We start from the raw sequence: 72,089 nt of genomic DNA on the forward strand, positions 1-72,089 counted from the left end.
AACTAACCGTACACTATTTGCCTAAGAAGTCTGTACACTTTAACAACATAGTAAATAAATATCTGTGCCTTGTTATGTAATGAAGCAGAACTGTGAGACCGTTGTCATAAAAGAGAGGCTTGAAAAATGATAACTAAACGTAATGAAACTGAGACTTATTAAGTGACCAGTTCTCTGTTGCATTCAGGTAATAGGCTCGATGTTCTAACGATGTGATCAGAGAATACACCAATGTATCTGTTGAACTCAGGCTTCAGAATTGTCACATAGTTTAAGACTGAGCACAGTACGCAATAAGAAGCAATAATTGAATAGTTATTGCGACTTTTAAGCACAGAAAAACATTTTCTTTTATGTCAGTAATGATTTGGGACGAAGTTTTCCTGTAGTCACCAGTCTCCCGGTGACTACGTCTCTTATGTGTCAACAGACACGTATACCCCCATGTTCAGCGGTAAAGTTGATTTAAACAAGTACTGTGTTCTCTAACAAATATGCAAGTACCCGATACAACATAAAACATCCTTGTGACGTGTTCCCATGCTGCTCGCTGAACCTCTGTTGCCGTAATACGAGGACTGTCCGCAATGTAACTAACGTTTTCGTGCACCAAAGGAAGTGTGTTGATAGAAGGGTCGACAGAACAGTCATTACACTGACTAACAATAGGTCGGTGAATTTGGAGTCATACTCAGTAGCCTTTCGAAATGAACATCGCAATTCAAAATACCACGAAATGCGAAATCCGTTCCGAAATAAGGTTTTTGTAACAAAAATTTCAACTACTGTTGATAATCAAATGTATCACTCGCACAAGGAACTGTTACAGACAGATTAAAATACACAACTATTAAACCTCTTTTTAAGAAAGATGACGAGAAAGATTTAAAAAATTATTCTCCAGTTTCCTTATTGATAGCTTTCTTTGCAAAATATTCGAAAAATTAAAGCAATCTAGAGCAGTCTCACACTGAGGGAGAAAAAATTTACTTAACATACATACATATTTAACAAACAGAATGAAAAACGTTGTGCTGAATAATACAAACAATGTAGGAGGGGTAGAAAGTTTCACTCATTGGGGAGAAACCGCAAAGGTAGTCTTATAGGTTTCAATTTCGGGTCTCTTGCTATTGCTTATTAACGTGAATGACTTTCGATTCAACAAGCATAACTGGTACTTTTGTAGACGATTCTGGTGTTATCGCAAGTCCTAATAATGAGAAATCATCGGAAGGAATTGTTAACGATTTTTTAAAATAATTGTAAAGTGGTTCTCTGAAAATGGACTCTAGATAAATTCTGGAAAAACACACTACATTCAGTTGCGTACAGCAAATAGTCATGCCATACCGCTGCAACACTTGTACAGGAATTGAGAAATAGGGTTTAAATCTCCAAATTTTTCGGTGTACATTTGATGGAAATTTTACCTGCCACTATCACATTACTGAGCTCCTAATTCAGTTAAGTTGAGCAACTGACTAGGTCCATGAGACCCGCCACGAATTCCTTTCCTGTGCCGCCCTTTACATGTCAGCTGTTTGCTGGATGTATTCCAGTCTCCCGTATAGTTTTAGCCCTCTACAGCTCCCTCTAGTATGGTAGAAGTTATCAATAGGTGTCCTATCATCCTGTCCCTTTCCTCTCGTCGGTGTTTCCTCGCCAAATCTAAGGAGAGCCTCCTCATTCCTTATCTTATCAGTCCACCAAGTTTTCAACTTTCTTCTCCTGTACCATATCTCAAATGCTTCGATTCTCTAATGCCCGGTTTTCCCACAGCCCATGTTTCAGTACCGTAAAGTACTGTGCTCAAAACGTACGTTACCACAAATTTCATCCTCAAACCAAGGCCTATTTTTGATAAGAGTACACTTCTACTGCTCAGGAACGCCTTCTTTGCCTGTGCTAGTCTTCTTCTAATGCCCTCTTTGCTTCGTCCATCATTGGTTATTTTGGTGGCGAGGTAGTAGAATTCCTATACTTCGGCTACTTCGTGATCAACAGTTTTGATGTTAAGTATCTCGCTGTTCTCATGTCTGCTACTTCTTATTATTACTGTCTTTCCCTGATTTACTCTCAGTTGACATTCTTGACTAATAATAGTTTCAGTTAACCCAAATTATGAAATAGCTTTTAATTTAATCAACGGGGAAGAGGCAGCTCATCAATAACAGCAGCTTCATTTAAGCAAAATTACCAAATGCAAAACTGGTAGGCCATCAATAATAACATCTTCAGTTAAAATTACCAAATAGAGAGCAGGCATGCTTTCTTTAATAACAGCTTCAGTTAAGTAAGATTACCAAACAGAAAACAGGAAGGCCTTCGTGAATATCTGGTGCAGTTAAGTAACCAAGAGTTGATTTTCATCCTCACAAGCGGTGCACCAGAAGGCTTATACCCAAAGAGAAGAATACACCAAATAGGAAGGCCAAGAAAGCTTACAACGAGAGGACCAGCCTTCCAAGGCCCTTATCGTTGGGCACAGACCGGCAAAAGAAATGTTAACACAACAAGGTTAATTACGTGAAAGGCACAATTACTAACGGTATATACTCGAGTCAGTGCAAGATGCAGCCTCCACAACGAAGGCGAAACGCCCGAAAGAAAACTAGCCTGCCAAACCCAATTACAGAGTCTCAGCAATTACAAATTTTGAGACCCAGGCACATCCTAAGCCAATATAATTAACAAAGCCATGACCTCTGCAATGTCCAAAGGTATCTCCTGGGCCTATTACAAGAGAAAGGTACTTATCTGATGTTCGAAGATATCCGGCGGGGAGGTCGGTTGAAATCCAGCCATCTAGGTAGTGCGTGACGACAAGGGGGCCTGGTCACAGCATAGAAGAAACACGTTACTGATCTGGCTTCTGAAACACCAGCTACCCTGTACGTAAACAACGAAGGCCAGTATGGACCCAGGAAAAGTAAACTGCATTAATTGAAGGAACTAACTAGTGGTGAAACAGATCAGCTAACAAACCGCAACAGAGCTAACAATAAGAAAATAACAGTTAACACCTGAAGTTCACCAATGGAAGCTGAATCTTGCCGGTTCCAATAGGTCACCACAGTTCAGCGCAGCGAAACAGGCCTCAACTCTCTCACCGTTGTGCAAAGCCCCACACCTAGCTGGCAAAGCTAGGCACGGAGACGGCACTCGAAATCAGCCACGGATTCAAATCGGCCCACAAATATTCCAAGCAACCACTCGCCGGAATGGCATGCCCAAGATGATTGCGCAAGTGCTCGCGTTACTCGCAGGCTGACCTCTCACAGCTTTCTTCTCGCTCATCGGTCCCTATGCCTACACACTACTTAATCTAACTTAAATTAACTTACGCTAAGGACAACACACAGCCATGCCCGAGGGAGGACTCGAACCTCCGATGGGGAGGGCCGCGCGAATACTGACAAGACCCCCTTAGACCACGTGGCTACCACGATTCGTAGGCTACCTTCGTTTCGTGAACTTATGTTTTGGATTTTGATGTCCCAGGTGTTATTTTCTTATAGATAGAAATAGGTCTATTGCGATCATTGCGATTTCTTAGCTGATCCATTGCACCACCAGTTGCTTCCTTGAATTGTGGCTGTTTGCTTTTCCTGAGTAAATACTACCCTTGATTGTTTGTTAACAGGATACCTTATAATGTGTGAGCGGATGGTGTTCCCTGAGCCGGATCGGTAATTTTTTTGTTGTGGTCTGTGGCCTCTGCCGCCCCCCCCCCCCATCATCCTCCCACCCTCCCCTCCACACCCCTATCACCGGACGTCGCGCAGTACCTAGACGGTTGGGTTTTAGCTGACCTTCCTGCCAAACGTCTTCGAACATCACATAAGATTTAGAGATATCTGCGGACATGGCAGACATCATCCCTCTGTTAATAACAGTGGCATAGGAGGTGCCTGGGCCACAAAATTGGCAACTGACGACGCTATGTAGATGAGACTATGTGGTTGCGTTTCGCCGTCGTTGTAGCCCGTATCTTCCAGAGTACCGTTTGGCTACGTATTGTTGCTGTCACGTAATTAACGTCGCTGTGTTAATATTTCTTTATCCGGCCTGTACCCAACAATGAGGGCCTTAGAAAGCCGATCCTCTCGTTGTAACCTTTCTAGGCCTTCCTATTTGGTGTAGTCTTGTACTCCTTGGGTATAAGCCTTCTGGTGCACCCCGTGTGAGGATGCACCTCAGACCTTCGGTTACTTCACTGAAGCAGCTATTCATGAATGCGTACCTGTATTCTTTTCGGTTGTCCTACTTAACTGAAGCACTTATTAAAGAGGGCCTCCCTACTTTCTATTTGGTAATGTTACTTAACTGAAGGTGTTATTATTAATGGCCTGCATGTTTGGCATTCCATAATTTTGCTTAACTGAAGCTGTTACAATTGGAAGCCTGCCTGTTTTTTATTTGGTAATTTTACTTGACTGAAGCTGTTATTCTTGGATGCCTGCCTCATTAATTAAAATAGGAGCTAATTCATAATTTGGATTAGCTGAAACTCTTATTAAACTAGGTCTACCTGTTTTTATTGCCCTATTATTGAGACCTAATATCTTACTGGATCTGTGTTGTAATTAAGTGAAATTGTGATTGCCAAAGCTGTACCTGTTCCAGAGGTATTTATGTCAGTAAGGTGGTAACAGGAAATGACACATCGTGGTACATGGTCCCTTTCATCCCTTTATCCATAATTGTATGTGTCAAGTAATATTCACAGAGTGTAGCTGCTATCTGTTGGTAGGGGGGCGAGGGGTTACAGTTGTATACCCTTTCTCTGGTCATAAATCATTTCATGTGATCATTTGCTTACTGGGTAAGGACCCCTTATTATCTGTCGGGCACTGCATTGATTAGTTCCGTTGCTCGCAGGGAGCTAGGGTGCTATGGATCCAAGGGGCTGCCCCAGAATCGGGCGTCTAAAGATGGAGCACTTAAAATATGAACTTAGAATTTGGAAACTTAGCTCCGAGGGTAACGTTACAGAGCAGGCGCGTTGTGCACTCCACTTTTGGTTTCGGTGAGCACCATTCAGGAGGTAGGTGCTTCTGTTGATAATATTTCCGCAGCTTTGGATGAAGTGCAATGTAACCTGCCCTTTCTGCAGGACAATCAACCAATAGTTAGGCAAATTGGTAGTATTCAGGTCTACCTAGAAAATTTTGGTAATATTTTCAAGGACATAACTTCCTTGAAATTTTGCGAACCTTGAGTTGCCAGGGTGGGGCAGTTGAGTGAGCGAGCGAGGGATCAGCCGGTCCTAGCAGCGTCCTTATACTTGGAGAGACAGGAAGCAGGAGCAAATCCAACAGCTATCCCCACGTATCAGTTCTATGATCAGTTGTCCAGAGCCCAACGTTTAGATAGCTCTCTGGCTGGTCATTTCGCTAGACTATCCAACCCAATTATATGCCTACTCAATGGTATTTCAGAGCTCCCACTGGATAACTTGGGCCGTGTCAAGCAGTTTTTGTGGCTATTGGTGTGATTTGAATTTTATGCGGATGCCTTGGGGATGCCTGACCATGTGATATTAGCACTATTTTACCTCTTGGCGGAAGGTACTCTGATTTTATATCTGAATTCCGGAAGTGAGTGGGCTCAATAGGACAACTATGGGGACTAATTATCGATAGGAATATTACTGGCGGGTGCAGGCATCATTTGAACCACTGAACCAATATGTTGAGCGAGTGCGTCTAGCCACCTTGGCTCTCGGTATGTCTGTTTCGGAACTCAATACTGTGTCAAACATTTTGGAGGGCATGCGTCACGAGGATAGGTCGCGCTTGGCCTTTCCTTCCCGCCCCAGTACCTTTCGGGAATTGTAAACATTGGTTGATTCCATTAAATCCTTTTAATTTGCCCACCTCGAGAATTAATAGTGCTGTTCAAGCGTCCAGCACATTCCTGAGAAAGGCTGTTTCTGGTGCCGTCCCGCGATCACTTGGTACGCGAGTGTCCCTCAGCACGAGCTCCAGACCCGGCAAAGGACCTCACCTGAAGAAGAGAGACGGGTGGGGGGTGGGGGGGGGGGGGGGGAGGGAATTATTTCCGTCGGAGGCGTGGACGACGGTTCGGCGTAGTATTCAAGCTCCCTCAGGATCTGCCCTCCCTTTTATCTGTGCCCGTTTAGGACAATAACCAGTGTGTTCGCTTTTGGGTTCTGGAAGCTCTGTATCCTTGTTGAATTAAATTGGTATTTGGAGTTTGGGCAGTTCTCTAAATTATCTTCCACGTGCCCCTGTCCTCAGAGATGTCGTGTGGCCAATGGGCCAGAGTTGCCTCTAGCCGCCGAGGTGTGCGGTAGTTTGTCCGTTTTTCATTCTCACTGCCCATTACGCCCTTGCTTGTTAGAGATCTAGCGCTCAATTTGTTACTCGGTAGCGATGTTATTCGGAAAGGTGGATTAGTTCTTAACTTTGAGGGCCGCACCTCCTCTTTTAGGTTTTCCTTTAGTGATAAGATAGCCTTTTCTTCTTGGCGCTGCGCAAGTGTGGGGGATTCGGTAAATTGAAACTCCGATGAATTTGATGTGGCCCATATTGAGCCGAGACAGGCAGGCCAGTTGTTGAATTTATTAGGAGACTTTCCCGAAGTTTTCTCTAAGTTGGCGGTCACTACCGTCATATCCCTGTGCGACCGTCTCCTTATAGTCTCTCGCCACCTGAAATGAAAATCTTGAGGCAGAAATTGACGAATATGTAGACGGAAGAAGCCATTAGGCCGTCTACATCTCCCTTTGCGTCACCGATTATTGTCGTTCCTAAAGCTCAGTGCCAGGACTACAGGTCAGCTGTCGATTATAGACTCCTCAATAAAATGGTCATCTTAGAATCTGTTCCCTTGTCGGATCTTTACAACTGCTTTATCTTGCCGGGTTTTCACAACAGCTTTATCTTGTTTTCGGAGCCAAAGTAGTTCACGGTGGTTGATGTCACCCAAGCTTATTATCAGATTCCTCTTACCGTGGAGTCTAAACATCTCATCGCATTCTGCAACGATTGGAACCTTTACGAGTTCAAACAGGTGCCATTCAGCTTATCCACTGGGCGGCGGTTTTGTCTCGTTTGTTAGATCATATTCTGGCACCTTGAAGTTTTCTTGTGTCTTTAATTACCTAGATGATGTTTTCATTTATAGTCAGTGGCTTGAGGATCAAATTTCCCAAGAAGTGTGGTCCCGCAGGAACTTACCACAAAATTAAATGAAGGTTGCTGGTTCCAAAGGGGCTCCAGAATTCAGTGCAACGAAAGAGGCTGCACGTCTGTCATCGTTGTGCCACGTCCCAAAGCTGGCTAGGCTGGCTGGTGAAGCAACGCACGAAGACGGCCCACGAAGTCCGCCACGGATTCATATCGGCCCACAAATATGCCCAGCAACCACCCGTCGTACTACGTGCCCAAGACGCCTGTGCAAGTGCACTCGATCCATTACCAGTCCGCAACTCACTACGCCACAGCACCACCGCCCCATCAACAACCTGAAGCAAAAATCTTAGTGGCCTCAGATCAGAGGGACATCACACCGCTAATCGAGTTAATGGCGCCAGGAGTTCGATAGGCGCCACGGCTTACACAGATCCTATGAACACGTCTTGATTTTTCTTTAGTCTTGCTTCCATTATGAATAACAAACTCGCAACTGCCTCTCTGATTGCGTTGCTTTGCATATACGCGGCAGCAACATTTTTGTCACCCATTTTCTAACTGCCACCACAATTTATAATGAAATCAGTGTTGGCATTGAAACGTAACAGCCCATTGAGGCCTATTTAAAATAAACATTTCCCAGTGTAATTCAGGACCGCACATGTAAAATAAATATGTAACTCGTCTAGAAAAACTTATAACTTAGAAAATAACTGTTTAATCCATTTCATAGAAGCTCTGTAAATGAAGGGAATTATTCCCGTGAAAGGAGTCTCCAGTAATTAATAGAAAACATAAATGTGTTATTGTAATTTCTTATTTGAGAGTTTATTCTCGAAAGAAATAACAGACTTGTACTAATATCGTAGTGTATTTAATGTACTGAGGAGACATGCATTTATATATGTATTTTCAGTTTTTTGTATAAATTTTAACTGTCAATTAATTAAATGTTCATCATAAACAATGCCGAGGATTGTTCGGGATTGTTAAGAAAATATAAATAGTGACTGCCATGTTGGCAGGGTAAGTCAGTCTGGTTTTAGTTTTTGGGCAGTGAGCATGTAGCTGCTCTTTTTGTATTGTAAGTATTGTTTGCTTTGAAATAATACTTTAACTGTATTTTGAAAGCATAATAAATTTATTTGAAATAATATAATTCAAGATGATTTTTAATTTTAACTTTTCCGAAAACTTAGGACTTCAGCTGCGACAGATCTACAGTAAGGATGAGTACACAAAAGCCCCAATATATAAATGCTTAACCGAAGAATATTTACGTTTCAATAGTTACGTTATAGGATGTAACGTGACATGCGCAATTACCACGCAAGTGGCTCGTTTACGTTCCGGTATTTGAAAGAAAGGTTTTGCTTGTATTACCGAAAACTTTCAGTCGCTTCAGCTTTTGCTACAAGACGGGACCTACAGGTGGGGGAGATAGATCTCGGCCCAGAGTTCGAGGACTCGCAAAAACTGATAAAAGAGAGAACTGTATATTAAGAACCGGGAGAGGTACGTGAAGTTGTTTCCTCTATACGTTCCTTTTTTTCCGCTCTCGATTGTTCCGTGGCGTTGCGCTGAGTCACACTCGGAGCACCTGAACCCATGCACTCTTGGCGTTGTGCGGCACGCGAGAACAATACCTGCGATGTACTGCTCCAAGGATTGATTCGGAAACGATTTTGGCGGACCAGCATTAATTACGTACAGTGCCACTCTATCCAATCGGTCTAATAAATGGTCAGATGACTCGCTCTGATCCAAAAGTCATGGTTATGCATCTCCGAATAACGCAGTCAGTGAATAAAAGCCCTACAATATTTACAGGTAAGATTCCTACACTAGATCGCTGGACTGGGACGAATCACCGCCATCTGTAAAATAAATCACCTGAAAGCGGTTTTAGCAATTGCCATTGATAATTAGTCCAAAGGCTATGCTAAACACTTGCCACTCTCTATCTTCCACCAATAGAACCCGAGGTAAGAGCCTTGGAAAAATCCCATTTTTATGGGCGGCGTTTTGGAAATATTACGTAGCACATGCCTTCGCATTCGTTCTGATTACTAACCCAACTTGCCAACTGTGTAGAGAAAACGTAGAGAAAAAGTTGCAAAGGGGTGGTAGCCTGGGACGGGGGGGGGGGGGGGGGGAAGGATTTAGCAGTTCTGGCACAAGGATTTAGCAGTTCTGGCAGGAGTGCAAGATCAGGCCGGTGTGGATCTGTTACGATAAAGCCTGGTACGTGTAAGAGAATTATCGACGTTTTAAGATATTTGTTAAATACTGACATAGGAACGGTGAATATTTAGGGAGGTGTCATAAAGCTGTAGTTTTATAATTTTTCAGTAACTTTACTTTAACAATCCAATATTTTATTTATTTAGTTACGGAGGTACTCGGCTGGTCCGGCGGAGGTTCGAGTCCTCCCTCGGGCCTGGATGTGTGTGTTTGTCCTTAGGATAATATAGGTTAAGTAGTGTGTAAGCTTAGGGGCTGATGACCTTAGCAGCTAAGTCCCATAAGGATTTAACACACATTTGAACACACGGAGATATTACCGATACGAGTCTGGCTATTCAAGAGCAGCCGTGCCCACTTCCCTCAGCGGTACATATGTGGGCACGATTCCGCTGACGAGTGGAACACGGCAAGTGCCACAAGCCAATCTCCCAGAAATTTCACTGGCTGGTAGTGAATGAGTGAACACTTGCTTGACTTAGCCGTAGATACTCTATTGTTTCTGAGCAAACGATATACAAATATTTTGAGGTACCTCCTGTGCCTTTCAGAGAATGAGTAATTCAACCGATGCGATGGCACAGTGGCTAGAGTTGCGGCTTCTATATGTGCACTCCATGTTCGAAACCTGAATTTTTTTAAAATTTTTGTTTTCCATTTCTCTACCCACTTCCGTAGAAGATTACTGCATAGGTGTTTTCCATGTATATTGTCCTTACTTGTCGGTTAATTCTACGTCTACTGTATGAATTAAAACAAAAACCCTCAATGAAAGAGAAAACTATTTGAACTTGTTTCCGGTGAAATTCCTGTAGTGTATTTTGATTCATATTCAGTTCCAAGCGCCTCTGATCCCTTATGCGTGGATTTCCGCGAAATTACTACCAATGTTTCACATCCTCGGCAATGATAACGTTGTTTCCCGCGTGACAATCATGCGAAGAAACGTGCATTGTGGCAAACCTCCTTGCACGTAATGCTCGTAGTTCTCGGAATTTTCATGTTTAGAATGTTTCTACGATCGATATTATCGACGGGAAGAATTAACATAACAGTATGAGAAAAAGAGAATTTCAACAGTTTGTAAGTTCTGAAAATGCCATAATACGTATATCATACACTGTAAACCTGCGTTACTTGGTCTCAGATTTCCGTATTTCTGATACATGTTCTTGTAAAACGATAATTATAGAAGACCCCCATTAGATACTATATTGTTCATAATCACAGATGTATACTTACTTTTTGTGACAGTTATTACCTATGTTTGCATTCCACAATTTAAAAAAAATATATGAGACAAATTTGCGTTCATGTAACTTTTATATTGGATTACTTAAACCATTATACTATTTTCCTGTACGTATGCATTATAAGCGTGTGCTGGGTTCGTGTAAGACGTAGGATCTTAAAATAATACTTAAATGTGCACCGAGCGCGGCGGCGCATTGGTTAGACCACTGATTCGCATTCGGGAAGACGATGAGTGGAACCAGAGTCCGGCCATCCTGGCTAAGGTTTTGCGTCATTTTTTAAATGGCTTCAGGTAAACGCGGTGATGGTTCCGATGATGGTTCCTTTGAAAGGGCACGGCCGATTTCTATCCCCATCCTTCTCTGATACGATGGGACCAATGACCTCGATGTTTGGTCCCTTCCCCCAAAACAAACTACCAACCTAGATGTGTTTTTATAAGTTATTTTATTCGGAAAATTCGTTTCTAACCCAACGAAATAATGAAAAAAGTAGATTTATGAAACAAATTACTGAATCTACCGACTCTAAACACTGCCTTTGATTTGTGAAACAGGAAATTAAGGTTATTTTGACATGTTTGTCCTGGGGAAGGGGGTTCTTCTCTTTTATATCTCACGATTTATGGTGTAGTTCAGGTCACTGCCATAATTTATTTTATGCATATATTCGACGAAAATTCCATTGTCGTCCACTAGTGACACAATAAAAGGAAATTCAATATTCTCCCATTAAATGATTACAGTGTTTCCTTCTGCCAGCATTCTTTTGAAGCACTATCTATTTTCTCTTCCCTCCTCTTGCACTGCCCATCTTAGGTTGTTCATCCGCAGGCCTATTGCTAGATGGCAGTTCGATGCTCCGCAGGTCTCACGCTTCATTCCCACTGTTAAACAAACTGAAATCATTTTCTCCAGATGACAGCAGTCTGGAATCTTCAGCATCTTCTGATGTTGACTGAATGTCAACTTTTTTTGATGGTTTATTTGTTTCCTTGGTATTATTTTTCCCTTTCTTTGCAGCTGTTTTGTTTGACATTTTTATCGTTCTTCCCTAGCTTTTAAGCATTTTCCAGTTTATCAACTGCAAAATCATTGTGCTCGCAGCTCTCAGGCCATCTAGTGTATTTAAATGACGTAGTGAACCTTTAACCATTCAAAGCACTGTCTTTTTTCTCTTCCCTCTTCTTGCACTGCCCATCTTAGGTTGTTCATCCGCAGGCCTATTGCTAGATGGCAGTTCGATGCTCCGCAGGTCACACGCTTCATTCCCACTGTTAAACAAACTGAAATCATTTTCTCCAGATGACAGCAGTCTGGAATCTTCAGCATCTTCTGATGTTGACTGAATGTCAACTTTTTTTGATGGTTTATTTGTTTCCTTGGTATTATTTTTCCCTTTCTTTCCAGCTGTTTTGTTTGACATTTTTATCGTTCTTCCCTAGCTTTTAAGCATTTTCCAGTTTATCATCTGCAAAATCATTGTGCTCGCAGCTCTCAGGCCATCTAGTGTATTTAAATGACGTAGTGAACCTTTAACCATTCAAAGAAAGAGGTAAACACTTTCAGACATATATTGTGTTAGGTAGAAATTGAAAATAACTAGTCATAACCTTTAACTGGTATTTTACTTTGATGAAAATGTAGAATATACGTATCTAACGGCTTTTGCGACACAAGCTGATCGTGGGTCTAGGTGCCCTTGTATTTGGTTATCAGTACACCAGCATACACTGTGATGAATAACATTTTAAAAGTGATTTATAATTAAACATTTACATAAAGACTACACAAAGTATTGTTTAATTAATAAAACTGTGCACTTACTGCTATCAGAATGTCGATTCTTCACAAGTTGGACAAAGAAGTTGTAATAACAGAGAAATAGTGCTTGTGTTATATCATTAACATAGCCGCCACTAAACACTAGCAACAAGTGGAATTTGCCACAGCCTGCCGAGTGCTACTACCTCGTACATAAACGAGGAACTGCGACGAATACTTCAATGAACCGTTTCTAGGGACAGGTTAAACCATTTGACGTTCTGAGTTCAAGTACACCGCCAGGGTCCAAGTAACGCTGATGTACGGTAACGTGTATGGGACACTTATTGTGAATTATAGCTGTATTTTTGCAATAATATAACGCCCTCGTATCCCCTAACCTGACAAGAAACACAGGTGTAGTAACATTCTGCGGACATGAGTAGGTAAATAAAAAAAAATGAAATAAAATACACCACTGGCCATTAAAATTGCTACACCACGAAGATGACGTGCTATAGACGCGAAATTTAACCGACAGGAAGAAGATGCTGTGATATGCAAATGATGAGCTTTTCAGAGCATTCACACGAGGTTGGCGCCTGTGGCGACACCTACAACGTGCTGACAACAGGAAAGTTTCCAACCGATTTCTCATACACAAACAGCAGTTGACCGGCGTTGCCCTGTGAAAAGTTGTTGTGATGCCCCGTGTAAGGAGGAGAAATGCGTACCATCACGTTCCCGACTTTGATAAAGGTCGGATTGTAGCCTATCGCGATTGCGATTTATCGTATCGCTACATTGCTGCTCGCGTTGGTCGAGATCCAATGAATGTTAGCAGAATATGGAATCGGTGGGTTCAGGAGGGTAATACGGAAAGCCCTACTGCATTCCAACGGCCTCTTATCACTAGCGGTCGAGGTAACAGGCATCTTATCCGCTTGGCTGTAACGGATCGTGCGGCCACGTCTCGATCCCTGATTCAGCAGATGGGGACGTTTGCAAGACAACAACCATCTGCACGAACAGTTCGACGACGTTTGCAGCAGCCATGGCCTACCAGCTCGGAGACCATGGCTGCGGATACCCTTGACGCTGCTTCACAGACGGGAGCGCCTGCGATGGTGTACACAACGACGAACCTGGGTGCACGAATGGCAAACGTCAGTTTTTCGGATGAATCCAGGTTCTGTTTACAGCATCATGATGGTCGCATCCGTGTTTGGCGACATCGCGGTGAACGCACATTGGAAGCGTGTATTCGTCATCACCATACTGGCGTATGAGCCGGCGTGCTGATATGGGGTGCCATTGGTTACACGTCACGGTGATCTCTTCTTCACATTGATGGCACTTTGAACAGTGGATGTTACATTTCAGGTGTGTTACGACCCGTGGCTCTACCCTTCATTCGATCCCTGCGAAACCCTACATTTCAGCAGGATAATGCACGACCGAATGTTGCAGGTCGTGTACTGGCCTTTATGGGTACAGAAAATGTTCGACTACTGCCCTGGCCATCATATTCTCCAGATCTCTCACAAATTGAAAACGTCTGGTCAATGGTGGCCGAGCAACTGGCTCGTCACAGTACGCCAGTCACTACTCTTGATGAACTGTGGTATCTTGTTGAAGCTACATGGGCAGCTGTACATGTACACGCCATCCAAGCTCTGTTTGACTCAATGCCCAGGCGTATCAAGGCCGTTATTACGGCCAGAGGTGGTTGTTGTGGGTACTGATTTCTCAGGATCTATGCACCCAAATTGCGCAAAAATGTAATCACATGTCAGTTCAAGTATAATATATTTGTCCAATGAATCCCCATTTATCATCTACATTTCTTGTTGGTGTAGTAATTTTAATGGCGAGTAGTGTAAATACAGTAATCAGGTTTGCAATACAGGGCTCAAAAGTCAGAGACTGCGACGATAGCTGCTGGGCTAGAATTTCTGCTGAATTTATCTCGAACCTTAAGGCGTTTAAAATATGTCGAAAACTTAGACCGTCGTCTCCTCAGAAAAGGTCATCTACAGATATGCCGAGACACGTGTTCGCATAGTTTGACGCCTCTTCCACCGACTGAAATTTCTGGGAAATAGGGCTATGGCACTTGCCGTGTTCTCCTCGTGAGTGGTGTGCATTGCGTATGGCGCTAAGGCAAGAACAGTAGCACTAACAGTCTGAGTAGGGGCAGAGTGCGGCCGTGGAGTGCACTAGCTGGCATTGCATTCCGGCCCTCCCTCCGCTCCAGCACAGAGGGGGCGGCTCGGCTGCAAAACCTCCGCTGCGCTGGCGGCGACACTACTGTGCTGGCGACGGGGGCGGTGGTGGTGGCGGCGGCGGCGGCGGCGACACCGAGGGCGACGGCGACAGCTCGGGCCGAGTGGGGCGCTACGCGGTGCCGCCGGCGAGTGCTAATAAACGGCGCTCGGCCGCCTCGCCTCGGCAATATAAATTCCGGCCGCATTCCGCCGCTCGCCGCAAGTAAAGCGCCGCGCTGCACAGTGCCGGGTGTGGCGGTGGCGGGAGGGGAGCGGGTGTCGCGACAGCTGTCGCCACGCCTACAGGCAACGCGCGAAATCGGAAGTCGTGCCGTTCCTGGAATGTGCCGCCCACGCCTTCTGTGGCTCGCAGCCCTTGTGACGCTCTTCCATAGCATTCAACACCCTCTACGCTGCAGCCTCCCACGTACACATACACACAGACAGACAGACACACACACACACACACACACACACACACACACACATACATACACACGCACATACTAAAGATCCTGAATACCCTGCCGGTAACCTAGTAACAGTTCTCGATTCCTTTACGAGTCTAGGCAACAGGTGCTGACAGCGGGCATGGGGAGGTACGGGGAACTGAAGTGGCTCATTATCCCCACCCACACAAGAGAAAGCTTAAAAAGTGCCTAATATTTTACGTGAATAGATTTTCAGTCTCTTACACAACTTTACGTGAATTCAGATTATCTGGCAAATATCGTTGACAACATATTTGTGGGGTCTGTTGTTTTGTACATGTGCAAACTAAGAGACACGTTTCGATCCAGCAGCCACTACGAATTAGGACACAAAATAATTATAGACACTGGCGGCGAGTAGACGTTGATTTCAGTGAATGGGGAAAATTGAAAACTTATTGAAACGTTAATTTACTTTTAAACATTTTTTTAAGCATTCGCTTTATTGACTGGTGTTTCATCACGATCATTGACACATTTAATCACACTAGGTGAGCGCGTAAGTAGTTTCCAGGAAGTAACTGATGGAAAACTACTTTTAACAAATGTGAATTTATTCCTAAAAGCTTTTTCAAAACAGATTTAAAATTATAAGCAGAAACGCACACTCGAAATATCAAGTCACAATTTAAGAAATGTGAATTTTATTCCTAAAAGTCTTTTCAAAACAGATTTAATATTATAAGCAGGAAAGCATCCTCGAAACATCAAGTTACAGTTTTATTTAGAGGCAAAGAACAATATTAATAGTAGGAGCCTTCGGGCTGAGAAGCTTGCCTGCTCCCTTTCAACACGGCCGTAGTCATCACCGCTCACAACAACCTCTGAAAGAGTACACTGGTGCAAATCAGCAACACACCAGATTACTTTCTACCAAAAATTTTTAACAACTCACACATACATGTAAACTAAACACCCCGTAAGAAGAATAGAAATGGCACAACCCTCAAATTATTTGCCACCGAACATGCAATTGTTTTTTGAAGGACTCTTACGGTGGAAGGGTGGCAAGCTTATGACCTAAAATAACTGTTGAAATAAAACCCATAAAAAACAGCCTTTCATAAAATGTACAACATACTCTAGATTACACATATACCAACTCGCAGGATGATAAGCAAGGTAGAAACATGTTTCAAGAATTCGGCCTTTAAGCAATAAATTCGTCAACACCGAATCCGACAACCAGAACAGAGGCAGCTATTAACGTATCGCAGACTGACAGGGGGGGGGGGGGGGGGTTACTAAACAACCCGAACAGCAGATTGTTTTAAACCTCTCCAGTTCCACAAGGGAAAAACGGACCACTTAATTAATTCACAATAACCACATTCCCGCCGGTGGGAAAAAGGAGAAGAATGGTGGGACGACCCCAAAACAAAGCGGCTGGTGACCTCACCAAGAAAACAAGTAGAATTTAACATAATACGGAAGAACAAGGCCTAATTAGTCAAGCTCAGCAAGAAGAGTACTAAAACAACATTGCGGTGTACCCTTTCTCGGAGAACGAGATGGCGGTGCACATTAAGGCACTTAAAAGAGGAAAAGCCCCAGGACCAGACAGCATCATAGCGGAGGTGGTGCAATACCTCGCTCCTCATCTAGTAGCACCTCTAGCAAGAATCTACAACGAGGCCCTAAGCCTCAGAAAGTTTCCCACCATCTGGAAACAAGCCAATGTGGTAATAATAAAAAAGGACAGGATAAAGATCCAGAAGGGGTTAAGTCCTACAGACACATATGTCTGTTGGACTTGCTGGGAAAATTGATGGAGAGGCTGCTGGCTGATAGGCTGATGGCACACCGGGTGCTCTGTGGAATGAGCAGCAGGCAATTCGGCTTTAGGCTGGGGCGTTCTGCGTCTGACGCAATCCCCATGGCGGCCGAGGCCTGCGGGTCGTCCACACATAAGTACATATTTGGCATCGTGGTGGACATCAGTGGCGCCTTCGACAACCTGTGGTGGCCTTCGCTCTTCTCTCGCTTGCCGAAGAACGAGGGTCCAGGGCCGCTATATGGCTGTCTCAGGAGCTATTGTATGGATAGGGAGGTTTGGCTATCATCCCCTAGCGGAAGAGTGGGCAAAAAGATAACAAAGGGGTGTCCACAGGGCTCAGTCCTGGGGCCACTCTTTTGTCATGTCAATATGGAGCCTCTCCTTGAGACCTTGGAGAACTGTGCAGATGTGCTAGAGGTGATAGCTTACGCTGATGACCTCCTCCTGTTGGTTGGCGGTCGTAGCCGAGAGCAATTAGAGCCAAAAATAGATAGGACCGTGACATTACTGTCACAGTTTTGCCATAGAACTAAACAAAAAGTAGCACCAAACAAATCCACCAACCTACTCCTAAAAGGCCAATTGGTCAGAAACCCTACAGTCATGATGGATGGCACACCAGTCATACGTCGTCGAGAAGCAAGATACCTAGGGGTAATGCTAGACGCTGGCGCAGCACCCCCCCAACGCTCTCCCGAACCGTCCGCTGCCAGCCTCTTCAACGGACGCAGGAAGGCGCGCCGATCTCCCGTCGCAGGGCGTCGCAGCTCGCCCCGGCCAGCCCGATGTCATGGTTTCGCTCCTGTTGCTCTCTTGTGAACCGCGAAACCACTACCCCTTTCTATATGGCGCTGCCCACTGGACTCACGTGGGGACCTCACATGCGCGACGCTCAAGGCGGACAAGTCATCTCGTGTCTCAGTGCGCGACCAACCAACCGAAAATCCCACTGCTAATGACCGTTGCCCGAGCAACTCGAACAGACTGGTGGCCTAACGCGCAGAATCAGATTCAGGAGCTCAGCCTTGACCGGGAGACCACTAGCTTTCTGTTACTGGCGGAGTGGCAAGACTCTCATTTTCTGGCTTTAAAGTTTGATGCAAACGACAGACATAGTAGCACTCCGACGACAGACAAACTGCCGCACATATGCAAACGAGAGACAGACCAGCAACTGGTGACGCGAGACTGACCTTGCCTCACTCCGACTGACCGCCAGACGAGCTGATGGCGCCCCTTAACAGTCAACTTTTCTGCCTTCCCACCAGAAGGTGGGATTACCATAACGGCGCCACCGCCAGAAACGGAGGGCGACTGCTTCACACAACGCGCTGCGGCGCGCTCTTCTAAAACAGGAATTTTTTACCACGGCTCACTTATGTTCGGCTGGGTTTAGAACCCGGGTCTCCTACTTACTAAGGCAAACACAGTGGTCACCACACCTTCCGTCAGATCCACATTCTCAACTGATCCACTGCCTCCTAACGTAGTGCCTGTAGTCCATTATCCTCAGTACCAGCGGTATGTCCGAAAGAACAGACGCTCCATATAAATTGTTAATCCGCGGACGGCCAATGATCTCTTCAGTGCAACTGCACGCCAGGATAGAACGCTTTCGGGAATCGGCGAAATGCCATGAGTGACGAGGATATTGGGCGAGTGGTACCACAGTTGTAGTGTGTGGGTTAGTTGTTGGTTAGGGTCTGACGGGAGACGGGCTACGGTAGTCTGTGGAGTTGCGACGACTACCGTGTGTGGTCAGCGCATCTGCCCAGCAAACAGGAGACCCGGGTTCGAATTCTGGCCCTGCACAAATTTTAAACGTTCCTCACTAATTCAAATCCATGCCCACTCGCCGTCAGTATCTATAATTACTTTGTGAACAACATAGCGCAAACAATGGACTAATTTAGCTATTACCTAGAATGTACACTATAAAAATCAGAAACCAGAGTGTAAACTTCGGCTTCCTCAACCGTTGTCATAGCGTATTTGGTCTGTCTCTGCATTGTCAGTGTCTAAAAGTACCGATGTTCCCGCCACTTCCAATAGTGGCCGGAACGTGGGAACTTTTACACATTGAGAAATCGCTCACAGATCGAATAGAATGTTATTGACAGAAGCAGATTGATTACATAAATTGCTGTAACAAACGGTAGAGTAACCGCAGAGCCATTACACATGGTGACAGAAGGCCTGTTCCAGTCTCTTGCAAATAATTCCATCACTGTTGGGAGCAAGAGCTGTCATTTAGAAAAGACAGGTGCTCACCTTAACGATACAATGACAACAATAGACGGTTCAGTAACATTAACGTGACCGCAGCCTATTTCGATGTCAACTTGCAATAATCACTAACAGACAGCAGGTGGCAATATTAGCTGTATAGACTATACATAACATGAAACTTCCTGGCAGATTAAAACTGTGTGCCCGACCGAGACTCAAACTCGTGACCTTTGCCTTTCGCGGGTAAGTGCTCTAACATCTGAGCTACCGAAGCACGACTCACGGCTGGTCCTCACAGCTTTACTTCTGCCAGTATCTCGTCTCCTACCTTCCAAACTTTACAGAAGCTCTTCTGCGAACCTTGCAGAACTAGCACTCCTAAAAGAAAGGATACTGCGGGGACATGGCTTAGCCACAGCCTGGGGGATGTTTCCAGAATGAGATTTTCACTCTGCACTCGCTCGGGCACTCAGTTTTAATCTGCAAGGAAGTTTCATATCAGCGCACACTCCGCCGCAGAGTGAAAATCTCATTCTGGAAACATCCCCCAGGCTGTGGCAAAGCCATGTCTCCGTCGTATCCTTTCTTTCAGGAGTGCTAGTTCTGCAAGTTTCGCAGAAGAGCTTCTGTAAAGTTTGGAAGGTAGGAGACGAGATACTGGTAGAAGTAAAGCTGTGAGGACCTTGCGTGAGCCGTGCTTCGGTAGCTCAGATGTTAGAGCACTTGCCCGCGAAAGGCAAAGGTCCCGAGTTCGAGTCTCGGTCCGGCACACAGTTTTAATCTGCCAGGAAGTTTCCTATCAGCGCACACTACGCTGCAGAGTGAAAATCTCATTCTATAAATAACATACTTGGGGGGGGGGGGGGGGGGGCGACGTCAAACAGTGCCGTCTTTGATATAATGCGGAAACGGAGCGATTTATCAGACGTCCAAATGCTCGTGATCATTGGCTTTCGGGCTACGGGCTGAAGCGTTTCCGTAACGGCTAAGCTTGTAAACTGTTCTCGTAACCTCTCGATAAAAGTACGCTGTGCATGGAAAAACGGCACTATCCACAACCGGCGCCGGAGCAACTATCGTGCTCTAAAGCCCTTAAATGACAGCGATGCCCGACGGCTGTGGAGATATCTACGGGTGAACAGACTCGCAGATGTTGAACTACCTAGACGAACCAAGAGCTAACAACAGTGTCTCTCCAATGACTGTTCAGCGAACGCTGCTGCACGTGGGCTTCTGCAGCAGACGCCTAGTTCATCTGTCCGCAGTTCATTGCCGAAGAAGGGTTAAATTTGCACGTCACTACCGCAAGTGGGCGTCCACTGAGTGGCGATACGTGACCTCTTCATACGAAGCACCTTTCATGCTCCTTCGGGAACATGACCATTGGCGCATACGGCTTTAAACGTCTGAGAGCAAACACCTGCTCCGCCGGATACATGGCCACTGGCATGTACGGCCTTAAACGTCTGAGAGCAAACACCCTCCAGCAGTTGTCGTAAGAATCGAACATGGAGGAGGGAGCGACATGGTCTGTGAAATGTTCTTGTGGCGTTATCAGGATGACCTCATTCTGGAAAGCGTAAGTATGCATGTAGCTTTGGTAGGTGTCTACTCCTGCATGCAGTTTTTTTTCTCGTACGATAGTATACACCAGCAGGACAATTAAATATGTTACACAGCTTGCAGTGTACGTGCGTGGTTCGAAGAGCTCCAGAATGAGTTTACCGTACGCCCATTCCCTTAAAACAAAAAATGGTTCAAATGGCTCTGAGCACTAAGCGACTTAACTTCTGAGGGCATCAGTCACCTAGAACTTAGAACTAATTAAACCTAACTAATTTAAGGACATCACACACATCCATGCCCGAGGCAGGATTCGAACCTGCGACCGTAGCGGTCGCTCGGTTCCAGACTGTAGCGCCTAGAACCGCACGGCCACTTCGGCCGGCCCCCTTAAAACACCCCGCATTATAACCCACTCGAGTATCTGTGAGGGCAGCCGCTGAGGCCGAGCGGTTCTATGCTTCAGTTCGGAACCGCGCTCCTGCTACGGTCACAGGTTCGAATCCTGCTTCGGGCATGGATGTGTGTGATGTCCTTAGGTTAGTTAGGTTTAAGTAGTTGTACGTCTATGGGACAACGACCTTGACCTTTTATCAGACCACCGCTGCAAAGATCGTTACACGACAGGCGAGCCTAGTTCTAGTGAAGGACCGGATCACTTTTAATAGCCGCAAATTGGACGCCATATCGAAACAGCTGTTTCGTCTGAATATGCACATTGCATCCAGTCTGCCGTCAATTTACTGATGGCGGATCAACGGCCTTATCCGGGTTCTTAAGGAGTCTACTTCGATACAGTTTTCGAATTTCTCCCGCCTGCCAAAAGCGTTACCGCAAGAAGATGCTTTCCGACGCTCCGTGGTCAGTTTGACGGATGAGGTTCTTGGCAACGTAACACTGTCTTTGCTTGGGAATGGTTTAAACTTCGCCCCTACACCGAGAACCCTGCCTGGAACTGATTGTATTAGTGCAGTTGATGAAGGTTTTAGACCTCTCCCTGGCGATGCAGCAGAAGAAACAGGGCTTGAAACATGTCGTTCACTCACGAAAGCTCCGCCTCAGAAGAGCCAAATTTCTGCCATGGAAAAGGCCGCACTACCAAAGATCCGAGAAGATCCTCACACGGTTGTCTTGCTAGCGGATAATGGGAACGCCATCGTGCCGTTGCCTTGTGATGTTTATGGACATAAGATTTATGACTTGTAGAATGAGTCAATGTATCGGAAGACGGACCAAGACTCCACAGAAAAAGTGGAAAGGAAACCGTCAGCGCTGTTCAATTCTTATTCTCTTTCACAAAAAGTGACCAAAAGATCAATACCACACAGTCCTGTGCCATTCAAGTTATACGGTCTTCCAAAGATTCATAAAACGACCAATCGTCAGTAATATTGTGCTCCCATGTATTATTTGCTATACATCTTGCATCACTACTGAGATCTTTACTAATTTTATCACCAGACTAAAGACACATCAGCTCATTGAAACTGGCTTATTAGTGTCATCTCGGTTTTGATAAGGTTTTTCGTATGGACTCTTTTTAACTTATCAGCAATACGTTCACGGCCGATGTAACAGCTCTTTTTCATCATGTACCTTCCCCAAGCTACTTCTTATTTATCAATGAATATTATGAGTATACGGACGCTCTTCCCATGGGCAGCCAACTCTCCTCTCTGGTGGCAAACTGTCTTATCGAAGACGTTACGGAAAGAGCACATAATTCGGCACAACTTAAACCTAGAGTCGTCCGGGGATATGTAGATGACACTTTTGTAGTATGACCCCATGGTGAAGAAGAACTGTCACGTTTCTTGCAACATCTGCACCCAATCCACAAGAATATACAATTTACAATGAAAATAGAGAAGGTTGGTTGCTCACCGTTTTTGGCCGTCTTGGTAGTAGGGAAGTGGATGGGACATTAGGGCATTCCGTCTAGCATACGACCATACATGTAGAACTCTATCGGCAAGCGTCGACATAGCAGCACCATTCACTAACGACCGGTGTCCTTAGAACGTTGTTTCTGATGAAGGCAGCCTAAAGAGGAGCTGGAACTTCTACATTTGTGTTCAAAGGTATTGGTTAATCTCCACATGAAATTAGTACAGCGTTAAGGATAAAGAAACGTGACCACACACTACATCAAGAAGATAAGGAGCTGTTCAAGTCCAGGGCGTTCCTTTCACACGTCGGCAACCTTTCATCTAAAGTAGGCAGGATCCTAAGGAAGCATCAAGATTTTCTTCAGGCCACCACGGAATATTATTTCTCTTCTCAGTTCGGTAGAGGACGATCTGGGACTGCGGAAGGCAGGAATTTACAAAATTTCTTTCCAGTGTGGCAAAACTTCCATAGGTCAGACGATACGTACAGTACGAGGTCAATTACCAAATTTTCGTGACTGGTACTGCCATCTGTAAATAGGAGTAGTAGATCATTGTAATGCTAGGTGGAGAGAGCTGCATATATGTGTGTGGAGCAGCATTCAGCTGGGAGGACGTGTTGCCTGTCCACAGTGATTTCCGTAATTGTGTATGGGGTGCGGCGATTCTACGATGGATCCACGAAGTGTGCGTAGACCTTCGTCAGACCGCATCTGATGATCCAACCTTCTTGTCACGGGTTATCACCGGCGACGAAAGCTGGAATTACGGCTATGACCCAGAGACAAAGCAACAATCGTCCCAATGGAAGAGCCCGGGCTCTCCAAGACCCAAAAAAAGCGAGACAGGTGAAGAACAAAGTGAAGAGCACGATCATCGTTTTCTTTGATACCAAGGGAATTGTGCACAAAGAATTCGTCCCACCCAACCAAACAGTGAAATCCATGTACTACTGTGACATTTTGTCACGGCTCTGTGAAAACCTGCGGCGATGATGGGCCGAACTTTGGCGTCAAGGGAACTGGCAGCTGCATCACGACAATGCACGCTGTCACACGTCCTTCCACACCAGGACCTTTTTGGCAAAAAACAACATGTCGGTTGTACCCCACCCACCATACTCGCTAGATTTGGCACCTTGCGACTTGGCGCTATTCCCAAAACTGAAACCGAAGTTGAAAGACCATCGGTTCGACACTCTAGAGAGGATTCAGGAAGCATTGCTGGCGGTGATAAACACCCTCAAAGAACAGGACTTCCAGAAAACGTCCGACCAGTGGCAGAAGCGCTGGGACCGGTGTGACATGCGGATGGGAACTACTTCAAGGTGATGGTGACCATTAGTCCCAAGTAAGATTTTCAACGGATGGCAGCACCAATCCCGAAAATTTTTGGTAGCTCTCACTTCTGATCCGGTGTCAAGCCGCTTAATGTTCTTAAGGAAGGTGATCTTTATTACGATCTGACTTCATACATCATGATGAAATGGTGGACAGTAGTTAGCACTCTTGCTTGTGTTCTCTAGTGAGGGAATAGTGGCAAGCTTTACCTGTGTTCAAAGAAATTGGGTGCCAACTGAAACGACTGTAGTAAAAGTGTAAGGTGACTGAGGGATGAGGGGAGCGTATTTTCTGCAGAACCTGGGGGAAAACATTTCCAGACTGCCGAGTTACACGGTCTCATTGTGCAGACACGTTGGATGGCGCTGGTTGGTCAGCAGCGACGTCCAGGTAGGTTGACTAGTGCAGAGAAGTCGCTGCTGAAATGGGCAGCACATTGATAACCGGCAATAAAGCAGAGGTTGGACCCTTGTGAGGCAGGAAACTGACGAGACAACTATGAGCTTTCTGCAAACATATGTAGGACAGGTCATTGCCGCCCAGACGTCCAGACTCTGTTACAAAGGCACAAGGATTTTAGCGAGTTTATAGTTATTCTTTGGGAAGTTCGAAATGGACGGAACAGGGAGTTAACAGTATTCTATGGAGGGCTGTGGTTCCATCCTCGTCATGTTGTTAGCAAAAGACATGGTTGTAAAACGTGGGAAAGAAGCCGCAAAGCTGAATCTTTTTTTCCTTTTCTTCCAATTCTTTGTTAGTAAAGAGCTGCAGGTCTCTACCTAAACGGTGAAAACTCTGTCCTTTGCTAGTGTGCCAATTAGAGCGTGTGCCAGTCACCTTCTGAACTGTCAGAGGTACTGCTTCTAGTATCACGCACACAACGATTGATGCAAGGGTGTACTTATATGTCTTGACTCACCCGTCTAAACATTTAACATAAACTGTCACGCATAGTCGTGGAACAGAGTCAAACTGCTAAATAAAATAATACAAATGGCCCTTACTTAGGTTTTATTTTTATTTTTAGGCTACCCGTTTCTTCAGGCCTGAAGATGACTTAATGTATTGTCGAAACCGCTAGCCTGAAAATAAAAATAAAACCTAAATAATGGCAATTGGTATTGTTTTATTGGATATTGACCAGCTGTAGTCCCACACTCCAGCCAGAAGATGGAGTTACATTCATGGAGTCAAACTGGTTTGGCAGACCAGCAAATAGGTCCACCTGCACACTGGAAGCCACTGGGGTTACAGAGGCTCGTAGTGAAGTACCTACCTTCCGAATTACCCGAATACGAGACTGCGTTCTTGTATTTTTCGGGATCGCGCTACTAATAACAGAATTCCGCCGCCCATGACTTCAGTCGCCGAACGCATCGTGGTGTGCCGCCCTGACCAGCAGAAGGTAAAGTATTCGCTGTTACGGAGTAGGGTTTCAATACATGTTTTTCAGCACCCTGTTCTTTCGAACCATAGTTTTCTTTTTTGGAATAGTAGACGTTTGATGGTGGCGTAGTTTTTGTGCCAGACCGCGGATTCACGTGTAAGAAGGCAGATAAAGTGATTAGTGTTCCGGTCAGTATAGTGTGTCGATCCCCAGCTGATCACTTTGTCCCCCATTGATCTCATATTCGTGAAAGCGTTTGTCAAATGAAAATATTTGTGCGAGGTTTCTTTAGCCATCTTTCTTTTCTCTTTGTTTTTGTCTTTTGATGTTAAGAATGAATTGTTATTTAGAGCACAACTCCTCCCTGTGTCCTGATTAACATTACCTTTGCCGTTTGTATTAAAGTCCTGATTACAAAGAAGGTAGGGAACTCGCAATTGGCGAACTACTGCCAGGATCTAGGTCCTTGGACCTCAGTGACGACGTCATTTTTCATCCTTGCCGAATAGGTCCACATTATGATGAAATAAAAAAAGAAAAGAAAAGAAAAATGTCGCTCACTATTATGTTGTAGATACTTAATTCTCTGATTGTGTTATTTATAGTTTATTGGTTCTTATATAGTGCATTTATAGTGACCTCTGTGTCATTTGTCGGCCGTTTTCTCGTCGTTGCTAACGGCGTTGTCGTATTGTTTTTGTGGTGTTTACTATTTTATTTGCTTTGTATTTAGTTGTTTGTGATTCTGAATCTTCTTGTAGTATTGTCGTAGTCTCGGACTGCATACAGGTTAGCTAACTTTTTTCGTCATTGAATGGTACTGCATATGTCTTGTTAGATAATACGGTCGTCCACGTGTTGCACGATTAACCAAAGTTGTTGTGGATAGAGAATTCGAATAATAGCGAGAAGTGGGTCACGGAGACAAGAAGACTGGGAGTGGGAAAATAAATCGTACGTCATGGAGAAAGAGCGCAATCAAATGATGGAGGCAAAGTTTGAATGTAGGGAGGCGTTGCTGTTGAACGGTGTTAGCAACAACGATGTCGGGCAACAAGGAATTCATTGAGGTGAAAGCGATATGGCTTATCTTGAAGGGACAGACAGTGTCAGATCACATGTGCTACAAGATGTGAGCGTACCACAACATATCGGAGCAGAGGTGCTTATTAGAAATCCGGAAAGAGAAGACAGGGAGATATCAGAACGCAATGTTGAGGATAAAACACCGCAGAAATCAAGTATGAAGTCCGTATATCACGATACTGAGGAAAAGGAAGGGAACTTCAATCTGGTGGCATTTTTAAAGGTTATGGAGAAGAAATTGGAGGAGAATATTAATCAGTTAGTACGAGATAATAACAAGACGAGTTCGGACATCAAAAATATCAGTGCTCAGTTAAATCAGATGCGAGAGGAACACAAGTCATGGACAAATAAACTCCAGGAAAACCTACGTAAAGTAAACACGAAATCAAAGAAAGGTTTAAAGATTGCACATGATGTTAAGAAGGCGGCAGAGAGCGCTAAGACAATAGCAACATCCGCAAGGTGAGTAGCAGCTGAATCATTGAAAACAAGTAAATGCACAGAACAGAAAGGACGAGAGGCGGTGATCAATTTGAACAAGAAGGTGGAAAGCGTGGAAAAGCGGCAAAATGACACGGAGCAGCGCATCGACACGAAAATATGAGAAGCCACGGATCGTTATGCGACAACGGCTATGGACAAATTAGAGTCTGAGTACGCAAATTAGGGACTGGTTTGGAGGTAACAACTGCAACTCCAGTGAGTGAGACTGAAGACATACGGACTCTCCTTTCGTTCAGATCTCGAAAGGAAGCTATCAACACGCGTATGGAGAAGAAATTGGAGGAGGCGCTAAGGAAACACCTTCAAATGCAGCCAAGCGCTAACGCAACAGAACCAGAAACAAATTCGGGCTGAACGGACAAGTGCATACCGTTAGCAGCGAGCAGAGGACATGGTGAGATGAACGTCGCATTTCCTCGAAACCGAGGAGGGAGCACAAATGAGGTGACGTCGAACGAGGACATCTAAAAGACTGATATTTTCCGTAAGACGGAAGTTGAAGATGAAACGCCATCTGATTTTCAACACTTTTTACAAGTCCGAAAATTCGAAATTTTCCGGTATGAGGGTAATTTTATTCACTCACGCACTTTGATATCATAATACCTCCAAATTGGCTTTTAAAATACAAATTATACTTCATTTTCGGTCACTTCCAAGGGTCAGTTGCAGAGAAAATGCGCGGAATATCAGCGACGTATATCTGCTTGTCCAAGGAGACGCAAGAGCGCATAAAATACGAGATGATTGTTGGCAAAGATTTTGAGAGTTCAGGCTACAAAATCCCAGTCAAATTCCTTAACGCAATGACTGACAAGAACCAATACCTTGACGTTCCATGCCCTGCCGGTGAAATCATACGTCACTGTTACACCAAACTGCCGTCGGCTTATCAACAAGTATTAGCTGGCAGGTGTAATGTGGAACTCAGTATTTTCCGTAACAGTCTTTGCGAATTAGAGTACGTATTCCGAGCAGAGAATATCAGAGAACACAGAGGAAAGTCTGAAAAACACATCCCAGGCCCTGTGTCGCGTACACAATATAACGATTACAATAATAGGAACGGAAATGTTCGGAATGCCTTACGGAACCCATTCACGGTCGGGAAATTTCGGGAGTAATGAAGTTGAACAACGAAGAGACTGGAATGGGAACCGCAAAAATTATGTACTGCTGAACAGAGGTTGGAATGCAAGGAAGAATGAAGGCTACGGACCACAAAACAACGAATGGCGAAACTATGGATCCAATTTTTACGACAACTGGAGATAGGCGCGAATTAACGACGAAGGTAACGAAAATGGAGCTCAGGTCAAGAAAATTAAGATTCGGGGACCGAACCCAGGACGAGCGTCGCAGGGAAATGACGACCAAAGCCACTCACCTTCTGAACAAGCGACACCTAGTTTAATGGTCGGTGACAGCCGAACATAAGCACAGTAGCATAAGTTTTATTTAGTTATAATAGTTTTAAACACAACAATAATTTCTTTAGATTTTTCTTGTAACTCCACCATGGATTTAGCCTAGTAACTTCTATTACTGCTGGTCGTAAGAGTTAGGCATTGTTAGAATTTCACTGAACAAGTATTTCTTCGTAACATGTATCAAGTTTATAGATGTACAGTTGGTCATCCCAGAGCTGACTAAGTTACAATTGTTGAGAGTAGAAATATGCCGATTTCAAGACGAAAACTTCATTGTTTATTTGAATCCTATTTCGTGCGAGTTAATAAGTTCTCATAGCAGTTTGAAGTTTGCACGTAACGACAGAATCAGGTCTCACAAAAACGATAGAATGCGTGGGTGAACTTATTTGTATTGAGTCGGCAACATTTGATATATTCCGTCACACATAGTCGTAGGATAGAGTCAAATTAGATTGGTAGACCAGCAAATGGATCCACCTGCACACTGGAATCCACCGGGCTTACAGAGGCTCATAGGGAAGTACTTTCATTCCGAATTAGTAGAACGCGAGACCGATTACTTGGCATGCATCGGGCGCGTGCCATTAACAATAGATTGCTTCCGTCCATGACTTCAGTCGCCGAACGCTTCTGACCAACAGAAGGATAAAGGAATCGTTATTACGGCGTAGGGCTCCAACATATGTTTCTCAGTACCCTGTTCTCTCGAACCATATTTTTCTATTTTGGAATAGCAGAGTATAGATGCTGGATGGTGGCGTAGTTTTTGTTCAGTACCACGGATTCACGTGTATAAAGCCAGATAAAGCGATTAGTGTTCTGGTTAATGTCTTGTGTTATTTACCACTTTGTCCACCATAGACACCATATTAGTGAAAGCGTTAGTCAAATGAAAATGTTTGTGTCACATTTCTTTAGTCATTTTTTGTCTTGTGATGTTAAGAATGAATAATTCTATCGTTATTTAGATCACAGCTCCTCCCTGCGTTCTGATTAACATTACCTTTGCATTTATATTAAAGTCCCGACTACAAAAGAACGTATGAAGCTTGCACATGAAACGTACATTGACTACGAAAGCCACACTCACCTTTTACATCCCAGTAACTCGGTCGTATTAGATCATTGTATTACCACAGGACTCTCTATGGACTTTTCCGCCACAAAAATCTTGGCCACGGCGAGATCCTTTAGCATTCAGTATTTAAAGAATCTGTGGAAATACGTCTAGCGCGAGATCTTACTAATCGTGACAATCGATTTCAAATGGAAAAGGTTTGAAACGCGTTGATCTCTTTAATTTCTCCTCAGAGAAAACATTTTATTCACAATCACGTCTGGCGACATCTGACGTTTGCTTTTACCACCGCGAACGCGCGTTTCGACAGAGGGCGTAGGTGCCTAATTTCACTTTGACGCATGCGTCTTTGCGTCGCAGTTGGGGAACAGTATTGGCAGAGAGCGTGAATTTTGATAGAGGACGCTCCTGTGACAGAAGCCAATGGGCATCCATCTGCGCGACAATATTCTACAAATCTGGCACCGTCAACTAACAGTCGCCAGTGGTGGACACCTGAAGATGGCTGAAAGGTTTCTAGCGGAGATATTGTGGCTATAAGTGAGCATAATCAGGCTGCAATCCCAAAACTTCATAGAATATGCTGGAAGAATATCGGGGGGAGGGGGAAGATGAGGACGTTCTGTAGTGTTAGCAGTTAGCCAACACTACGAACACTACCTGAGTGAGGAAGCCGATATGCACGCGTTAACCGACGCAGGCTAGAGATAGGTCTGAAACAGGATACGTAATAAATGCTATAAAGAAAAGTACGTAGCTGCTGGAATACTTTAATCCATCATTGTTGTACATCGCTCTTGACGATACAAGTGAGACTCTGTAGATACATGCAATGTTACTAATGGCGCCTTGTTAGGTCGTAGCCATTGACTTAGCTGAAGGCTATTCTAACTATCTGCTCTGCAAATGAGCGAGGCTTCGTCAGTGTGCATCGCTAGCGAAGTCGTCCGTACAACTGGGGCGAGTGCTAGTACGTCTCTCGAGACCTGCCGTGTGGTGGCGCTCGGTCTGCGATCACTGACAGTGGCGACACGCGAGTCCGACATGTACTAATGGACCGCGGCCGATTTAAAGCTACCACCTAGCAAGTGTGGTGTCTGGCGGTGACACCACACGTTCATAAAGAAAATCTTGAATGGCTCTGTAACCAAGGAGCGGATTTCTGTCGTTGAGAACTTCAACAAGTGGTAAAACAGTTTGTTGCCCATCATATGAAGAACGTTGATGCAGGTTTGCTACTGTAGTATTGATTTTGAATAAAATGCTAGCACCAGTTGCAAATTTCTTTTTATTTTAAATACCATGACTGGTTGCAGCATCCCACAATACCATCCACTTGTATAAGTTCTAAAGGTCACCTCATGAATGTCTCTATGGTGCGTTTGTGTGTGTGTATTATTTATTCTTTTCTGGTTACGGGATAGTACAAGGTACACCTGCGTGTTGCTGATGATGTATGTGCAGGGGATAGTCTGGTTTATGTGGATTGGGGATGGACGAATGTAAACGAATCGCTCAGTTCAACAATATCAGATGTTAAGTAGCTTAAAACTGCGAAATATGTGGTGATTTGTTGTATTCATTGACAGACTGTTTAGGTGAGAGAGGAGAAAGATTTATTTGTACTTTCTGGGTTAACGGTATGAAGGGGAAATGTGAAACTGCTAGATGTATAGACTGCGTTCCCTGCTGTGACAGATGTCAAGGAAAGAATAAATTTCTTTAATAACAAGATATTTCCATAATTTTTAATGCATATGGTAACGTTTTTTAGAGAGAAAAGATAATGAGGTACTGAAAATAACTAAAAAAAACCACAGAAAAAGCAACCTGTAAAACGTTTTATGCGGTGACATGCACTCTGTGTAAATTGGAAGTACTGCTGAGTACATTTTTTGGTCCTGGTTGTTTCTTATTTTACATCCACATCCTGCATCCTACAATGTATATTTATTATTGTATGGTATTCCACCCATTACATGTATAAATGGGAAAATCGTTGTTAAGCTTTACTCTTCCAATTCTTAACAGTAGTTAACAGTGCTCCGGTTATACTGCACTATTGCCAAACTAGAACTGCGAGAGAAAAATCCATGACTGTTGCTGTAAATACTGTGTGATAGTGTTAATTGTTTCCTTATTATAACGATAACTGTGCTAGCCTGTCCTTATTCACTTTAATTATTTAAATAATTAGTCAAAACTGTGTTTTCCATAGTTTGTAACAAGGCAGATGGCGGCTGAATAATAATCGCTGGATCGCTGAAATGAATCACCTTGATATGCGGTGCAGTGGAGCAACTCTTTTCTGCCACCTCGATGCTGCTGTTCTCTGAAGGCCGCTGGGCCACAGCGGTGGCTACTGAACTTCAAATAAATTTGCGCAGCTGCTCTGGCGTGTTCTTTCGTTGCAGAGCACAATGTAAAATTTCAAACGAACTAATATTTTGCTGGACAGGTGATCGGAATGCCTTTGGTTGTGGACTTCGGAGGCACAATTTCGCTCTCTCAACGATGATGACTGCCTACTTACGTACTAAAGTAGCAGGTTTCCAGTTTATTAATTTTCATTCGAACTATTGCTAACTTTGGCCATGACATTGTTTAAGCTCAGTTTCGAAATAGAATTTCGTACACTAGGCAAAATACAGCAGTCAGTCATCTCTTGCAACACGGTCCATTAAAGGGTAAAAATCACAGTCTCTGATCTGTTGTAATGTACCAAGAAACACCGCGTGGTATCATGTAAAGAGAAATGTCGCGTTTCGTGATGTGATTGCTTCTGGTTACAGGTGTGAGTGTCTTCTCTTGATGTGTTTGCTTCTGGTTACAGGTGTCAGTGTCTTCTCTTGATGTGATTTCTTCTGGTTATGGATTTTTCTGTGTATTCTTCTTCCCGGCAGCTTCAGCGACTATCTGGACGTAAATCTTTTCGTTTGTAATTCATTTGTTTCCCTTGGCCTTCCCTACTTGTACCTTCCTCTTCTTTGTAAATCTTCGGAATAAAATGTTGATCCAGAAATTGTAATAAATTGTTACAATGGTGAAGTGATCGTTTTCCATAAGATTCGGAACTCCTTGAAAATTATAGCTTCTCCGTTTCAATACACTGTCCCTGCGACTTTCCAATAATTTTTCTACCCACCACTGCTAAAACTGTTCTTCTATACTTTCTACAAAGTTACTCCACACTTATATCGCACCATTCAAGCAATTTAGAATCTTGCTTAGGACTACTAGCTCATGAGCTGTCAGTTCCATACCAACAAATTTTTACATAGATAATTTGTTTTCTACCAGGCCGAAGATTAAAAATATACACAAAAGTTACATATAATTACACTGAAGAAAATAATAGTATAACTAGAATAATACTTTCTTCGCCTGCCGACATAAATCAAAGCATGAGGTAAATAAAGGCCAGAAAAATACATATGTAATTTTACAATACATTCCTAAGAAATGTTTGTGAGGAAGCCATTCCGTAATCATCGAATAGGCTGAAATACACATGTAACAAGTTAATCCTGACTTTAATTGCTCTTTCATCGTGCTTAGGTCGGATGGATGACTGAGAAGATACGTCCACACATGAAAGGCGGGATGTAGATAGGTGTCATGGGGAAACAATTTTTTGCACGTGTTCTCATATATTGTGAGCTATGATTATGACAGGCTCTATCATAACTATGACACCGCATGGAGTTACCGAATTGTTACAGCACTTAGTAAAATTTACCATTTCCTTCAAACACAAATGCCTCATGATTCCTACTTCGACTGTATCTGCATTGCGTGAAAAGATGATTTTTGTTTACCTATATTTGGATGTACTTGTAACCACCACAGACCGTCTTACCGTCTTCTTCCTGTTCTTTCTAGAATATAGTTTTGTGTGTGATAATAGCATACGTCGGATCGACCTTCGACGTATTTACCTGCGTTCATGTAACTCTTTCGAATTTCCACAGTTGAGAATATTTCACTTGAACGAAAACGTCAACAGAACAATTTTGTGAACCATGCATGGTTTGTCGCTTTTAGTTTCAGTTTCATAAATTAATAGCCCTTCATCCTGCTCCTCCTTTAGAGATCATTACAGTTCTTATCGGAGACTTGGCACTAGAACGTATTCCTATTTGACCGTGTAGCGTTGTCTGTGTCGTTTGATATACAACCTCTGAGTATTGCTTCACAATGTATGATTTAAAATAATAATCTGTAAAGATAAATGAACGTTTTGGTTGGATTAGGGAAGATTAATAAGTTGTGTTAAGTGTTTATGTTACTAAGATTATATAATGTTCTGTAAAACATTATTAGAAATGCTATAATTGTAGTACACACTCTTGCACGGTTTTCCAAGTTATTTGGAGACGTGATTAGGTGTTATGAATATCCATTAACACCACAAGGCTTTTGTACCTTATAACGCGCCGTGAAATAATGTCATCATAGTGCACAGGCACTATCCTGGTACCCACCTCCCCGTGGTTGAGAGGGGGCAACGTTTGTGACAACTAACGGCTAAGGAGCGCAGCGACCGAAAAATCCCCGGGATACGGAACCCCACTCTAGCAAGTGCCAACGCTACTTCGGTGGGCGGTGAGCCGGCAGAGACCTACGGCTTCCTCTAGCCCTAGGATGGAGAAATCTCTCTTAAAAGCGGAAGAACTCTTCACAAGTCAACGGCTTAGGATGGGAAGGCAAGAGGAAAACACAGTAAAGGTCAGCAGGTTATCCCAAGAAGTTTCGTTTTACTTGTTTAGTAAATGTCAAGCGTAATATTGTAAAAGATTCCTTAACAGAATTCGGATTCCCGGGAGGAGACTATAGAAGTCTGCGCTTCCAGGAAATTAAAGTTATGAAGCGTACGAGAGAACGAATCGCAACAGGGGATTCACGAGCCCTACAAGATGGGAGTGGCAGGAATAACAACTGACGTACTAGGAGTGAGCGAGATGAACTGGTCAGATGGTGTAGGCTTTGGAGTAGCGGCTACAGACTTATACATACAGGGTGCATCAACGAGCGACCTGGCAGAGGAAGGTTGGGAGTGGATTTTTGGTAAAGGTCACGACATGGGGTAGACAGCTGGCAACAAAAAACGGAATAATATTAGTTTGACAGTTGGACACAAAACCGAGCAAAATAGCTATTGTTCAGGTGTTCATCAGCTGATAGTGAAGAAGAGGTGGAAAAAATGTATCATGAGAAAAAATGTGGTATAAGTAGAGTTAAAGGACGAGAGAATATTATCCTTATGGGAGGCTGGAATACAACGGTTGGAGAAGAAAGAAATGGTACCCTTCTGGGCTAGGAGAAATATTAGAAGAGCTCTCTAAAGAACATTGGCTGGGTATTCATAAAGCTTGGTTTCAATATCACTCATGGAGAAGATATATATAGAATGCCCTTGGGGTAAGAGGAGGTAACGGGTCGATGTCATTCTAGTTAGCTAGAGTTCCAAAATCAGGTAAGGGCCTGTAGAAGTTACCAGGCCCAGACGTCGATAGGCATCATTACATAGTGATCGGTGAATGTTACATGAAATTCTAAAAACGTAATGTGGGAAATGAGATCTGAATAGCCTACAGCGTAATATGGTCGTATTTTCATGAAATGAAGAAACACGCACGGATACAATTAAGAAAAGCACCAGAATTGCTGAAGATAGATGAGAGGGTCAAAAAGTAATATCCCATGTACGTCAAATAAAGAAGTAGGGAGACAAAAGGCAATGCATGAAAGAGGCTGGATTACAGGAAGTATAACAGCAAAAATAAAATTAAAAGGTAATCAGAAACAAGACAACGCTGAGAAAGGATAACGACGATATAGAGCAGTGAGGAATGAAGATCCCAGAGTCAAAAAAGACTAAGCAACAGTACTTGGAAGACCAATGCAAAGAGGTGAGTGAAATGATCAATGTAGGGATGGTGGATTGCGTCCACAGTTCAATTAAACAGTTGTTTGGAAACAGACGAATAAAATGCAATGGACTCCTAAATGAAGATGGATTAGCATAGTATAACGCACTGTTCAATGTGTAGTTTCAGAAGGAAGTAGGAAAAGGCACATCCAGGAAATAACAAAGACCTGGAACCGTAAAAATTTGAGAACATATATCCAGAAGAGATGGGTTCGACCATGCAGCCAAGCAGCTGGAGCCTAGGAAAGCTGTTAGAGATAATGATATACCAGTTGAACTAATCAGTTACGAGATAACATCTAGCATACTCACAGTGACATTTGTAGACTATGTGCTGTCATCGTCTTGCCATTTACTAGTGCATGTCATTAAATGACTACAGCTAATCGTGCTTTCCAATGCATATTCACCGCTTTTTTTATTCTGAACTATCTGAAGATGGCTGCACATAGCAACCGAAACTAGTTATGATACTTTAATTGTATAGGAAAACTACGGTCGAGGCATTAAAAGTATTTCTATAATTTTTTAATGTAATTGTATGTCTGCTGCAGAACAGTTACATAAAGAATTATTCGATCTCATACAAACTATATACCTAAACCTGTCCTAGTAGACAAAAAAATATGTATTACCGTGGCAAAACGAAACAAATCATCTGGGAACAATTGTGAAAAATACAGGACACTTAATTTGGTATCATAAGCCTCCAAGAACTTGATCTATGTCGTTCTAGGGAGGATCGAAAACACTACAGATACAGTGATCACTGATAAGCAATCTTGTTTTTGTAGAGGTGTAGGCATACAAGAAGCTTACATTTAATTTTGAGGAAGTCTAAACAGGGCTCAGGATACAAACAATGCCTTCGTCGAGTTAGGGAAAGCATTTGACAGAGTAGAGGGATGACAGTTTTTCAGATTCTAAGGGAGATTGGGATAAAGTGGAGGTACAGAGGAGTACAGCAGAGACTAGGTAGAGATGAGATGGCTGTGATAAGATGTGGAAAACATCAAGATGATGTTAGTTTTACGGAGGGAGTTGCCCTGGGATCCTCCCTGTTTCCGGTCAGCAATGGATACTTTTAGAAGGCAGCAGATAAAGTCAGGGAGAAACTACGAGGAATTGAAGTCCATAGTAAGAAAGAAGCCATTTGAGATTTTCTGATGTGATTGCAGTGTTAAGCGAAGGTGTGGCATAAGTAGAAGCGATCCTGAGCCAAACAGAAACTTCCCTCAGCTCTTCCTGTAACATTAGTTGAATCTATTCACGTAAGAGCTGGATGTCTAAGGCCCCAGTGCAGCAGAAGATCATAGGAAGAGGAAGGCGTCATCATTGTGGTGACCATGCACTGTATAGTTCGAAGGAGCAACTTGGCTGCAAGAATAAATATTCCGTACACTGCTCCTGAGAGGCGAGGTTGCAACACTATGTTTGATGGAGAATGAGTCCCACCAGGAAGACACTGCCGCTGTGAGTCAGAGTGCCACCATCAGAGCCAATGGTGACGCAGAACCGTGGCTGCCGTCTTCCAGCGGGCTTTCTGGTAGCCCAGCCAGTGGGTCTAGGGAGTAGATCATTATCATCTACTATGGTTGGCGCCTCTTTTTCAGCAGGAAGACGTCAATGCTGAGGCCTTCACCCTGGCAAGAGGCCACTTCATAACCCAGCACGATTCTACACACATCAAGCATAGTTGTTGGGTGCCTTCTGGGGTGCCCTCCATTTACCCCCATTTTGGAGCAGCGAGCTAGAAGAAGCACGGACGATAAGACCAGTACAGCGTGTGTAGCGACTCCATGACGTCACAGGGCGCTGACACCCCGGCTCCCTCTGTTGCCACAGTCGAGACAGAGCGCTACACACAGGCTTCAGTTAATTCTCTGCGTGTTTCACCTCTGTGTCATCGCTGCAGGTGGCCTGAGAATCAGAACAGCTGTGCATCTCTGAGCAGTAAATGTTTACCGTGCTAATGATGTTTCACCTGCACCTTCAGGGACGTCCAACAGTCGTCAAGCAACTCCACACTGCACCATTGTAGCGCACGACAGTAGAGATCATAGCATCAGCCTCTATGGGAGGTAGAGAAGACATGTCTCTAGAGGCTTATCCAACAAAGGCGGTACACTTGGGTGATATCATGGTGCTATTCAAAGTGTCACTGAAGGGACAGCAGCAGTGAAGAAAGCAATAGGCAGACCGAGACTGGGATGCTTCAACCAGATCCTACAGAATACCAGCTGATCCGATTTTACCACTCTCGAGAGGAAGGCCAAAGATGGGAAAGCATGGCAAGCTGCTGCTAACCAAACTAATGTTAGAAGAAAAGGCTCATACGTCTACAAAACACGTATCCCACCAATTAGTTTCATAGTGACGTTCGCCCAGTTGGTCTGGTCAGGGTTTTACTTTAAAACTGTTCGTGTTATTTATCCGGATAACAGTTATATTATACTCACTTTGCCTATTTACTGCTATTTAAAAATATATATTAATTAATAAAGAATTCACGTCTAATTTTCATCGTTGAATTTGGAGTAATTGTCAGTGATCTGTAAATGTTACAGATTTCACAATCGGCAACAGTGTGGCGACTTTACCATGGGAGTTACACAAAAAGAGAAAGTGTCACTGCCTGGAGATCCATCTGGTTCTGAAGTACGTAGCGTCATTTTAATCCTGTAGCTCTAAGGCTGTTACACTATACGATTTCATCATTGGTCCGTAGAACGTATTTAGGAGGTCATACAGTCTTTCCATGTACGAAAGTTGTGGGACATCCAAACTGGTGCAGATAGGTATGTAACTGAAAGGGTGAAATGCAGAGACTCTCGGTTGATTTGAAATGGTGTCTTTTCTCTACTGAATGAGATATTAAGTAACTGATGCTTAATTCTCAGCTACAAATGTGCTTCAATGTAGACGCGAGATATATTAAAATCAGATAATTCTATTCGCTCTGGTTGAATGTAGATATTTTTAGTTATTTATGAGATGTTTTGCCGGCCGCGGTGGCCGAGCGGTTCTAGGCGCTCAGTCCAAAACCGTGAGACTGCTACGGTCGCAGGTTCGAATCCTGCCCCAGGTGTGGATGTGTGTGATGTCTATAGGTTACTTAGGTTTAAGTAATTCTAAGTTCGAGGGGAATGATGACCTCAGATGTTAAGTCCCATAGTGCTCCGAGCCATTTGAAGCATTTTATGAGATGTTTCGCTATAAATTGCGATTGATTTGTTCCTTGTTAGAATGGTTCTTTTCTCTGAAACTGGGCGCCGTGAGTGAAAACACAGCTTCCTTGGATTTAGCTGATGGTTATAGCTCGTCAACTACTGGAAATATAAAAGCAAAAGAAAAGATTTTGAACTTCCATTATTAATGCCAATGGAGTATTGTGCTATTTCTTTACCTTAATCATGTCTTCAAGTTACACCCAGAAGATTCACTTACGCTCACGATTGTCGCTTTCCTGAGGCAGCCACCGCGTGGCGTCCAAATCGGATAGTCATACGATTCACTTACTCTCACGATTGTCGGTTTCCTGGGGCAGCCACCCCGTCGCGTCCAAATCGGATAGTCATATTCCCTAAGAAAATGTAAATCACATTGCGTAGGCTTTCGCGGCCGGAGTCAGTCGACATTAAAGTTGTCTGGGTTTGTTACCGCGTCATTATGTAAAACTACTGCTGCTATAGAAAAGCCAACGTTTCGGCCACGATTGCAGCGACCTTCTTCTGGGTGTATTGGTGCGTTCTAGCTATGGAGTGACCTTTATATTTTGTTGTTAGTGTTCACTGCGCATGCCGTTACGTCATAATTTTAAAGAGGTAGTTAGTTTATTGGTCACTTAAGGAAGAAGGAGACGGAACTTTATTTCAATAGGTTATTGCGGTGAAGGGAGAACGTGACCTCTGTTGTCCATTCGCTCTTGTGTTATGTACCACGATTGGTGGCCACCGACGAATGAGAATTTTGCTCCTGTTTACCAACTGGTGGACGTCGGCCGCGCGGCGGCAGTTACACGCCGGTAGTGCTCGTGCCTCGTGTTGACAGTGCGGTCTGTTGGGCTCTGATTGCTGGCAGCCAGGATGGGGCAAGCCTGAGCCCATCCTCCCTGTTCATGTTGTTAGGGTGTTTGAGTATTTCAATGGCATCTCTGATTTTGAGTTTCGTCGTAATTGGCTGCTTGGCCAACACACAGGCTTCGATGAATTTTATTTCTTTTCCGCAGTCATGGTGGTGTTCTGCCACTGCGGATTTGTTGTGTTGCCCTAGACGAATGTAACGCCCGTGCCCCCGAATGCGTGTTGCTATTGGCCTACCAGTCTCGCCGATGTATGCCTCTCCACATTCACATTCCACCTTGTAAACGCCTGCAGTGTGTAATGCATCCACCTTGTCCTTGGTGGAGCCTTGCACGTCCTGGATCCTACGAACACTACAGAAGACAGGCTGCACCCCAACTCGGCGGAGGTGTTTGCCAATTCGGTCAGTAACGTGTTTTACATAGGGTAAGCGTACTGTTGGCTGCTGTTTGTCCATTTCCTGCACACTGGCCGCGATTAAGGACTCGAGAATTGACGCTGACACAGCCAAAGGTCTTATTCCCAGAGTACCAGTCTCTCCTAGAATTTACGGTGTTCCAAAGATACATAAGGAAAGTTGTCCTTTGAGGCCAATGGTGAATGGCATCAATTCGCCTACTTACAATTTGACAAAGTACCTAGCCTGCAAACTGAGATGTCTAATTGGCATGACGGACTCTTATGTGAAGAACTCGACACACTTTATAGAACGCCTAAAGGGAGAAACAATTTTACCTACGGACATCATGGTCAGCTTTGACGTGAAATCACTATTTACGAACGTGCTAGTAGATGAAGCTATCCACATCCTTCAGGAGCATGTCCCGGCAGACATATGCGGCCTGGTTGAGTTGTGCCTGACTTCAACGTACTTCAAATGGCAAGGAAAATACTACGAGCAGACAGACGGCGTAGCAATGGGGTCTCCTCTAACTCCGCTGGCAGCCGACATATTCATGGAAGCCTTTGAAGCAACGGCCCTCGGTTCAGCTCCTTTACGACCACGTTGCTGGTTTAGATACATGGACGACACGTTCGCTATATGGCCTCATGGTGAAACGGAGCTACACAAATTCCACGAATATCTGAACAGTATACGAGGGAAGATACAGTTCACACTGGAAGAAGAAAAGAATGGTGCTATCCCATTTGTAGACGTCGAAGTGTACAGGCGAACGGAGGGCACACTGGGGCACAGAGTATATCGTAAGCCTACACATAAAGACAGGTATCTGCAAGCCCAATCCTACCACCACCCAGAGCAGAAGAAGTCTGTCATCTGCTCTTTGGCAATCCGTGCGCAGCGCTTTAGTGATGCTCAAAACATCGCATCTGAGCTTAAAAGGTTACGCACAACGTTTTCAGCCAATGGCTACAGCCACAAGTCGATAAACACAGCCTTGTCAACGAACACAGGCAAGAAAGATAAGCAGGAAATGGACATACAGCAGCCAACAGTACGCTTACCCTATGTGAAACACGTTACTGACCGAATTGGCAAACACATTCGCCGCGTTGGGGTGCAGCCTGTCTTCTATAGTGGTCGTAGGATCCAGGACGTGCTAGGCTCCACCGAGGATAAGGTGGATGCATTACACACTGCAGGCGTTTACAAGGTGGAATGCGAATGTGGAGAGGCGTACATCGGCGAGACTGGTAGGCCAATAGCAACACGCATTCGGGAGCACGAGCGTTACATTCGTCTAGGGCAACACAACAAATCCGCAGTGGCAGAACACCACCATGACTGCGAAAAAGAAATAAAATTCATCGAAGCCTGTGTGTTGGCCAAGCAGCCAATTATGACGAAACGCAAAATCAGAGATGCCATTGAAATACTCAAACACCCTAACAACATGAACAGGGAGGATGGGCTCAGGCTTGCCCCATCCTGGCTGCCAGCGATCAGAGCCCAACAGACCGCACTGTCAACACGAGGCACGAGCACTACCGACGTGTAACTGCCGCCGTGCGGCCGACGTCCACCAGTTGGTAAACAGGAGCAAAATTCTCATTCGTCGGTGGCCACCAATCATGGTACATAACACAAGAGCCAATGGACAACAGAGGTCACATTCTCCCTTCACCGCAAAAAACTATTGAAATAAAGTTCCGTCTCCTTCTTCCTTAAGTGACCAATAAACTAACTACTTCCTTAAAATTATGACGTAATGGCATGCGCAGTGAACGCTAACAACAAAATATAAAGGACACTGCATACGTAGAACGAATCATTAGACCCAGAAGAAGACCACTGCAATCGTGACCGATACGTTGGCTTTTCTATAGCAGCAGTAGTTTTACATTATGACGCGGTAACAAACCCAGAAAACATTTATGTCGAAAATGTAAATCATTACTGTACAGTATATTTAAATTTACAAATACAATTCGTCTCTTTCCATTGCTGCGATTATGTTAAGGACCTTACTGTTCATCCACATTCCCTGTAGTTCGTCATTTTAAGTCAGTGTAACAGTTGGCTGCATTATCATCCCCAGCAAAAAGAGCCAAGCCTGATCATACCGAGCCTGCACGGAATGCAATGTGGAGAACGTGTCGCAGATTTCCCATCTCAAAACTAAAAGCCTGAAATATGCTGCACTTGCCGATCGCTTTGTGACCTGTGTTCGATTTATGGTTACGTACATGCACATTTACAAGGTGCATGGACTAAGATTACGATGAAAATGGGATCATCTACAAAACAGTAACGAGAAAAGGAATAGAGGGTGTATCATAATGAATAGCAGAAACAGACACGATTGAAAGTGTATAGTATTAAGTTTTCTGCCACGGTAAATAATTCACTTTTACTGTACCGAGACGAAGATAAACGAGCGCGTTGCACCAGTAGTGAATAAGATTCTTGACTGTTTCAGTTGGACCCAGCCTCCGCGGCCAGGTGGTGGGGAGTACACCGCAGGTATAAATGGACCGCCATCCGCAAAGTCTCGCCATCTCGCCAGATGATGAGTATGTCACTCGTCAAAACGTCGCAGTTTAAAGACACCGCCAACCTGCTGGAAGTCCGAGAACACTTTACTAGCATAAATGTATTTTAAATGTAAGGTTTTAGATTAAGTCTGTTTTCACGTACGCCCTTCCTCGCATATAAACAAAGTCTTACTTCAATGCATTACAATTCAGTTTTAGTGTGCATTCGTTCCTGTTAAAGACAGATTTCTGCAAGACACCTTTGGGTTTGGATGCGATACGGCACTAGCCTCTGCCACCCCTTCCCCAGCCCCTCGTCCACTGACAAGCCCCTACACACTCCCCTGCTCATCTACAATATAAGAAGCCCTCTTAGATTTTTTGCTTATGATGTAGTCATTTATCGTCTTGTAAAGTCACAAGATGATCAAAACCAATTCCAGAGTGTTTTAGACACCTCTGTGGTGTGAAAAATGACAGTTGACTCTAAATTATGAAATGTGAGCAACCACATGAGTATTAAATAAAGTTAGCCAAATTTCGGTTACATGATAAGCCACGCAAAGCTGACAGCTGTTGTTATTGTTGTTGTTGTTGTTGTTGTTGCTGTTGTCTTCAGTCCAGAGACTGGTTTGATGCAGCTGTCCCTGCTACACTATCCTGTGAGAGCTTATTCATCTCCAACTATCTACTGCAACCTACATCCTTCTGAATCTGCTTATTCATCTCTTGGTCTTCATCTACAATTTTTAATCTCCCCTCTGCCCTCCAATACTAAATTAGTGATCCCTTGATGCCTCAGAACATGTCCTACCAACCGATACCTTCTTCTAGTCAAGTTCTGCCACAAATTTCTCTTCTCTCCAATTCTATTCAGTACCTCCTCATTAGTTATATGATCTACCCATCTAATTTTCTGCATTCTAGTGTAGCACCATATTTCGAAAGCTTCTATTCTCTTCTTGTCTAAACTAGTCCATGTTTCACTTCCATACATTGCTGCATTCCATGCAAATACTTTCAGGAAAGACTTCTTGACACTTAAATCTATATTAGATGTTGACAAATTTCTCTTCCTTCAGAAACGCTTTCCTTCCCATTGAAAGCCTTCATTTTATATCCTCTAATAACTGTAGATTCAATTAAATACTTAGAGATTGCAATTACGATGAGTCTAAATTTGAACGATCACATAGATAATACTGTGGGGAAATCAAACTAAAAACTGCAGTTTACAGGTCTACTACAAAGTGGGGGACGGAGCACCATGGAACTGATACGTGAATTGGGATGGCAGTCATTAAATCAAAGAGCATTTTCGTTGCGGCAGGTTCTTCTTGTGAAATTTCGAACATCAGCTCTCTGCCCCGATTGCGGAAATATTTTGGTGGCGGCGCTGACATAGGGAAAAATGATCAGCATAATAAAAAGGTAATCCCAGGTAGCACAGAAAGGTTTAAGTGCTCGTTTTTCCAGCGCAGCGTTGGAGAGTGAAACGGTAGAGAAATAGCTTAAAGGTACGATGAACACTGTGCGAGGCTCTTAATTATCAAATGCAGAGTAACCATGTAGATACAATTATAGATGCAAATCTTTGCGAGCTTTTACAACTTGCTGCTGGAGTTATTTCGGATGTTGTACAATTCTTGCTGTACAGTTTTCTTTCGCGGTGATTCTATGAAGTCAAATCCATGTGATCTTCCCAAGGTATGCCGTAAGTGTAATTATTGAGTAAGTAGTACACATATGAATGTAATACGACGTGTTTCGCCACATTACTTTACCTACATCCTACTGAACACATCTGGAATCATCGAATAACCAGGGCGCATCTTGGTGGACTCAACTCAGTCCCCGCCTGTTGTGGGCGACCATGGACAAAGGAAGCTCCTCGGCTTCCACAATTTTTCGTTAAGTCTACGCCACCACTTGTCACTGCCTTGGTCGAGGCGAAAGGACGACTATCCCAAAATCCATTGTTCATGTGCATATATATTTCTCAGTAAAGTGTAGATAAAACTAAGACATATACACACATCAAAAAAAGTCTTGCATCACCTCGGTTCCTAGAGTTCCGGAACCTGTGCAGAAAACTGGAATAGAGATCAACATAAACGTCGTTTCCGCTCTTTTTACTGCTCATGAAAACCACAAATTGCTTTTTGTACCATCATACAGCGAGATCTTCACAGGCGGTGGTCCAGAACGCTTTACACACCGGTGCCTCTAATGCCCAGTAGTAAGTCCTCTTGCATTGATGCAAGTCTGTATTCGTCATGGGATACTATCCACAAGTTCATCAAGGCACTATTGGTCCAGATTGTCCCATTCCTCAAAGGCGATTCGGCGTATATCCCTCAGAGAGGTTGGTGGGTCACGTCGTCCACAAACAGCCCTTTCCAATCTATCCCAGCAATGTTCGATAGGGTTTATGTCTGGAGAACATGCTGGCCACCGTAGTCGGGCGATGTCGTAATCCAGAAGGAAGTCATTCACAAGATATGCACGATGAGGACGCGAATAGTCGTCCAGGAAGACGAATGCCTCGTCAATATTATGCCGGCATCGTTGCACTATCGGTCGGAGGATGGCATTCACGCATCGTACAGCTATTACGGCGCTTTTCATGACCATCAGCGGCGTACGTCGTCCCCACATAATGCCATACCAAAATAGCTGGGAACCTCCACCTTGCTGCAGTCGCTGGACGGTGTGTCTAATTTGTTCAGACTGACCGAGTTGCCTCCGAGCACATCTCTGACGACTGGCTGGTGGAAGGCATATGCAACACTCATCGGTGAAGAGAATGTGGTGCCAATCCTGAGCGGTAAATTCGGCATGTTGTAGGGCCCATCTGTACCGCGCTGCATGGTGTCGTGGCTGCAAAGATGAACCTCGACACGGACGCCGGGAGTGAAGTTGCGCATCATACAGCCTATCACGCACAGTTTCAGTCGTAACACGAAGTCCTGTGGCTGTACGAAAAGCACTATTCAACATGGTGGCGGTGCTGTCAGCGTTCTTCCGTGCCATAATCCGTAGGTAGCGTTCATCCATTGCAGTAGTAGCCCTTGGGTGGCCTAAGCGAGGCACGTAATCCACAGTTCCTGTCTCTCTGTATCACCTCCATGTCCGAATAACATCGCTTTGGTTCACTCCGAGACGCCTGGACACTTCCCTTGTTGAGAGCCCTTCCTGGCACAAAGTAACAATGTGGACGCGATCGAACCGCGGTACTGACCGTTTGGGAATGGCTGAACTACAGACAACACAAGCCGTGCATCTCCTTTCTGGTGGAATGACTGGAACTGATCGGCTGTCAAACCCCTCCGTCTAATACGCGCTGCTCAAGTATGGGTTTTGTGACATCCCTGAACAGTAAAAGGGACTAAGTCTGTCATACATGATCCATGGTCAACGTCTATTTTCAGGAGTTCTGGGTACCGGGGTGATGCAAAATTTTCCTTGGTGTGTGTATATCATTTGTCGACATCAGTTGATTTTGTTCTTCTTTAAAGCAGACGCCATGTGCACTTTATATGGGCTGTTTTGAAAATAAGGATGCTTCATCGTATTCCTAAGTAGATGAAATAGAAAGAGGCCTAGAGTGATAAGCGCAGAAGGTAATGAAATGTCTACTTGCGTTATTATTTCCACAACAATGCCCATACGTGTCGGCCCGCCCGAATACCAGCATCTATTACAGCAAAAAAAGTGTTGTTTAGTTTTGTTGACTTAGAGACCTGAGTTTTCGGTTCAGCCTCCTTATCTAAAATAGCTTATTCCCGACTCACAATAGCGCTTTTCCTCAAGGGTGAGAGAAAATAGTATATTCAGTGTGACTTTGAAATTTAGGTATAGTAAGGTGTCATTTCTGTGTAGTATGATGATGAGAAAAGGAGGAGGGAGAAACCCAGCGTCACCAAATATCCTACTTCTCTCGAATAGCACCAACGGGACCTCAGACCTCAATCTCTTCATCTGACTGGCAAATTACCATCAAGTACCTTACAACCTGCCAGTATCACGGCGAGGAGATTAAGTGCTAGGTCTGGTGATCAACAAATGTACGCCGGAACGTATACCAACCTGCCGGCCAAATACCACTTCTGAAAATATCTTCTAGCACCACTATTTTGTGCCATTCCAGGAAAATCTCTTCCTGTCGCTATCAGAGAGGGCCTGTTGTGAGTGCTTTTTGGATGGTTTTATCAGTGTTCAAGGAGGAATGGCATAGGCGTCGGCTAGTACGAAATATCGGCCACCAGTCTTTATGGAAATCAAGAATATAACACATTGTCTGCTCTAACGTGTCAGCTAGGCAGCCAGATAGTGTGCTGCAGTCACAGAGCTGCGACCACCGAGCCACGAGAGCCAGTACCAAGCTACATCAACAAGTTTGGGCTTTCTGCCCGTTTCCTTAGCAGCTGCGATGAAAGGAATACCGCCATCTGGTGGATCCTATGAATGCCACATTCCGAAAAGATTGGTTTCAGAGGTGATTGTACTAGGATGGAGCTCAGATGTGCTCCGGAGAGGATTAATAGCCATCCTGCAGTTATCCCCGGAGTTGAAGTTATCTTCCTCTTCACGTGTTTTGGTAGAGGCTATTTAGACCATTCTCCTCTCTAGTTCTGTAGGACGTGTACGAAAAGTAAGTTTCCTGAGAGTTTCAGCCACTGCGGTTCATTACAGAGTTGTCTTTTTTGTTGTGCATCTTCCGTCATGTTTGTGTCATCGGTTGTATCGAGTTAATGTTGGCGCCTCATGTGAGCTTGTGTCCTTCTTAAACTATGTGTGTTAGTGCACCGATATCTAGTACAAGCGAAGGGGTTGTTTTGAACGCCTAGATTGTCAGTCGGTCGCCCCCAGTTCTAATATTAAGTATGGCTTGCCTTTTGCTTACATATGCATAAGACCATGCGTCTTTTAAGTGAAGCAAAGGGCTTTTATGTATTATTGAGAGGTTAATTTATGAAGTTGGCGCTCTTTAATTGGTTTTAAATGTATACTGCGCTGGTAGCACAGACATTGTTTAACAGATGATTCGTCATATATATGAAAACTTTTGATCTAATATTTCCGCTGTTTAACTGTGTAAAATGTAATCCTCCAGTTGTGCAAAATTTATGACAACAGCTCAATGCGTACCAAGCTAATTCGTTTATATTTGTCATGCACATTTTAGAGGGCTTTGAGCCAACGATTTATATTTAAAGAAATTGTTAACTACCTGTAGAAATACTACTGATTCTTAAGCGGAAAATACCACTGGCTGCGAGATAGCCGTTACTCTAAAAATTTCACGTTTCTCATAACATCATTTATTTTTAAATTGGTCATCAGTATTCTGTTTAATTAACACTTTTGGTGAACGATTATGTCCTAATGGTATATATTTGACTGAGTATTGGACTTTTATAAATATTAATGCGAGCTGTAAGGAGAAAGATTTACTGTCGTATAGCCGAATGTCACGACATGTATCTGAAGATTATACTGTTAGGATCATCAATGGTGAAATCGCTTTTACAATGAAGTGCAATGTTGAGATCCTGTCGTTCACAAACGATGAATTAATATCTCCATTCCCCCACGCCCACGTTCCGTACTGGAACAATTCAAACCGCGCCAACATCAGAGTTAAGCAAATTTTTAGGATGCAGAAAGTTCCTCTGGATTTCCATGCCAGTTTTATCTCGTATGAACACGAATACAGTTAATATATGGGATGTGCCATAATAAATAGAGAGAATATGGAAACATATGTGATAATTGAAGTTAAGACATTCGTGTTGACATGGATCCCGGAAAGAGGCATTAGCGAAATAATGTTATGCGTGTGGTTCGAGGCACCATAGGCCAATTTAGTAGAGACGTGTCTGAAACATAAATACATCGATAACGTTTCCATCTAATGTGAGCTGAACCTCAACCCTGAAGCTTGCGCAGCTTTGAGGTACTTCGTGTAAGTTTGATGTGACACCGTCACGTTCTGCTGCTGACCTAAGACAACGTTTAAATCACTGCAGTAGTCCAAAATCGACAGGCCTACCTTGGGAAGATCACACGAGTTTTACTTCATAGAATCACCTCCAAGCAGAACTGTAGAGCAGGAATAGTACAGCATCCTGAACAACTCCAGGAGCAATCTGAAAAAGCTTGACAAGATTTGCATCTATAGCTGCATCTACATGATAACTCCGCAATACATATTTAAGTGCCTCGCACAGGGTTCATCGTACCTTTTAGCTATTTCTCTACTGTTTCACTCTCCGACGTTACGCTGGAAAAACGAGCAAATAAACCTTTCTGTGCTACCTGGGAATTCCCTTTTATTATGCTGATCATTTTTCCCTATGTAAGCGCCGCCACCAAAATACTTCCGCAATCGCGGCAGAAAGCAGGTGTTTGATATTTGACAAGAAGAACCTGCCGCAACGAAAATGGTCTTTGTTTTAATGACTGCCACCCCAATTCACGTATCATCTCCATGTTACTCCGCCCCCCCCCCCCCCCCCCCCCACTTTGCGATACTACAAAAATTTTGGCGTTCTTCGAATTCATTCAACATCATCCGTCAGTCGTGTTTGATTCAGATCCTGCACGACACAGCAATACTCTTGTTGGGACGGACAAGCGTAGCGTAAGCAGTAACTTTAGTTGACCTGTTGCATTTTCTAAGTTTTCTACCAGTAAACTGCCGTCTTTGGTTTGTTTTCCCCACAATATTAGCCATGTGATCGTTCAAATTTCTCTTCGAAACTGCAGCCCCTAGGTATGTAATTGCCTCTACAGCTATTAGATTTGTGTGACTCATCACGTAACCGAAATTTAGTTGATTTTCTTCAGTACTCATGAGGTTGACTTCACACATTTCATTACTTAGAGTCAATTGTAATTTTTCACACCATAGAGATGCCTAAATCACTGTAATTGGCTTTGATCATCTTATGACTTTACGAGACGATAAATGACATCTTCATAAGCAAAAAATCTAAGAGGACTGCTCAGAATATCTCCTACGTCGTTTATGTAGATCAGCAGGGGAGGGTATAGGGGCGTGTTAGTGGACATGGGGCGGGGAGGAGGGGTGGGGGGAGCGGGCAGATGTTAGTACAGTATCGCATCAAAAAACCCAAAGACGTCCCCCAGAAATCTTTCGTTAAGAGGAACGAATGCACACTACAATTCACTTGTAATACACTGTAGTAAAACTTTATTTATATGCGAGGAAGGACTTGCGTGAAATCTGAAGGCCTTCACTTTATGACTTAATGTAAAAATTTACATTTCAAATACATTTATGCTAAACGGGACAAAAGGCCATATAGAAATCAGCATAACCACACACTTAGCTTTCCATAAAACTATCTTTATAAAAGAAAATATAGAACTTTTCATTTTCAAAAATGTTGTGTTACCCATGAAACAGTGGTGTGAAAAAATACTTTATTCTAAGTCAATATCTTAATCAGAAATAATGAAATAAAATATAATTAAGTGCCAAAAGGAACCAACTGTGCTCTCAATGAAACGTTTTTAATTGAAACTCATTACTGAAGAACATTGTGAAAAATGCATAGCATGAAGTGCAGTGTCTGACATGTAATATGAACCAAAATTGTACAACATAAGAAGCCTTTAACAGTTACAAAATTCTTTAACAATTACAAAATTCTGTCATTACGAAAAAAATTACACAAATTTCTACCAGTTCCACTATTAGTGACATATTGGAAACAAAGACATCAAATTAACAATAGCTATGATTATTATTAGTTGTCTAAGGGACAAGATTTTCTTCAGTTAATAGTTCCGACAAGCAAACGTTTCATTTCTCTGCATCCATTTGGATACAATGAAAGACCCCTTCAGGAATCTTCTCTATCCACACAAATAGGTAACATATTTTTACGAACAAGTTTTCAGCGCCTTAATAAAGTATTTCAGACAGTTTCTCCCAAATTCACAAACATCAAATCTCTTTGTAGATGAGTTAATAGATAATTTTTAATTGTTGAATAATCCCAAAATGTACATAAGCTGATATGATGTTACTTTTCTAAATCTGTTAACACACGTATATGTAATTTGATGAGCTGTACTTAATCTTTTTCAGTGAGGTTAGATAATACTAGCTGCATAAATGTCATTGTTAGTGAATCAATAAATATGATGTAATTCTCTTAATATTGTAATTTCAATTGTCAGGTGTTTTGAAAAGCTAAACTTGACTTGAAACATAGTTTTTTTTAAAAAATCTGTTAGTAATTCACCTTAATCAGTGCCTCCTCGATGTCCAGGTCATATGATTTTCAATGACATTGAATTTTTCTTAAATGTTTCCATTTATCAGCCAAATTAATTTCATTTACATTTCAAAGTATTATGGCCAGTGTTTTGCTAAAAATAACACAGAGAAAGCACACCAATTTCAGTTACAACATGCTACACGACAGATCCAGTTATGTATCCATTCCCAGTCAAGCATTCATTCAACGTAATAAAACGATTATTATTTAAAGTAAATTACACGGAAAAAGAAAGCTATATACGTTTTGTTTCAATATGTCTATAAAACTATATTCTCTGGTGTCTTGCAAAGGAGGGAGTAACGGTAACATAATGGCAACAGGAAATGATTAGGTACTTCACAGCACTTAGCATTGAAAATAAGTATTGCCCTGTATGTTGCCAAATTCATTTCAAAACATGATTTCTGAAAAAGAGCGCAGCGAACACTGGGGCCAAACAAGTTCGAAGAAATGAGGATACTCCGGAAAATATTTCCGCCTGTTCTAGTTCTATACCGGATACAGTGTTTCCAGGAGATATCGATAGCCGCAGTTCAGAGTGTTCTGCGACATCCGTTGTAAATCAGCCTGAACAGCTGTGGACTTCCATACCCATTTGTCTTCTGTCATGATTTGTGCCTGGCAGCTGAATGTCATAAGCATCAGTGATTTTATAAACGGTCTGAAAATGATGTGTGACAGTTGAGCAAGTCGTAAATAAATCTTCCTGTTGATGATCGTACGTCCATCAACCTTAGGCATGACTAGGCCACCTCACGATATGAAAGCTGTTGGGAAATCCGCGTGGTATGTTCGTATAACGTGCTACTCTTAGACCTCTACGAGAGTTATCTGACATTGAGAAATTAAAATGTTGTCTTTGTGGAAATCTCAAACAGATAATTTAAATGTTTTCCTTTAATTGTTTGGACTGAAAGAACTAGCTGAGAGTGTTACAGAATGAGACCTTTCACAAGTCATGCTATGCCATCCTAGAGACCTGAAAGCTCTTTTATTGCCCAGTGTGTTTCAAGTCCAGATAACGATAACCCACCAAGAAAGGGTGTTTTGAATTATCCGTTTCAACAGTCGTACGTCGTTTACAATAGTGCGGTTTCGTTTTCGTCGAATGTACGTCAATATATCTAGTGCAGCATAAGGGGCGTGTGGAACTCGCATTGATCCAGTGTGTAAATAACGGCCACACAGACCCCTTTGTCTTTGGGAGACCCCAAACAGATTTCAGTGTATTAGTTAAAAAATTCGTTGTTATATTCAACTCCGCCATATTGACCCATGGAACCTCATTCAGCGGGAGAGAAAGGAGCTGGCCAGCAAACATTTCGTACGATATCTTGTTTAACTCTAATAAGACTGTTATATACCGAGTGTGATGGCCGGCATTGCGCGCACGCGAAGCGCACGGATACCAACAGTCGTATTTCTCTACTCAAGTAGTAGCTGGTAAACCAACTGTGGCCCCGAAATGCGCTACATCCTTCATTGTGTATTTCCTTCAATCATTCAGGACAACAATAACCTCTCCTATTATAAATAACAGTCCATTAAGGGGGGTAGGACGTCAAACGGGCCGACTTCGAGAAGGAGAGACGCCACAGGACATTTTAATTTGCATTGTCTATACTTTTTACAAATAAATTCATAAAACTTTGTTAGCATGATCAGGAAGGATTCAGGATTCACACTCATAGCAGTGGAGGTTCAAAAACACGAAAAATTAATATTTTTTAAATGTGAAATTTGATGATTTTTTCACTTACTGTTGGCTGCATTTCTTGCTATAGGTACACTTTTCTTCATACGTAAGAGAGATTCTTCGATGAATTTTGCACAGCTTACAAACCTTGCTTACAGGTGTATGAAACTCTAGAATTTATTTAATCTATGGAAAAATGAATGCGCTGTTACGTTTTAAACTTCGTGTTTAGAGAAAACTCGAATTTTATAGTTAATTATCTCAATTTTTACCACAGTGTTTAACAGATTTGGGAAATTCTAGAGTTTCATACACCTGTAAGTATGGTTTGTATGCTGTGCAAAACTCATCAAAAAATCTCTCTTACTTATGAAGAGAAGTGTACCTACAGCAACAAATGTAGCCAATACTAAGTGAAAAAAAAGATGAAATTTCACATGTAAAAAAAATGTTTTGCCATGTTTTTGAACTACCGCTCCTATGAGTGTGAATCCTGAATCCTTCCTGGTCATGCTAACAAAGTTTTATGGATTTATTTGTAATAGACAGCGTAAATTAAAATGTCCTGTGGTGCCTAATCTGCTCCACGTCGGCCCGTTTCACGTCCTACCCCCCCCCCCCCCCCTTTAAGTTACGTTGTATATTCGTGAGGGTCGCAGTCGGCCACTTAAGAGTGTCTTTTAACACAATTTTGAGGAAAATATTTCTTTGTTCGGAACTTTTGGGGAATGGAAACCTCGGGGAAATTTTCGGGAAAATACTAATGGCATCCCTGATATTTTAGTTGAAACAAATCATATTTAGTTTTGTAGATATTCACTGGATGTCAGTCTCTTTTCAAAGAGACATATACACTACTTACTTTGTGGAAGACGTTAGACTCACTGCGGTGATACCACTCCACGAAATAACTATGGGGCCTCCCCTCACAGTTTCGACCGTTGGGGGTGTTGGGGTTGTATCGAGTTGTGCAGAGATACCGTACATTATTTCGCCGTTGTGGTTGAAGTTTGTAGCTGAAGAGTTTTGTGTAGAGCTATAAAATACCGTACGCTACGGTGTTTTTTCTTGCATTTACCTAAATGTTAGGTGGGTTGCATATCTATCAGGTGTAATCCTTACTAAACGATCAGTGTCCCACTAGATTTGCTTAAATACTGGATGGTTCACCACCTAGAGAATGCGTGAGGATATATAAAGGGTCGAGTGACCTAGGGAACATTTTTGCTGTACAAAATTGGCCTGTTTTATTACTTAAAAGCAAACAGTATTTTAAGTAAAAAGGAAATTATCAATCTTTCTCTCATTTTTCAGTCGATATTGTTGATTTCTAACGTGAAACGGGATGGTCTAGTAAAAATAGAGAAAAAATACAGTTTTATCATATACTGGTGGAAAACGTAATTTACTGAACAATGAGGTAAAATTAGAAACAGCGCCAAACAGAAATATATCACACAACTCTGTAATACTGCTTTGAATTTATATAAAAATATTTCTGTTATTTGAAAACAGCTGTAGAATTTATCAGTAATAACGGGGGAGTCTCGTCCTTTGATCATGATGCAGAGTGCACTAGTGTGTTAATTTTCTTTTTTAAAGTCATTCGTCTTGTGGCTAATTTGATGAGTCTCGCCGATTTGCCTACAGTGCCAATCTTTCCACCTCAGAGTAGCATTTGTGACCTACGTCACTGATTACTTGCCGGATGTATTCCAATCTCTGTCTTCCTCTACAGCGTATACTCTCTACACCTCCTTCTACAATTATTTAAGTTATTCTCTGACGTCGTAATACATGTTCTATCAACCTGTCCCTTTACCTTGTCAGTGTTTCCCACATGTTCCTTTCCTCGCAGATTTGGCGGAGAACGTCGTCATTCGTTACCTTATCAGTCCACTTGACTTTCGACGTTTGTCTGTTGCACCGCGTCTCAAACACTTCTATTTTCTTCTGGACTGATTTCCCCACAGTCCATGTCTCTTTACCATACAATGCTGTGCTCCAAACGTACTTTCTCAAAAATTTGATCCCAAATTCCGGCCTATGTTTGATATTTGTAGACACCTCTTTGCCAGGAGTTCCCTTATTGCCAGTGATGGACTGCTTTTTATGTCCTCCTCGCTTCGTCCGGCATTGGTTATTTTATTTCCAGCAGAATTCCTTGACGTTTTGTACTTCGTGATCACCAGTTTTGCTGCTAACTGTCTCGTCATTCTAAATTTTGCTACATCTTATTACCATCGCTATTTTTCGGTTTATACTCTATCCATGTTGAGTACTCATCACACTGTTTATGCCATCAAATAGATCCTGTAATTCTTCTTCACAAAGACTGAGCCTAGCAGCGTCATCAGATAACCTTACCATTGATATCTTTCCACTCTTAATTTTGAACTCACTCTTGAACCTTCCGTTTATTTGCATTGCTTATTGGATATGTCGATTGAACACGTTTATTTGCATTGCTTATTGGATATGTCGATTGAACAGTAGAGATGAAAGACTACATCCCTGTCTTACACCCTTTTTAATCCAAACACTTCGTTCTTTCTCTTCCAGTCTTATTGTTAGCGTTGCTTCTCGCACTTATTATATACTACCCGTGTTTTCCTATAGCTTACCCCTATATCCCTCGTAATTTAGAACATCTTGCACCTTTCCAACTGTCGATCGCTCTTTCCGGGGCGAGAAATCTTATGAATGAGTCAGGATTTATCTTTATTGTCGTCTCCATTATCAGCTGCAAGGTTGGTTCAAAATAACAGCAATAATTGTATATACATCTTATGTTTGAACATGTAAGCGGTACCTGCATCAGAGGTAAATGGTTTGGTTACATAAAACCCAGAGTTTACGTGATCAAATAATTTTTGTTTCTTGTTCTGCAAGGATATAAAATACGCAACGAATATGCTGTTCCAATTATGTCCTAAGCAGACAACCAAACAAACAAACAGAAAAGAGAATTTTTTGGCGTCAAGTTTCTATCTTACACGTTCATTTATGATTATTTCCCTATCAGTGCTACCAATACTAGTAATCCTGTCATTCACTACGTCATTTACGTGATGTACCAACACTACCCGTTTTGGAAAAGCGCAACTCCCGTTTCATAATATAACATACGAACTATGAATATATGGTGCTTCAGATACTCAAAAACACTCTAAAACAGGATGGTATTAACGTGCCTTGTAACAGTTAGATGTAAGGTAATGACAGTTCGGCCATCAACAGCCTTCGGGAGGTGTTAGTAAAAGTGCAGGCACTGATTATACGTGATCACAGCAGCGTAGTGGACAGAGGTGACGATCGGCTACGTGCGATTTACATGGTTGGCTACTTGTAAATGAACAGGATTAGGAAAAAACCATGAAGAAACGAAATATGAAGTCTGTAGAGCAAGTTTCATCTTTTCCTGGTCCGGATATTGGTTTTATTTACGAATTAAAAACTTCAGCTTTTGTAGTATAATTTTTTGGTATTTACCACAACTGCACGGCTTTGAACACATAATTTCACCTCTTCAAGCTGCAAAAAATGATGAGAAATAGTAGATTATAAGAATAGGTACGCTTAAGGTATTTGGACAAAAGTTGCCCAAGCAGTGCCTTTTTTGCAACTTATTTGTCTGCAATGGGGAAATTTCGAAAATTCAGTTTGAAAACACTGGTCATTGGGTGGCAGCGCAAGTACACTACCGACAGAAAGTGACTCAGACATCACAGTTGAGTACATCATCACCTGTGTAATACAGTTTATTTTTCTTCAACTAAACTGTACGTGCGTTAACGTAAGAAGTATTGCTAGTTTTCCAAATATGTGCTGCTCTTAAACGTTACCATTAAGTTAAAAACACGTGTCCAGAATTATTTCATATTTAAGTGGTGCTGAAATGAGGAAATTTATTAAAATTAATAACGAAAGTAGTGAAGCTGAACAAAAGTGCGACGATTTGACAGATGAGAGTGAAAGTCACTACAGCTGCAAAACCGGAAACGGGGGAACTTTCTGTCTGTTTGAAAGTGCACATAGGATACAATATCAACTGCCAAACTGAATCGGATATAAACTCTGATGATGCACAATCTAAAAATTGACCACTAGCAACAAACGCCGATTCATCAACAGATTTTTATTCGCTTCTTCAAGACAGTGAGCTAAATGCACCTCTTAGCGCTGGTAGAAGATAATTCAAAGGTAAAATGAATGAAGAACCTCAAACAAAAACTATAAATATCACGCTCTCTAATCCTCGGAGTCACTTTCCGAGAGACACTAAGAGCAGCAAACTGATTAGTATTACAGTTATACTGAACAGGTAAGAACATTAAACCATTTTGGCTATACTATGCCACTCCTTCGAATGTAGTATATTGTGTCAGGTGTTGGTTATTGTGAAATGGTCGGCCAATTGGTGACTGGCAAGGTCTAACTACATGAAACTTCAGTAACACTTAAATGCGTGTATTTCTTACAGTATTTGGAATCATATGAAATTTATTAACACACTATTCGATCAGAAGCAAAACCTAATGAACGATGTAATTTGTAGAATGCTGGGCTTAACAAGGAAATTACCTCTCTGTGTAACTTCTTTCCGCACTCATCATGAATTCCAAATAGGGAAACAGAGTTACAATTTCTTAATATATAATAGATCTCTTCTCCAAATCTGATGCCATTCTTTCAGATGGAAAAGAAATTCAAGCCTACAAATTCAGCACGATAAGATACAACAGTTAAATGGTTGTGTTTATGAAGGGCTACCCGCTGAAATTAAACAGAAGCTGTCCATTTCACTTATTGTAGAATGAAACCACAATGCATCAATAGAGGACCTAGTTCGTGTTCTCGTAAGATACTTGGACTTAGACATATGCTAATTATCTAGAAATGAGTGTGAAATGAAGGAATCGATTTAAGAACTAAATGAGACCCGTCTCCACGATGCCGAAAAAATTATCCACTTAATGAAGATGAACGTTTAGGTTGGTGCTTTTAGCGTTTCTATTTTACATGTTGGTATTGCTGTAGCTATGGGTTTATTTATCGACTGCCATTTTTCATTTGTAGTTCAGTGTTACTGTTTGTGTTTAGATATGGTCATTTTGTTGTTTAGAGATAGTAAGTGGAGTTGTGGACTCTAGGAAAAGCGGTGCCATGTGGAGAAATTGGAATACTTTCGACATATTCTTCTGTTCGAATTCAGTAGAGCGGTGACAGCAACGGAGGCAGTCAGAAGCATTGCACTGTGCATTGGGCTAACACCGCTGGACAGATCACGGCAATAAAATGATTTCTCGTTTTAAGGATGATCGTTGTTACGTTTGTGACTCTCCACGCTCAGGAAGAAATTCGGATTTTGATGTGAGAGTACTCGAGAATTGGCAAGTGTGAGAATACGTGACCATTTTAACATCGTGCGACATTTGGATGAAATGGAGAAGGTAGAAAAATTGAGTGTATGGTTAGCGCATGCTATAAGATGAAATCACAAAAATCAGCGGGTAGGCATATGTGCATGTCTGCGCGCTCGTCATCAATTGATTCGTGAACAAGATCGACCGCTCCTATCCTGTATCGTTACTGGTGACGACAAACGGCGTCTTTATGATAACAGATGGAAAAGAAAGGAATGGTTGAGCACAAAACAAACAGCAACTCCCCATGGACGGACCTGCTCGCATCCACAGAAGATAATGTTATGCATCTGGTGGAGAAGCGACGGTGTGGTGTACTACCAATTGCTTCCGTGAAGTGTATTCAGATATTATCAACCACTAAGACGTCTTGCGTACGCAGTCCAAGAAAAACGACCAGGAAGACTGGAGGCAGTGATGCTATTCCCCGATAACGCCCGCTCACATTTTTCTAGAGTTACAAAAAATTACAAAAAGCTCTACAGAGGAGTTGGGTTGGGAAGTTATTCCGCACCCACATTATTCACCTGATCTTGTGTCCTCGGATTTTCACCTTCTCCGCTCTCTATCGAACTATCCTGAAGGAACTTCCTTTCCGGGTGAAAATGCGCACCAAACATGACCGAGTTCTTCGCCTCAATACCACGTGATTTCTACAATCGCGGAATCGGAAAGTTGGCAGATTGTTGTAAATAATGAAGGAGAATATACTATTGCTGACTAAAATATCTGTTGTGTGTATCTGTTACGTTTATTTAACTTACGGAAAAATGCTAGGAGCCTACGCCCGTATTCAATAGTTAGTGTCACAGGAATAACTCTTGCCCATGCGATTAGTCATCAAAAGAATTTTTGGGCAAACATTCAAAACGTGGTTGCCAACAGTACTTGTGGATATTAACCCACTAAATTCTTAACTCTCGAATGACATATCTGTGGACAAAAATCAAAAAATTACCTCTAATTGTTTGTTGACTTGGATTGCCTATATCATTGACGTTCTTATTTTCTCATAATAAGTCTTGTCCATTGCGTGCGTATTGGAACGCTGCACTGCTAAAACTAAAGGTAATTTATGAAGTAGATGCTACTAGTTGCTTTTACAGGCGCGTATACCCGTTTCTCGATGGTGACATTTTTACTTGCTTTTGAAGTCGTGACCATTGTATTTTTATTGAGAGCTCTGCAGACAGCTATTGTAAAAGTTGTAAGTAAAGTAACAACGTTCACAACCCGTAAATAAATGTGAACATAAAGTGAATGTATTCTCGCAATTGTTTTGAGGCACAATTTGTCAGCGTGACGGCTCGAGAGAGGGGTGCCATCATATCGGTGCGTTATCCTACAAACATTAATGTCATAGACACTGCAGTTTCGACCTTATGCGCTGGGAGCGTTGCTGTAGCATCCTCTGACAAAGCGATCTGCGAGCTTAAGCAAGTCAGTCTGGGACATGAGTCATCAGACGTAGCCCTCGCATGCTGTAGAAGATGTAGCGTTGTACTCTAGACCACAATCACGCCACAGCGTTTTAACTGATATAGACCTGTATAAATGGAGACTGAGAAACGCGATTTGTTGCTGTATCAATATTGATGCACATTTACATGAATGAATTTATGTTTCACATCTTCTCCGAAGCTACAGAACACATTAGAACGACACTTGGTACACATATCACTTACTTTCCGGAAAGAATCTCTGTGGGGTGAGAACCACGTACCTATCAAAGGGTCGCCATTGGGGTTGAAAAAGTAGTGTAGTTCACGACACGAGAATTCACAAACTTTACTCATCCAGTATGAGAGGAAGGGAGCACTTAGTGACTTGCAACAAACTTTACACATAACTTCAAACTTTTACGTAATTTTTTACATCTGACAACCCCGACAAAACGATGAAAGGGAAAAAGTGTAACGCATATTACATTTTGACTGTAGTTGCAGTAAAGCTGCAGTATCAGGCATGACATTACAATCTGTTACTTCTGTCCCGCTAACTGTATTTCCGACACATTATACCTACAGTATTTGCATGTACCACTTGCAACGTAGCAAGTTATTCCATGTCGTCGCAAGTGTGGTATAGTATGGAGCCGTGATTCCTACGAATATCTATCTTCTATACGAATCAAAATAAACTTCATTAATTATTCGCCAATTTTGTTCAAATTTTACTAGTTGCTGTTTGTTAATGCTAAAATGATACTGTCCAAATAGCGTTTCATTACATATCAGAGTTTCTAAGATAGAAAATTTTATATTAAAATCACGAAAAAGTTCTTGCATTTCAAAACTGATATAGTAACGACAGTAGCTTAACTTTCGACGTCATATAGAGCTATTATGAAAATTTCAGGTCCTAAAAATTAATTAACTAGAAAGTTTCATTTTATAGTATTTCTACTTTTTATTTGACGTAATACTGAAATCTTTAAAAAAATTAAGAGTCAGAATAGTTTGTCGTGTGAGTGCGTGGGAGTGTTAAAGAGAATGAGGAACATATGAAAATTTGAAATGTTTTATTTGGTGAAGATCTATGTGAAATCCAAGCCGTGTGAAGAATTGCTGAGAAGAATCAGTAATGTGCGACGTATGTCTGAGTAAGCATGCTTTTGTGAAAGACAGACAGAAAAGAAGTTAGAAACGGAATAAGTTTGTTATTTAATTTTGGAATTATTTCATACTTTATTTGGTCTATGATTACATGTAATGCACTAACTGTAGTTTTGGTTACATAAAATTACTTTCTAAATTGTGACTGGATAAGAGAGGTTTTTGCCACGAGAATCATCTAGAAAGAATGTTCTGATTGGTCACTCAGATCAACGCACAAGGGAACTCTGTAGCATATGACGGCACTGTGACTGAAGCCAGCGGAATAGCACCATAATAACTCTTTCGGAAACAGTACGTTTTCCGCGAAACTGGTCCCCAACCAGGCGCTTTCAGTTCCCTGCTTTTAAAACACCGCGCAAGCCTTCTGCAAACCCAACGGGGAACTGCCGAGCAATGAGCATCACAGAATTCCTGGAAAAAAAATCGAATAAAATCCCAGTCCCACAAAACGTAAGAAGCTTACACAGTAAACCATAGTGTAATCGTAACAGAGCTGAGACCAAGTCGTCAAGCGATATGTGGCAGTACAGACTTAACTAGTTGTGACGACAGTGCAACAGACATGACTAACCCTGAACAACGGTCCTTATTCACTACCAGTGTCCTCACGGGGAATCAGCTGACATGGAAATAAGTGTAACGATTGCTGCAAGGTGAATGCTATCGCAGCGAACTTCTGTGAGTTGTTATATGACCTTGCTCAATAAAAAGCTGCTGCAGGGTGACTCACTCCAGAAAGACAATAGGTATAACATGTTTAGGCTAAAATTGTGAGAAAGGTGTCATGTGCGCACACATCTGACTTGTTACGCATCTAATAGGTTCTAATAAGGCCATCTCTATATCTGTTGGTTTTTATGGTCGCAACACGTAACCAGTTTCAAAATGAAATTCTATCTTTGTTGATCGGAAAGGAATCAATTATAATCAATTATATAGCTATATACACGAAGTCACTAAAATTATGTTGGAAACAGTTACGAACTGTTTCGAAAAGGACAACAAATTAGATTGAAGTTTTTTAGCGCTTCTCGAACATATCGCTGATTTATTAGTAACGTTATGGAGGAAATGAAATAAAAAAAAAAGTTTGCTGTAACGTTCACCAAACTAAGATTTGATTTATATTCCTTAATCTCAATAAATAACAATGGGGCTCATTAGCACGCAATAAAAGTTTGCGCTATTACAAGGCAGTATCTGAAGTATCTAGTGAACATAAAGTAAAAACTCAGATTCAGCAAGTAAAATTATGGCAAGATAAAATTGCCGCACTGCACGTCAGGCATAGCAGACACATGATACTATACAAGACACTCTGTCACAAATCCTCATATTTCAAATAGTGTCAGACTGAGAAACAACAAGGAGACCAGTCAGTGTAACCAGTGGGAACTGTTTAACTCGGAGTAACAATAACTGAAGAAACATAACTAAAGAACAACAAAGTAGAACATGATGCAAAGTTCTCATATGTTTTCTGCAATTGTAAATAGTTCACCTTTACTGTACTGGGAAGAAAATGAATGAGCGCACAGACTCTATGTTTAGATTTGTCCGTTGCTGAATTGCTTGTCAGTCGGTTATACAGTGTACTTCAGAGAATGAGACTTGTTATTTCTGAATCTAGGATAAACTCTCTGGATTACTTTATTATGGAGACAAGACAACTCGTTACAATGACTTCTCATGTACAAACTATACCTGTTTGATCTTCTGCCGGCATTGCTGTTGAATCTGAGCAGATAATTGTTGTAACGTTGGTGATACAGTTAAAGAAGAGTGTAATAAATGCAGAAGGAGTTTATTAGATCTGTGAGAGAGAGAGGAGTACGACACGGAAGGAAAATACTCTCATCACAGGTATAAAATACAAAGAATAAGAAATAAATGATTACGCCATAGAGAGAAGAGATAGGCACGATTTCGGACAAAACTGACTTATTTACTACCAAAGCAACACATTTGTCTAAAATACAGAGTAAAAAGTCTGACGATACTATATTGCTTCTCTTTTCTAAAATACTAGAACGCAGAGTTTCGCAAAAATGTAATGATGATCACAGTTGAATCAACCTACACCAGAAATATGAAGTAAATACTAACACAAAATTAGCAAACACGAATTGAACCGGTGAAACAGAGGCGCTCTATGACGAAATAGAACAACTATCTAAAGAAAAAAATGAAACGTCCTGTACCGTGTGGTTCATGGATAACAACAAATCTAATATCTTTTTATCACCACGCGAGAAGAATGGGAAGAAACAGCATTTCAAGTAATATAAGGAGAAAATCGGATAACATTTTAGTAGTTTGTTCTTCACGTACAAAAAAAAGACATAAACATTTGAAACAGCATACAAATAATCATGCAAGAATACCAGAGCAACAGCTTACACAAAGCGAAAGAAAATTCATGTGCGATTATATTAGTAATTCGCAATTACATTTTTTCCTTTTATTTTTGTGTGTCATGGCATTTATGTGACATTTCTTAAAAACAGAATTTCAATCGTAGATGAAACAGTCAACAACCTTGGCAGCGTACAAACGTCTTTTGAGGATACATGAAGGTTGTAGCTACAATTGCAAAAGTTTTCATACAGTCAACTTAGGCGATTATTATCTCCTACAAAAATGTACTTACAGTCTTAAACACAAGACAGTTAACAGTTTTCGCGCTGCTGTAAGGAGCATTTGAGCAAAATAATTAAGAAAAGAAGTGCCAGTGTAAATTCGAAGTATTTTCCTACCTTTAAAAGTAGGTGGGGATAAATTCTTTGGAGACGATGCCTGCCCGGGCTGGATGTTAACTATTATTCAGTGTCTTGGTTCACACGTCTTATCCTTCTATTCTTTTTAGTCGATAAGTACAAGGAATTTTTTTCTACTATTCTAATATAAATGTGTTGACGGTAATTTTAGTGTCTTATGAGCTATGATTAAGAATGTGCCGTATTGGTTATAGAGTACGTCCGATGCTAATAAACTGAAAACATGGGTTACATGCATTTCGTTACACTAACCAAATTTGAATCGATTAAAAAAAATATTAAAATGAAAGATAACTCCCATTTTATGAACATATGTGCTAATTAAAAAAATATGTAAAGAAAGCAAGCGACATTTCATTGAAGATTGAACGCGGCACACACGTTACCATACGTCATAGGAATTCACTACGTAACAGTGACTTGGATTTTCAGCAATAAACGGAGAGTTAAATCACACAGTGTCTGTCGCTGTTGCTGCACTAAACTTTGATCACTTACAGAAAAATCTGAGACGTCTTACCGAGTGGCCTGAGTACGACGCAAGCTGCCACTCTCCGACAGAAATAGGAACTTTTTATCTCATTACGAAGTTTTTGGAAGTGGGAAACACAGTGGCCAAACAAGTATACAGCTATGAGCTCCATCATTTTTACATACAGTAGTAACAGTCATGCGACATAAAATGATATACTTGGTACCACGTCTGATGAGATGTACAGATGAAACTTCCTGGCAGCTTAAAACGGTGTGCCAGACCAAGCCTCGAAGTCGGGACCTTTGCCTGTCGCGTGCAAGTGCTCTACCATCTGAGCTACCCGAGCACGACTCACGCCCCGTCCTTTAACTCCGCCAGTTCCATTTCCACACAGTTTTAACCTGTCAGGAAGTTTCATATCAGCGCACACTCCGCTACAGTGTGAAAATCTCATTCTGGAAATATACAGATCTTTGAGATTCAAGTTGTGTTGCCCAAACATGTAGACATTTCTGCAAGCAGCAATGGTATTGATGATTTCAAGTACACGAAGGATTTTTTTACCAGTTCAGTGAAGGATTACAGGCTCTTAAAGGTAACATAGTACAGTCTCAAGGAAATTATCAGTGTGCGAGGTAATTTTACGTGATATGAAGATATTACGAGATATGAAGATATTATGATGATATAGTATAGATAAATATGTTGGAGGTTAAAGATTATTGATGACGATTATTATCAATATAATGGTGAAAACTTAGCACAGGAAGATGCAATGGTTAAGAATTATGGTGTGTTATGTGGGATGAGAAAGTAATGGATAGGGCATATGTTAGGGACCCTATATTTCTTGAAGTTGATTTTTTTTCATGGATGTATTTCACAGGCTTGCATGTAGTTAAAGGAAAGTGATCTACAGATCCATGGTTTGTAGGAGAACAGAGATCTGAAATGGTAAATAATGCTAATATGGTAGAGGGCAAAACAATTAAGTTTTGTGGTTGACATTTTTTCGGTATGAAGTACAACTGATATGGCACACAATTCTGACTTATTATGTTCTTTACGATTTTTTTTGATAATTTGTGTGATTGTTGCATATGCTGTATGACACAATTTGTATGCTGAATTTTGTAGTTCTTTTCTCTTTTAACTAACAACAAACGATTTTTTCTTTAGGTCACGCTATGACAGACATGATGATACATGCATACATTAAAACTAACTTGGCTTATATGCATATAATCTAAATCTCTGACATAGGTGCATACAGGATGCATCAGTCAATGAAAATTCTTTAAGATGACACTAGGCAGAGATGAAAAATATGAATGAAAACATCATTAATAAAAATATTGTTGTATTTGTGGTAAAATGAATATTTCAGTGAATAATTTGTTATAAATCCATACTTTTTTAATATTTGGATTTTAACATATATTAATTAATTTTCTTGCCATGGCCTAGGTCATTGTTGTGAAATACACGTAATCTTGTTGCATAGTGAGACTACTGCCTCAGATAAAGTCATGTACTACACAATTATTGGTGCACCAACACCAACAATGTTTAACACTGACATCTTATTAGGTTTTTGTGATAACACAGGTATTTTGAATTTTGTGATGACAACATACTTAGAATTAGTTAATGCATTGCTATTATGATGGAACGTTTGTGTATGTTTTGTCTTAGTTTAAGAATGTGTTCTTAATTTTGTTTACTAATTTACCATGAAGATTTTTTGCCACTTAAACATAGGATAAATAATTTTGCTGCAATGCTTTTCTAACGAAATATTTATTGCACTCTTATGTGTATGGTAATCAGTGTGCCTGCATTGCTTTTCTGATGAGAACGTTTTTTTTTTTGTATATATCTATGTCACGACATTTATAGTTTTATGACAGCTCACTTAGGATAAGTGTTGACTGTTGGAGGCTACAAATGAGGAAAATATCATGACATAAGAGAATTATGAAAAACAGATACAGGAAGCGAGTATTCTGAAAATTTGCTAAGAAAAATAGTGGATCTAATAAAATGTATGAGTAGGTAGTTCGAATTAAATGGCTTATATGCCTGAAGAAAGATGTTGATTATAATGTGGAAATATAAATGAGTAATGGAAGATTGAATATTTATTAAATTGTATGGTTATGATGATATTATAACGAAATATTTGAAGGAAATTCGAATATGATATTTTTGGCAGGTAATGTAACAAGAATCATGTTATTATGTGGACATTATGTTTTCGCCAAGTAAATTGAGATATAAGATCCAATGAGAAAAGTATGAGAGAAAGTGTTATATACATAAAGTACATAAGTTAAAAAGCTGATGAGTACACTACAGTAATACATGATATTAGGATAAAATATCACCAATTTGAAATGCACTTAATTCCCTTGCCATTTCCTTTACACAAATTGTCAAATGTTCGTTTGTTTAGGCTTCATTTCTAATCTATATACCTTTTTCTTATTCTGTTGTGTGTATGATTGTCATGTATGTACTTTAATTATAACTTTATCTATGTGTTACATGTTACTTGTTATTTCTGTGTAACTAAACATTTTCTGTAACATAAGATCTGTTGCGGTGTCCCCACAGATTTTCTTGTTCATTTTCATGATCGTTTGCTACCATTAAAAGATAATGGTGGTTTCTCAGTTGCTCCTCCCATTAACTTTTCTGTGTATCTGGAACTGAATATATTGTATAAGGCTTTCTACATGTAGACGTTTTCTAATCACACTAATTATGGTAATCTTCAAAAATTCATGTTTTGCACATAAGCGTCATCTTACATTTTCAAACAGTGCTCTTGTACTAATTCCAATATTTGATAGGAAAAAGGTCCATGCTGCATGTGCAGCTCGAATATTTGCAATGTATTGCATACTCACTAATTCAATGAAGTTGCTCCGTATTAAACTAAGTTTAGCACAAGAAATAGTGATACTGAAACTTCATACTGGCATATGAGTTGTCAGGGGAACACTACTTCCCTGAGTCTACTCATAATTGATTTTATATTTACTACCAATTTCTAAAGTGGTGTCACTGACAGAAATTCAGGTGTCTTTGTGGCTGAACATAAGCCTGAATGTTGCATTCTTCATAAGCATCAGTGTTGCTTATGGATTCAATACTACATGGTCGTTGTCCTCATTGGCCACCGTTCTTCAAGAAACGTGTAATTACTGTGCTAGTTACATTCATTTTCTTAGACACAGGATTAATAACAGGAGATATTAACAGTACCTCCAGTGGTGCTAAGTGATGCAACAATCTGCCTTCAATTGTATTCACATGCTAGCCTCAACATTAGTGACAAAAGACATGAAACACAAAATTTCAAATAAATAAAATCAATCTAATTTGATTGCTGTAAGTGATACAATATTTACTTACAATATACAGAACTCAGCAAGCAGTATATGTGCCTCTCCCCAGTGGAAAGACAAACTTCCTACAGAAACCCCAAATCAGATAAATGGCTGTACATTTTGTAACCACAATCCCAACAGCTGTACTTGTAACTTGTTGTTCTCACTTCTTTGTAACTTCTTTTAAAATTTTTATTCTTGTTGCCTTACCACAGCTAAAGGTGTCGTCGTTGAGTGACTGTAGGGGGATACAAGATGACTTGGACAGGATTTATGATTGGTGTAAAGAATTACAGCTAACTCTAAGTATAGATAAATGTAAGTTAATCCAGATGAATAGGAAAAAGAAACCTGTAATGTTTGAATACTCCATTAGCAGTGTAGCGCTTGACAGAGTCATGTGGATTAAATATTTGGGCGTAACATTGCAGAGCGATATGAAGTGGGACAAGCATGTAATGGCAATTGTAGGGAAGGCGGATAGTCGTCTTCGGTTCATTGGTAGAATTTTGGGAAGATGTGGTTCGTCTGTAACGGTGACCGCTTATAAAACACTAACACGACCTATTCTTGAGTACTGCTCGAGCGTTTCTGATTCCTATCAGGTCGGATTGAGGGAGGACATAGAAGCAATTCAGAGGTGGGCTGCTAGATTTGTTACTGGTAGGTTTTATCATCTCGCGAGTGTTACGAAAATGCTTCAGGAACTCATGTGGGAGTCTCTAAAGGTGTCGTTCTTTTCGTGAATCCCTACTGAGGAAATTTAGAGAACCAGCATTTGAGGCTGACGGCAGTAGAATTTTACTGCCGCCAACTTACATTTCGCAGAAAGACCACAAAGATAAGATAAGAGAGATTACGGCTCGTACAGAGGCATATTGGCATTGATTTTTCCCTCGTTCTGTTTGGGAGTGAAACAGGGAGAGAAGATGCCAGTTGTGGTACGAGGTACCCTCCGCCACGCACCGTATGGTGGATTGCGGAGTATGTATGTAGATGTAGATTTCATTCTTGAAAATCAAGATATAGTTGGAGAATATTTTAGTAAATGTAGACATAAAGGAATAGATTGTTTTACTTAGCTCAAAAATACCAAAATAGAGGTAATCTTAATTTTTGAAATATTTTCAGACAAGATAAGAGAGGGCAAGTTTACTCTCTCCTATTTATCACATACGGAAAGTTCTTAAAAATTTTATTACAACCTGGCACACCTTGAGCAAAATTATAGAAAGGTAATGGCTTGAGCAGAGATTGATGGAGCCTGGTAGGGAAAGCATGAGGTAATTTTATGATTCTTAGCTCATAGAAACAGCTTGTTGGGAGTTGAAGGCAATTGGCGGCGAGCCCTTTACTTAGTAAATCTTGCCTTACAGGTAAACAGCCATACAGGTAAACAGCCATACAGGCAGACTGGGCAGCCCCTCACCAGGACAGGGCTTGAGCAGGACAATGCCACAATACCTGCTGCAGCGCAAGCAGAAGCGAGGGCACGGGCAATGGTGTATAGGATTGCATGTACACAGGGGAGTCGTAAGTGGGGCATTGTGTGCAGAGTCATTCATAATAAAAATTGATATGTTTCATGTTCGTCAACATTGGAAAAGGGCCAAGGAACCTCTCTTCCTGTTGTATAAGAAAACTGTGGCACCTGGGAAACGTTTAAAGATGGTATCTTTATTACATCTGATAGCTAGGACTTATAATCTCCAAGGCACAGGCGATTTACATAAAGACCTTTGAAACTGTATCTGTTTGCTTGTTGCCATGGGAAGAGACCAGAAAAAATTATCTTCTCCTCCTCTGTGAAAACTTAAAAAAGCCAGTAATTGGCCATTTCTTTGTTTCCAGAACCACAGGTTTGTAAACTCTTGCCTGGTTCGACATGAGTTTGTGATGTTGTGTGGAAGGTGAGATTCAGCGCCCCTAGAGCCTTGTAGTTGGCTGAAGATGGTGTGAAGGCGGTCTCATTCGTGCAGTTTGTGGGAAAACGGAATTTTTTACCAGATGGGTGGGAAACACTGGGATGCAGGACTTTGGTTTGGTAAGTACTTCTGGCTAAAGCGTTGGATGTGTTGTTGGTACTTAGGACCTGCCCTGAGACTGATTTCAATTGTGAGTAGTTGAGACCAGTGAACCTTTGGTGAAGTTCTTACTGTACCAACGAAGTGACTACAAATATCTCACACTATTTGTTTCTCGAGGGCACACTTATCCCTGTTTGGTTTACCAGTCTTGACATTTGGTATCCTTGTGTGCTCTTTCGTATCAGTGACCCAAATTGTTCCTTGGTAGGACCAGTGAATTGATGTGTCACACACTGAAATCTACTATGATATCTGGGCTCTGGTAGAGAGCAAATTGCGATTTTTCTGCCTGATTGCTAGACTGTGGTATTTTTACATTTGTTTCATGCCTGTAATTGATTCACGGGTGCCACCTCCACATCACACCTTCTCCACCACACACAACTAGCACGCTCCAAGTCACAGCAGCGCATCAAGTAAACAGGGTAATGTGCTGCCACTCTGGCACTGTCAGCAGATAAAGATCTCAATTTTCACTTGCTCTCAGCTGCACCTATGTGGAGAAACTTCAGCAGATTTGATCAAACAAAGTCAGCTCAGCATCAAATCAATTCAGCTTGCGTTATTCACATTTCTAGGGCCAGAGAACTTGACTCACTGATCACCTAGTTAAACTGTCCTTCCCAGCCAGGTGCCACCCAGTTGAGTGCTTTATTGTCTGTTAGTTTATACCATGTGTATTATAAGTTTGTTACAGGTGATTTGAAATTTGATAACTTTAAAGAGATGTGTAGTAGATGTTGGAATAAAGATAAATTTTGTTTTATAACAGTCGATATGGCAAGAAAACCGCATGAAGGTAAGTTGAGAAATAAATTACAAAATTTCATAACTTTAAAATATGTTCAGTTAATGTTTTTTCATCTCTAATAAATATTTGTAAAATACAACCCAGAAGTTATTATAAAAACGAACAATTAAAAGAGGAATTTAAAAAGTAGAAAAAACCACCAGGTGTAGAATATGAAAAATTTATAAAAGAAGATCAACCAGTTATTGATGCTATTCAACAATTTTATAAAAATATTGAAGGCTTAGATGATGACAAGTTAAAGGCAATTGAAGGAAATAAGTTGCAAAACAAATGGTTTCTAATAATCAATGTTACTTAGAAGAATTAAACGATTTTCCAACAATCAAACAATATGATAGCGATATAGAGATTATACTTTAAGCAAATCAGAAGTAGAAGATTTGTTAATGATATATGAAGAAGAAGAGAGGAAAACTTGTGGTTCTGTAAAGGAGAGTGATGCTAGATAAATAAATTTAAGTGATGGAAATTTAAATTTGTTGGTAAATTACCAGTAGAATTCAATGATCATATATTAAAAATTTATGGGAGGATATATGAAGGTGTCATGGATTAATAGGTCCTGTAAATGAAAAGCAAATAACTATGGAAGACGTGAATATATTATTTACAGGTTCAGATTTATCTAGATTTAATTACAACATGATATTCTGATAAACTCCAGACAAAATATAATTAGGTAGAGGCATTAAATGTAATTATTTGATAAAAGAAATTGTTGAAGTGTATTTCCCAAAATTAGCAACAGCAACAACTCAAGTATACATGACAAAACAGACAAAAGGTTTAATTAAGAAAATATTCAGAAAAAGCAGTTGAACATGTCTGGATGAATAATGTCTGTCAATTAATTGATATAAAATCAGTAATTTATAGAAAAAAATTAGCCAGAAATAAAAATTATCAAAATGAAAAAGTGGGAACACTGCAGTCATTGACACATAAATTTAGTTACTTCATCATCATGAGTCCAAAAGGAATTCTGTATTTGGTTAGAATTTTGAATCATGTTCCACACACATTTTGGTAAAGTGGAAGGCATGGTAAAGGTTTAGTAACAGGGTTTTAAATAATTTACCAATACCAGATATGCATCTACCCAGATATTCATGATGTTGGCCTTTTACTAAACTAGAAGGAAAACTATGATTGGTGATCTAGGAAGAAATAAGTTAGACAAAAAATTTAAAAAACACAATATTGCATATAGAGATAACAGAGATTAAAAAAGAGACATGGAGCAGATAAAGAACTTTAACTAGCTACAGAATACAGAAGAAATAATTCATACTCCTTATGCTTCATTAGGAGAAAAACAAGCTGGAACTGCAGTTAGAGGAGTAATCTATCGAAAGAGGTGTTGATGACAATGGTTGAAGAGTGTAAAAATTTGAATCTTATAAGTTTTCAAACTGTATAAGGGAACAACTTTTCAGTTCCCAGAATGAGATTTTCACTCTGCAGCGGAGTGTGCGTTGATAGGAAACTTCCTGGCAGATTAAAACTGTGTGACCGACCGAGACTCGAACTCGGGACCTTTGCCTTTCGCGGGCAAGTGCTCTACCAACTGAGCTACCGAAGCACGACTCACGCCCGGTACTCACAGCTTTACTTCTGCCAGTACCTCGTCTCCTACCTTCCAAACTTTACAGAAGCTCTCCTGCGAACCTTGCAGAACTAGCACTCCTGAAAGAAAGGATGTTGCAGACACATGGCTTAGCCACAGCCTGGGGGATGTTTCCAGAATGAGATTTTCACTCTGCAGCGGAGTGTGCGCTGATATGAAACTTCCTGCCAGATTAAAACTGTGTGCCCGACCGAGACTCGAACTCGGGACCTTTGCCTTTCACGGGCAAGTGCTCTACCACTCTAGAGCACTTGCCCACGAAAGGCAAAGGTCCCGAGTTCGAGTCTTGGTTGGGCACACAGTTTTAATCTGCCAGGAAGTTTTAACTTTTCAGTTGATTATACTTTTCTACCTAGCAGCTAAACTAAACCAAAATCCATTAGAATTAAACTCAATAAAGAGCAATTGAATAGTATTGAACCATTTTCAACTGA

The sequence above is a fragment of the Schistocerca piceifrons genome, chromosome 7 (assembly GCF_021461385.2).
Source record: "Schistocerca piceifrons isolate TAMUIC-IGC-003096 chromosome 7, iqSchPice1.1, whole genome shotgun sequence".
Classification (NCBI taxonomy): domain Eukaryota; kingdom Metazoa; phylum Arthropoda; class Insecta; order Orthoptera; family Acrididae; genus Schistocerca; species Schistocerca piceifrons.